Consider the following 72,089-nt stretch of genomic DNA (forward strand, 5'->3'; position numbering starts at 1 on the left):
TCTCTCTCTAAAAAAAAAAAAAGACAAAAACAAGGGAACAAAAATACCCAAAGGTTATATACTTACAACCAAAAGAATTAAAATATATAAAACTAAAATGTATAAAATAAATAGTATAACAATTAATTGAACACAGATGGAATGGGCCATCTCCAAGAAAGCCTAAGCCATCAAAAGCCACTACAGACAAGAGAGAATGTCTTTTTTAATTTTTTTTTTTTTTTTTTTTTTTTTGGTGGTGCTAGAGATGGAATCCAGGGCCTTGTGCATGCGAGGCAAGCACTCTACCAACTGAGCTCTATCCCCAGCCCAGGAAAGGAGGTCTTCACACAGCAGCAAGAGAAAGGTGAAGGCAAGCAGGAAGCAGAAAGGAGACCCATGTCACTAAAAATGTCAATCCCAAGTCCAGGTGGACATTAGCAAAATGTGATGCATAAAGATTATTCATGACCAGGTTGAATCTATTCCAAGAAGTTTAGATAGGATCAGAAGTAGCAATAAACAATAGTGCCTTACTTCTACTAAATTCTAAAACAAACAAAGCTGTTGTTTGGTGGGTTTTTACCCTTAATTTGTTAATGTTATTTAAAGGAAAAATTTGAACAATAATTCTAAATATATTTAATAAACAATGATTAAAATTTTAAGGAAAATAGTAATATAATGAAAATGCAAAAAAAAAACAGAATAAAGATCATGAAGTTGGAAATCACTGAAAATCAAAATTATACAGAGAAATAGTGGATGTATTTCCATGAAGGTGAAACAGAGAAATGCCTGCTCATCACTGAACAGGAATGTCTGGCTGATGACATAAACAGAGAGGGATGTGTGCTTGCATACATGCATATACACACAATTCTAGAGTCAATCAAACTCAATGCTGCTGCGAGGACTATTCAGAGGCTGCAGTGGTGGCTAGACACAGGACTAAACAGCTTTTTTTGGTGCTTGTGTTAGAAACACTGGGGTGCCGCCAAGAAATCAAACACATGCTTGTGAGCAGCTTGGCAAGATAACCTTTCTGCAAAGGGTGTACTACCGGATAAAGTCTGGCCATCAAGCACACCTGGGTGGCCAGTCCACCTGGTTTTATCCCTAACATTACAGCACTGCCCCTTGCTCTGATAGGAGGAGCTCAGAGTCACAATCTACACAATAGGCTAATTTTAAAACGGGGGTGGCAAAGGGAAGGACATAAAGTGGCTACAATTGGATCTTAGACTTTCCAATTAAGACTAAATACTATATTCTGAAAATGGAACACTGGACTTTCTATTTCTCATACTAGAGAACCAGGTAAAAGCCACAACAAAAAAGGTTATCCATTCATGCACATCAGCAGAAGGACAAAGTATCCAGAAATACATTTATAAGGAAATGTGCAGAAATAGTGAAAAGAAAAACACAAGACCTTATGTAATATTTTTAAATTTTGGCATTTATGCTTAGTCCCTTCAGCATTTATTTTCACATAAGATATAAAACAGCAACCTAGTTTTTGTCTTCTCAAAATAGGTCATGGACTCCGTCATCCACATTACCTATTCCCATCATTCTGAAACATCAGATTTTTAGTGTAATGCATTCATATGTACTTCAATATTTTTAAGCTCTGCCGCTGCTCTATTTGCATATGTAAACTGATAATATATTCATTTTCAAGAGACAATGTTTTTGTTATAGGATTTCTATCTACTGGTTGATAATCCCTATACATAATATAAAGGAAAAATTATTGGGGTTATCATTAAACAGACTTGAGAATTCTGGAGCCAGGTGGTCTTTTTCCATTTGAAAAATCCTGTGTCTGTGAGTTGGAGATGTGTATTCCTCTAGTGTCAGCATGCCTACCTCCTGACCACCTTCTTTGTGATTCTGTTATTAGATATAATGAGAAGTTGATCTTACAGACAGTGCCTACCTTCTGTGCTCACTGACCTAATTTGGAGCCTAGCAAGTTGTTGCTCAGCTTTTAAAACACTGGTGACTCTCTCCCGAGGGTCTTAAAATGCCAGTGTCAGGTGCTGCCCACTGTCATACAGGCCGGCTCAGCATTTACAGGCCATTTCAATGCGTCCCCAGGCTGAGGCTAGCAGTTCTGTCAGTCTGTCCCCAAGGTAACCGGGGGTTCTATCAGGAAGGAAAGGTCCTGTCTGTTTAATTTTGATTTGCTCTGGAAAGTACGCACACATCAATTTTTGTGAGCTCAAATAAGACTGCTTGGTTCCCCAATAACTGCTGCACAGAGAAGGCACACAGATGGGGCTCTTCCTGTTCTTGGGAAGACCAGTGCACATGCACCAGAGGACTCCTCCTGTGAATCCCAGCAGAACCTTCCTGTCAGGTCAAGGACTCTGCCTGTCTCCTGGTGCACTCCAGTATTCAGAAAACTTACATTTGAAAACCAGACCAATTAGTCCAGAAGCAGAAAATAATGCAACATTTCACAGGTAGTCCAGTGTATCATCATGTTAACATGATATTCTCTCAAACACAGCTTGGACCTGATTTTCAAAGTGATAAATACATAAGGAAAGCCATAAAAATTGTTTTGTCTTCAGTAACTATATGTTTTTTTTTTTTCCAGAACTACTTTTCAAGGAATACTTGAACCAAGCACCACTGATTTTTAGGGATGAGAGATGTGACCACCAATATAGTTTTGGCCAAATACCAGTTGCATGGAACAGGACTGGACAGTCCTGTGAATGGTTTCCACCTCAGCTGTCCAGGCTGTCCACCTCTGGAGGGGCTAGAACCTAATGATTTTGTTTTTAATCAGGATTGATGCCACTGACCTGGCATCAGCTGCTTCCTGAATTTACTGGGAAAAGTGAACTGGCAAAGTAAAATGATCTAACGTACTTACCCTGCTTATTTGAAAACGTCTACTAGGTGGAGAGAGAAGCTGCTATGTGTAACAGTCACTAGACAGACTTTCATCACCAAGGTCTAGGGCCAATGTGAGAGCAAAGCATTCAGCTGGAAACCATCTGCAGACTGTGCATTGCATCTGAGGTCGCGTGAGGTGCAGGAGATTAACCACGAGATTCCACCCTAAGAGTTTTGTAGCTGTCTTTCCGAGGCTCAGACCCTGGGGAACAGATTTTGGATTCCAGCAGGCAGGAGAAGATGCAAGGGGCAGCTACAATAGTATACCTGCTTTATTCGGAGGTGGTAGCAGCCCCCAGCCCCAGCTCCAGCTCCAACCCCAAGTCAGTCCCTTGCCCTCTGAAGTATTCCACAGGTCTTTCTTACATGCAGGCCAAGGAAGGTTCACTGCCAACAGGTTACACCAGTGGCCACATGATCACAGGCAAATCTGAATGACCTTGGGTACATAGGCTGAATCAGGATGTTCTTGACCTTGGCTACATACTACAAATAGCCCACCAGAAGACTTGGCGAGGGAGCCTGTCTACAGCCATTTGGGGCCTGCTCTATAATACCCTAACAGGAAAAGTGATGAACTCATGAAGAGAGAAGCTCTCACTAATGTGTATAGGTTAAATGGTGATGAACAAAGCTGAGAAGTGGTATCAGAGGAAGAAGCTGTCTCGAACCTGGGTCTTCCATGTGTAGACTGGAGCAAAACACCAAAATTCCCCCAAGCCTGTTTTCCAGTCTGGGAAAAGGGGAATATGGAATCTACTTAGAGAGGGTACTGTGAGAATTTAGACGAGATACTTCATGTGAGGTGTCCACCTGCTAGATGACATTAAACAAACATCAGCCATTATAGGGTGTGCTTTTGATGTAGAACATGCCGTGGTACAACCTCTAAGTAAGAAAAAGGAAATGGACTATGCAGAGACTGTGGACAGAAGAGTAAATACAAATAGCAAACTAAACAGAAGAATCTGTACATCTTCACTCATAGAAAATAAAAAGCAGAATGAGAGGCGTTTCCTGACCACCAAGTTTACCATTTATCTAAAGCTTGCTGTGGTGAGCTCATGGTCAGGAGCCACTCTGGGTCACACATGTTATCTTTTTGGAAGAAGCCTGTCAGTGCATCCAGGCCTTTGAAACATGCTTGAGGACGTTGGCCCCAAACTCTGTCTCTAGTTTGGAGGTGCCCATTGTACTGCCCTACATAAGTGTAAAAAATTAAAAGCAACATATAGGAAAATGGCAAAGTTTTAAGTTACATTAATAGTATACCTCCTAGAGTGAGAAACGTGCTTGGCAACAATGTTTAAATAATAGGGCTCTGGTTAAAACATTAACCCATCTTGTCCCATTGTCCCAGATGTGGAACACCTATAAAAATCGAAAGGCAGGAAAATCGGGAGTTCAAAGCCACCCTCAGCAAGGGTGAGGTCTGAGCAATTCAGTGAGACCCTGTCTGTAAATAATACAAAATAGGGCTGGGGACATGGCTCAGTGGTTGAGTGCCCCTGAGTTCCCTCTCCAGTACCAAAAAAAAAATGTAAACATAATATATAATATATAATATAATCATATAATAATATTATGACAATTATAATATTAATACTGATTAAGATAATAATATATCAGCTCTAGATTATAATATCAAACCGATTTTAAGGCACCTGAGTCAATTTTGTTGCAATATTTGTAGAACTGAAAGCTTGGAACTTCATGGGTTAAGGGAAAATAGGATGCGAATTTGTAACTGATGTAGTCCTCCTATTTACCATCTCTACGCAGAAGTAAGCTGGTTGGGTTTAACAAATTATCCCCAAGACTTGTGGTTTAAGGAACAATTCATGTAGCTGGTGATTGTACAGCAGAGGGCTGAGGCTGGGCTCAGAGGGGCAGCTCTCCTGAGCTATGTCCAGCTGGGCAGGGCTTTCAAGGGAAGCTTTGATTTGCCAAAGGTTGTCTGAGAGCTAGAGGGACAAGGTGGCTACTGCAGGGACAACCCATCTGATGCCCATTGGGTCTCAGACCTTGCTTCAGCTGGCAGCACTGTCCTCGTGGTGTGTGGGAAAGGAGAAGGACTGCAGGCTCACATCGCACCCTTGCTTGCACCATGTTCTATGAGGCCAATGCAGGTGATGGTCACATGGCAGATGGACAGAGTATAGGTAGGCCAGGGCAGTTGTTATAGTCAGCTCTTAGCCTGTACAGGAGAAAGGTTTGAAAATCAGTATGTCAAAATATTCACATTGTACTTGGTTAAATTATTGGTAATCTTTAGTTATATTTTTCCATCTTTTACCTTTTCTATAAAAAGATTATTTTTTATAAATGTATAAAATTAAATATTTTAAAATATGTATCTGCCATACATGCATTTGGTAGTGCAGACATATCAAAGCCTCTTGAGCCACAGAGAAAGACCTCTAAGCACTTTCTTGGTGGAAGCCAGAGGCCTCTGGAAGGGCTCTCTTCTCAGGTGCTGAAGCATGAGAAGGGTTCACTTCAGCCAGGACAGGTGAGGACTCTCCAGGCAGAACAAACTTGGGGGAATGGTATTGTGCTAATAAAACCAGAAGGTAAAATAATGACAAGACTCAGACCTAGGGAGGATCTGAGAGAACGGAGAGGCTGGGCACGTCCAGGGGACATGCCAGGAGGAGGCAGAAGGAGCACCCCAAAGGGGAGCTGTGGCAGTGTAGACCCGTCCTTGCAAGCTCAGAGCTGGGTGATTCTCAAAGGAGGCTCCTCTTCATGGTTCTAAAGTGCTGGTATGGTCATGTGGACCCAGGTGCTACAGGGGAGTTTTCTCTAAGCTGAAGTCAACACTTACAGAAAATTCGGAGCAACAGTAAGAGGTTGGCAATCTATTCTCTCAGCAACCCCAGAAGTCTCTCCCTTCTTTGTCAGGCAGAGAGAACCTAGGCAACTGTCTTGATATGGAGGATTTTTAGAGCAGAATTAATAAGCACCTGCTGATTAAATTTGGGCTATAAAATTGCCATAGAGCTGTCACAGTTCTAGTGACCATGGTCTACATTATGCGCTTTCTAATGAGGTGCTTAATTAAAAGGAGTGCCTAGATATGCAAATTCCTAGGTCCGGTCAATCAGCTGGTTGTTTACGACTGGTCCCCAGTGTGTTGTGGTATTCAGTTGAGTTTGTGGCCCCTCGACCAGGAGGTGTTGACCTGCACTCCTGAGAACCGAGCTCATGGTCTCCCCAGCACCTGGCCCCATCAAAGACAAACACAGCAACCACCCGAGTTGCTATTCCCAGGGAGACGAGCATGGAGAAAGGCCAGGAGAGGAAAGACGGTCGGCAGCTTCAAGCTGCCTTCCTCCCAGCATGGCTCCCAGTACTTTCCTTTCTCAGGTCTCAGCAGCCCAACGTTTGGGTTTTGGGGAAAGCCACAGGCACTTGTGATAGTGAGCATGAATCTGTTTCTCCAGATTTCTGTGGTTTCACAACTATGGGCAGAGATGACTGGGAGAAATGGTATTTTTCTCTTAATGATGAATTAATTTTAATCAGGGTTCCTAGATTTAGCAAATAAGAAGTAAAGCATGTCCAGTTAAATTTGAATTTTGTAAGAAAACAAATAAAAGTAGGGGCATACTCATACTGAAAAAGCATTCACCGTTTGTTCAGAAATCTGTTTAACCCGTGTCCTGTATTCACCTGCTCGCACAAGTTGTGCGGCTCCATGAGGACTACACCTCCTTCTGCAGATACTGTAGGACTGACAGTAGGCCTGGGAAGGTGCCTGGTGGGGAGATGTGCTGCCCAGGCCCCTGGACCACACAGCAGAGGCAGGCCGGTCCTCCTGTGTTCCAGCTGGGTTATCTCCCGTCAGAACCCCTGAAGTGCTTTGGTTGGGAAAGTCATTTAATGAATTTCATCCTCTTTCAAGTGATTCCATGGAACTTTATGTAGCATACCAGAGAGAAATAAGCTTGTTTAAGCAAAACTACAAATTATTTAATTTGCTAATTTGAAAGTCAACATTTTAACTGTTAGCAGCTACCCAATCCATTGTACAATGATGTTGGAACTTTTTTAAAATCAGGACTTTATGAAAATATAAAAATATGAACTGTAAATTACAATATTCACTTTAAGGAACATAACTAACTCAGGAAGAACTCTCTATACATCAAATAGAGCAAACATGAACAAGAATTTGGACACTCATCTTCAATTTCTTCCTCATTAAGAAATTAGGGGAAAAAAAACGCCTTTAGTTGGCAAGGCTTGGAGAGACATAAACCTCTGATGTGAGGAGAGCCAGGTTTCTCTTCTCTCTGGACCTAATTCTGGAGACTCCACCACATGCTGCACCCCTCCCTGCTCCACAGTGGTCTCTCGGGAGGGGGCTTCCCTGCACCAACGTCCCTGCCACCAGGTGCAGGTGCATCTTCGACTCTGCTACTGCTCATTGTCTGTCCTTGGCTGAGTGCTGAGTGTCTTCCAAGAGTACCACCCAGGCTGCTGCTGCTTCCAGGACATTCTGCCAAATGCGTACTAATCACTTCCCACCCAGGAACAGCTTTCCCACTCGTCTGTGTGGTGCCAAGCTCAGCTCTCTAGTGCACAGTGCCCATGCAACCAGCATCTAAGACTGTCCACATGCTGGGGCCCGAGGGTGCTCCTCCATCCTCTCAGAAGGAAGTGCCCTTGGATCTGGTCTGAAGGTAGGTTCTCCCAGCACAGAGCGTGGGTTCCTTATTCCTTCCTTCCTTCTTTCATTCATTCTCCCACAGATCATTGCTGAACACCTACTAGTGTCAGGCATAACCAGGCCCTGGAAATATAATACAAACAAAAGAAGCCTGGGCTCTGTATCTTTTGGCAATTCCAGTGGTGTGGAATGTTTTGACAGTAGAAGAAAATATGTGAGGACTCCATAGTGGGTCCTGGTTAGGAAAGACCTCCTAAGCTTCAAAGAAGCTTCAAAGGAGAGAGAATGTGTGTTTGTGTGTGTGCATGTGTGTGTGTGGGGGGGTGTAAAACAATGTGTGCTAAAGGTGCTGAGGGATGGAGAAGGAACCTGATGTATTAATGAAAATAATCATTGTCTAAGGGAGGCTTCAGGAGACCAAAGAGCCCCTGGATAGGCCTCTGTGTGTCAGCGAGTCACCCAGAGTTTCCACAAGCATGCAGACAGGCCACCGCACACCAGGGAGTGTTCCCACATGCATCTGAGTGTGGCTTTGAGTGCAGCCAGCAGTAAGAAGGAGCTTAATTTCTGTTGGAGGAAGATGGACAGCAAACAGACAAGCGCTAGTAAGATAACCTCATGTATTGTAAACTTGTTTTCAGGTAAAAGATAGCAACTGAGTGGTTGGGAGTGGGGCTCTTTCTACCAGTGTGGTCAGGGCTTATTTTTGCAGATGGGACATTTGTGGTGAGTCTGCAGATGTAGAAGCTGTAGCAAGCACAAAGCTGGAGGCAAGAATGTCCCGAGAGAGAAGCCCAGAGCCTCGGGATCTAAGGTGAGGAGTTTGGCCTGTATCCCGTATTTCCCCAGTGGAAAAACAGAAGTCTTTAAAGTCAATGAGTAAAACTTTGTAAAAACAGTGAATGCTGTGGCTTTGCTGGATCTGGATCAGAGGCACAGCCTACATGGTGGGTACAAGGGGAAGAAAAAAGATGGGTTTCAGAAATACCTAAAAAAGTCTATTGGTAGGCTTTCTGATTGAACCGGGTGGTGATGGGGAAGAAATGAGGAAAGGCTCTCGTCTGCTGGGTGGGCGACTGATGGCACCCCTTCCTCTGAGAAGTTGTTTTTGGCATGTTGGATTTGAGATGTTCACGGTGCATCCCAGCAGGAGGCCCAGAAGCACCAGGTACCTGGGTCTGGAGCTCACAAGGAAGGTCTGGGCTGGACTTGTAGACAAGGGGAAGCAAGAGTCATGAAATCTGGTCCTTCTACACAGCCCAGAGAAGTGCTAAGCTGTAGCTGTTTGGAATGGGGTACTCCATGACACACTGAGTGTGTGAGCCCCATGCTGGTAATAACCAGGTAACAGAGTGCATGTGACAAGCACCTGCTGATGGGGAAATTGTGATGAGCCCAAGGAGTTCCCAGATGTGGTGGGTTTGTGTACACAGCGAAATAGTGGTGACTGGAGCATGAAGAGATGGGCAAGGGTAGTGTGGAGGCACAGGGGAGGGGGCAGTGGCCACACTGTGGAACAGGGTAGGAAGGAGACATGGACACAAGATTGTGGGTGAAATTCCCATCTCCAGGATAGAGACAGCTTGAAGCAACAGCTTGAACCTCACCAGTACGCAGGACAGAGCCCTTAGGGTCCTAACATTCTCTGGACCAATGGACATTTTGAAACTAATTTCAAACACTACGAAATGAAAGCTTTATATGTTATTGATGCAAAATAATTAAAGATCAGCTCACTGCCACCTGCTCTAGATTGTAGCTGCCTGGGATCTAAACTCTGAGGTAGGAAAGCCAGAGACCCTCTTAGACACTGTAGATCCCCTGTCTTGAACACTCTGGCTAAAGACGTGGCCACTGTGTCCAGCTGGAGATCCTGGAAATCTAGGTGAATGGATATCCCTCCCCCACATGACAGCAAAGGTCACCAAGTCCCAGGAGCAGCCCTTGCACCCAGGACGTGCGTGGGATGCCCTGAGGACTCTTTTGCACCTGCCAGCACTGATACCCACATCTGGGACTTCTGGACCCGCGGCAGGTCTGAAGATCGTGGGGCAACAACCCTCAGCTTCCCCAGTTCATTATGTTCATGGTGTCACTATGAGCAAGCTCCATAAAAAGAGAGTGTGCGCAAAGCCACATTGCCTGTGGAGCAGATAGCGTTTCCCATGTGACCAATGCAAATTATGTAAGAAAACGATGCACAGAAACAACCTAAATAGCCAAAGATTAGATTAATTAGCAGAGATTGCTCAGAATCTAGGGGTAAGGTTAAAATTACTAACTTTTCAACTGTTTATAATCCTAACAATGTAATATTATTTAATATTATTTATAGTGCTTAAAAATCCCAACTGAAACCACATTCATTTTCATTAATTCACATTAATTTCCCAAATAATCAGTATACTTGCTGATTGACCTCAGCCCGCGTCTGCAGTTGTTCTGTTGCACTGATTGCAGGCTCAAGCCTCTGCTGTTGGTGGCACAGGACCAGGAATAGGGAAGGAGGCCTCAGCAGCTTTGGGCACACCAAGAGGGATAAGGAGGGACCAGGCTTTCAGAGGCTGGCCACACCCAGGTAAAGCAAGTGGATGTGAACATTGTGGCTTCAGGTGAAAGGTCTGCATGCATCGTGTTTGGCACCTGACAGATGGTCCTACTCTCACAGGATCTATGAGATGTCCATGCAGCTACTGCCTAGTTGAGACTAGAATCATCCAGACTCTTGAAGTTGGGGAAGCTCAGATTTGTTTCCTGATGAGTGAACTTGGAGTTAAGAAGTGTCTGTCCTCCTTGCCAACTCCTTCAGGCAAGACCCTTGTTGAGCAGCAGAAATCGTGAGGGAGCTCTAAATTCTGATCCTGGGTGGTTTTATCTCCTGGATACCTTCTTGTGAGCCACAGGAAGAACAGAGTTATGGTGGCATGTGTTTCTTGTTCTAAGATATCAGTAAATGTAAACCTCTCACAACCAACCAAACATTATCTTGTACAAAACAAATCTGGGCATTTCGTAATCAGGTCTATGGAATGAGAGGAGATTCACCTCTGAGACAGCACGGGGACCTGGGTTTCCTCTGAGTCCAGCCCTCTGAAGGATGGAAGACCCTTCTCACTACCCTACAAAACCCTGCTGCCAAGTCATGCCAATAAACTTTTAAATTTGGAGTAAGCAAGTATAGTTTAGTACATTTTTAAAAATTTAAATTGTTACCATAAAAAGGAGCCTCTTCTTTGTCACAGCTGGAAGTTCTCTCTGACATGCAACTGAGCCACAAACTGTGCTTCAGAGAGGGAGACTTTTGCACTCCTCTTTGATCTGATTTTCCCTATTTAATAGACAATTATAGACTCTTTAAATCCCAAACGTTGAGAGACAGCAAATAATTACCAGTAGCAATTTTAGAATAAAGCCAATCCAAATGAGTTCAGTTAAGTTATGCAATACTAAGTGGAGGTGGTTTTTATTTAAACAAGGACAGCACAAACCCCAAACAATCCTTACACTGCCTCAAATTCCTCCTGACAGCTGCCTGTTAAACTTCTGACCTGTTGGTAAAAATCTGCACACCATCTACCAAAGGGATACACACACGATTGCAAACTTCTGTACTAAGGACATTGAATAAATTATTTCTTTAAGATCATACGGCAGATCTATAATTAATTAAACTCGCCATGATATTACGGCAAAATAATTTAGCTTTTCTAAAAAGGTAAATGTAATTTGCCGATCTGGTATTTGGAAGAATGCTCTGCCCAAAATCAATTCCTTTAGTTTCTAGAGAATAGAAACTAGAGGCAATCTCATTTTAATTATATCTTTTTATTGCTAACAAAGGAATGATTTATGCAATTAAATTAACTGGCTAGAAAATTATTCTCAGCTGGGCTGCCCTAATTCTTCGCTTTCTGAATTGCAGGCTCTTACACTTTTCAATGTAGATTAATTTTTCTGATATGCAAACAATGCCTCTTGTGTTCATCTTTTCCATTTTTTTAATTCAAAAGTATCCTTTTCTTCTTGCCAACGACATGAGTAATATTTGTTGAACTGTTGGGCTCTGACTAGTTTCTATTCTTAATGTTAAAAGATGAAAAAGATCTTTTCTTTCTGATCTCATTATTCCAGAACAGAGCAAGACTTGAGGGTCTCTTATCTGTAGTGCTGGAATAGCAGCAAAAGCGTGGGTAGAGCTGCAGAAGTGCCCAGGGCTGCAGAGTGAGATGGCAGACAGCAGTCTCAGCAGCCTCGGGGTGACCAATGAGCAGTGTCCCACATCTAAGTCCCAGTCGGCCCCAGTTACTCCTGCAAAGTGCACCAGGTACCCAGTGTGGAGTGGCCTCAGTGAGCAAGACACGAAAGGGGAAGCAGTGTCAGGACTTCAGATGTGCTCTGCCTGCCCTCGAGTGGCAGATGACCCGGCAGGCAACTTTTGGTAGAAATCTTTGAAAGACCCACTTCTGTATTTGTGGATGAAAGACAGAATGGCCACACTATTAAGGGATCTATGACATTATTTGGGATCTAAATGAATTCAGATTATTTAAAAATATTTCATATTACTCCATATTCCATATTACTCATTCTTTCAAGGTAACATTGGGGGTTTGAAAAGTAAGTAGGCTGGAAAATGTTAAGATGTAAAGAGAGTGATGGAAAAGAGACTGTTATGGTGCAGATGTGAGGTGTCCCCAACAGTTCATGGGTGAGACAATGCAAGAGAATTAGTTAGAGCTGGAGTGACAGGATTCCAGAACCTAGTCAGTGGGTGAATCCATTTGAGTGGATTAACTAAGTGGTGACTGTAGGCAGGTGGGGTGTGGCTAGAGGAGGTGGGTCACTGGGGGCATGCCCCTGAGGTATGTACTGTGTCCCTTGTGAGCACAGCTCTCTCTGCTTCCTGATTACCAAGTTCAGATCTGCTATCCTCCTTCACACCCTTCTGCCACAAGTGCTGCCTCACCTTAGGCTGAGAGCAACACAGACAGCTGTCTATGGACTAAGACCTCTGAATGGTGAGTTCTCTATGTTGTTCTTGATTTGGTTGCAGTGACAAAAAATGCAGACTAAAACACTGGGTGCATTTTTTGCTTCAAAGCTGCAAATACGATAGTAGCATGCTTCTGTGGATCACTGTTATCTGCCAGACCAGGAACCATAATCTTCTTCTGTAAAATAGTAAATATGTTTGGACTTGTGCACCATATGACATTGGTCACAGCTACTCACCTCTGACACTGTGGCATGATCTGAGCTGCTGGGCACAGCTGGGCTCTGATTAAGCTTTATTCACACAGGCAGGCTGGGTGGCCCTGGGCTAGGTATGGTTTGCTACCCCTGCACCAGCCCCCAGTAGCTCCTTCTCACCTTGCCTGTGGAAGAGAGAGCCCTGTTCATTTCAAAATTCACAAAGAAAAGTCAGAAAGCATGTCCTGGGCCTCATAAGTACAGGGCCCAGCAAGAGGCTTCAGTTGTAAGTGGCAAGTAGCTTCCTTTAGGTACAATACAATCCAGAAGACTACACTTCCTAATGAGTTAACAGATTTAATGGATTAAAATTATAATTCAGAGGGACTAGTGCCACAGTGAAAGATTTGTGGAAGAATGTGGGAGAATAAAATGTCAAACCACAAATGGGTATTTGCAAAACATGTAACTGACAAAGAGTATAGAAACTGTGTGTCTGTGTGTGAGTGCACACACAAATGCACACATGTGTTTTCTTGAAAACAATAAGGTAAAAGCTGTGGCTCAGTGGTAGAGCACTTGTCTTGCATGTGTGAGGTCCTTAGCACCACATAAAAAGAAATAAATAGATATTGTGTCCATTTACAACTAAAAGCATGTTTTAAAAAATGTAACAAAGTGGAAAATGGCCAGAAAAAGTGCACAGGTAATTTACCAAAGAGGAAACACAGTCAGTAAACATGAAAGATGCTCACAATTAAGGAGATAAGTAAATGCAGAAACCATGGCAGCATCACTTCCCAGCCCTCACACTGGAGAAGGAAGGGGCTCCACCACACCCTTGTGGCAGTCGAGAAGAGAAGGGACACATAGACACCACAGTTTCTGTGGAACAGTGGCAAACCATTTGGAAACCCCAAAATTGAACCCTTTAGTATCTGTCCTAGAGAGATTTCACCATGTGTGCATAAAAACACATCTGGCAAATTCTCAAAGCCACAGCACAGGGTAGCACTCATAAGAGCAAAAGTGAGCAGAAAGCAAGCTGAACATGGCCAGCAGAAGTGTATGACACGGCCATGCAGGGCAAAGCCTACAAGTGAAGCCATGAGGGCCACACACACGGGGCAGCTCGGGACACAGTGCTGGTTCACTCGAGCTATCTTTGGGAGCTGGCTGCAGGCCTGACTGTTGGTGTTGCAGGCCTGGGCGCTGGTGCACAAAGCCGTCCTCACACTTCAGTTGCTCCCACAGAGCAGGAACAGCAAATTGCAGGGCATGTGGTGTGCCAATTCCAGGTCTAAGCCTTGCAAGCCGTGCTATGTGTGGTGAGGATCATTGCTTCATGCAGTTGGCAAAAGGATGAAGAAATTCATGGGAACAGTACACCTTAGTCTTAGGGCAATAGTTCCTGGTGAGCAGGAGTCATGGAGGGAGGCAAGGCTTCAGTGTCTGGCTAAGGTCTTTCTCTTGTAGTCAGATGATGGTACATGATTATCATTATTATTCACAATGCCACTGCGTGTATTTCCAAAATATCCCTTTCTTAAAAGAAAACAAATATATTTCAGTCAATATGTAAAGATTTTGATTCAATATTTCAATGAACTTTGAAAAACAAACTAAAGGGTTCCCTTGATATGCTGAACATTTACTCCCAGGATAGATTTGATGAGCTAATGTCAAATTAAGTCCATGAAAGGGTTTGTTGTTGTTGTTGTTGTTGTTTTAACACTGAACTAGTGCTAGTTGTTGTGGTTTAGTAGAACATCAAGTCTAGTGTAGTCCTCAGTTGTGATGCATCAGGGTTTCTGAGCTGGGATCTCAAGTTCCATGTTTATGACTCCTTAGAAATGCACTTTTAGGACTGGGAATATCACTCTGGAAGAGCGGCCTAGCACATGTGATGTCCTGAGCGAAACGTTGAGTCATTTTGACTGGATCTGGAGAACTTCACAGCGAGTCCCTACATATTTGGGCCTTGATACCAGGCCCTCTTCCATAGAGCAATGATGCAGGACGCAAAGTGAAGACCTGCCCGTGATCCGTCCCTGTGCTGGAAACTGACCTCCTTAAGGCCTCCTTTATACTACAATCACCTTTAGAAGGCAAGTCAGCTCCGTAGACATAGACAGTTGATGTTACATCATTGGGACTACAGCAGGATAGGTTGGTCTTGATTCCTCGAAGAAAAATTGCAGTGAACCGGGACACAGGGGACAGTGGTAATCCCAGACTGCCATAGTAGAAGGAAGAGCAGGGAAAGAGCCACATTTGTGTTTCCTATATAGGAGCCTGAGCCATAGATATCAATTTGGGCTTCTCAAAGTTCTCAGACCTAAACCTCTGGAATCGGGCCTGGTTTATCAGGTGAAGGCTCTGAGTCCCTATGCTCTGGAAACATGGTCACTATATATCTGCTCGTTTCCACTGAAAGCTGGAAGATAGTCAGAGCCTATTTGGAAGCAATTCGTAACACTGTTCTAATGTATGTTGGAGAGAAAGCTATCTGATTAAAGACAGTGTAGTGCAGTTTAAAGAGGGCTTGAATGCAAACCAAGAAGCTCAGACTTGAACTACTGAAGACATTGGCAGCCGCTTTGGGTCTTTTGGGCAGGTGAATCAACTGGTTGCCACTAAGTACCTCTCTGAGCCAGAGCTTCCCATCTGTTCACAGGAGATAATGAATTCTGGCTACCCAGTCCGCTGTGCTCACATCAGACCAGGGTAAAATGCTCCAAGAGAAAGGCGAGTCTAAGCCAGACGCCAGTGTCTTGAGCAGACTGGCACCATGTCCTCATGGCAGCAAAGTGTGGAGGCCGGCACCTTAACCCAGGATGGAGGTGTGGAGCCAGCAACTGGCCCATAGAGACCTACCTCTTTTCTGGGCTGTTGATTAGCAGTGATCCCAATGTGTCCCCAAGGGGCCACATGGAGCAAGATTCCAGGGCTCCATCTTGCTATCCATCTCTGCCTGTCTCCACCTCTCTCTCTCAGTACACATGCACACAATCATTTTCTTCAGGAGAAGCCAGCTGCTGTGTCAAGCAGTCCCATGAAGCCCATGTGGTGAGGAACTGAGATCTCTTGCCAAGAGCTGCCTGACGGAGCCATCTTGGATGTAGACCCTATGGCCCTAACCAAGTCTTCAGATAGAGCAACTCCGGCAGACTGACTGGTCACCAGCTCACGAAAGCCTCGAGGCTAGACCCAGCCAGCTTAGCTGTTACTGATTCCTTGACCCTGAGAGTTAGGTAATAAATAGTTCCTGTGTTAAGCTGCTAAGAATTGGAACCATCTGTTCCCTGGTGAAGGATAACCAACACAGGGACATGGGCAGATGGGAAGACTAATAACATTGGGTTGATGGGGCTTCAAGGGGTGACACCATGGACCCTGGAGTGAACTTGGACAGGACCTGTCTGCGTGGGCCTTAGCAAAGAGGGACCATATTCTGGGTATATGAATCCCGCTGTGTAATACCTGTCTGGGAGAGGGTTGCCTGGAGCAGAAGGTTTCTGAAATGTTCAGTGCCTAGAGCTGGAACAACAGAGAGCTAAAGGAGCCCTTCCAGGAAACAGGTGTGTGGGGGGGGAAATCAGCAGGAGAAAACAGCACGGGATAGCCTCACACCCTCAAATGTGGAAGGCTTCTTCACTCATTTGTGCACCAGACATTATTTTGCTCCTATTATGTGCTAAGTTCTACAGACACAGAATGAACTGCAACTGCTAGTTTCTAAGAACTTTTGGAGAGAACGCTTCTGTCCTATTTTCCCTACAAATCTAGCTGTAGAGGATGGCTTTAAGCACCTCAGAATTTTCTGCACCCTCACTCCTTGGCCTGGTGGTTGCCTGCCAGCAACAGGGAACATTACTAGTCAGACAGCAGCTCAGAACCCTGAGCACTGTGTCACATTTTTTCGGGTTATATTCTCTTTAACACTGTTAAGAGCTCACACATTTTGTCACCAGCTTCTTGGGTTTTATTAGCTATGTTGTCAGCTTTGTCTCTGGGACAAAATACCTGAAAAACACAACTTGGAGAAGGAAAGGTTTGTTTTGGCTCTTGGTTTCAGAGATCTCAGTCCATGGCCGCTGGCTCCACTGCTCTTGACCTGAGGTAAGGCAGAGTATCATGATAGAAGGGCTTGGTAGAGACAGCTGCTCACTCACGGCAGCCAGGAAGCAGGGGGAGGGGGATGGAGAAAAGCAACAGGGCCAGGAACAAAGTAAACGCTTCCAGGGCATACCCCCAGCATCACAATCCCTCTAACTAGGCCCCACCTCCAATCATCTCCACCACTCCCAATAATGCCATCAAATTAACCCATCAATGGACCAACCCACTGATGAGGTCAAGAACTTCATGATCTAATCACTTCCCCAAAGCCCCACCCTGAATGTTGGTACTGGAGGCCATCAACACATGAGCCTTTGGGGGACACTCCAGATTCAACCTCCACTTGAGTAACAATGGCCATTTAGAGTGCCAGGTGGTTTATCTGACTTAATCCATACAGTGACTTCCCAATCTGAAAATGAGGCACCCAAGGCTCAGGGCCTTTCTGTTTCATGTTCCAGCTCACAAGGCTGGAGAGTTGCAAATGTAGACTTCTAGGGCATGTCTCTCAAAATGCATTCTGAATCCAGGTGTTGAGCCCCAGTCAATTTCTAGCCTGTACAAAGCACTTTTCCTTGCACTGCTCTCGAGTCAAACAGTTCTGAAGAGCAAGGTGCTCGGTGACGTGAGGTAGAAGGTAGGGGGCAGGCAGACTGCTGACCTTTGCTGCTCAGTGTGTGCTGTGGCACTACTCAGGCTTACTAAAGTTCTTTTAATCAAGATGTCTGGCAACTTGTGAGCACACCAGTTTGAGAAGCACAGGTGTTGAAGATCTGTGAAAACACCTTCCCTAGTCAGGGGTGCATTCCTCCAGTGTGACCCTGAGCTGCAACATCACTTTCCCTGGTCCCTACCAACACACCCAGGACCCAGAGTCAAACTCTGGGGCCTGAAGTTCTGTTCTCCACGGCCAAGCACCACTTAACACCTGTGCTCACCCAGGGATGGATCAGGAGCCAGCACCACACCTGTGGAGCCAAGGGAGCCTGCACTGTTTTGTGTGCCTGTGTTCGCCCCCAGCGGGGATTGGGGGTGGGAAACCATCATCTTTGCTCCTTGCTTTGAAAATGCTGTAATGTTTTTCCAGATCTTGTGCCTACTGGGTCACTCAGACAAGATTCTGGAGTTCAGCAAACATGCTTCCATCCATCACCAGTGGAAGGCTTGTAGCAGAGGTGCTACAGAAGTATCATATAAAGTATATCAGATTGGCCCCCAGAGCAATCTAATGAGCTTCATCCTCAACAGAACCAGCTGCCATTTGAGTGTTAGCTGCATGGCAGATACCGTGCTCAAAATTCCCTCAATCCTGATGTGCAACATTCATTATTCCTGTTGGAATGTGAGGAATTAGTAGCTTATGCTCTTAGCCACACAGCTCTTTTTAATGCAATCCCCAAGGATTGTTACTAAAATCACTTAGTATGCCTGCTTCAAGTACAGAACCAAGAGAACCCCCTCGCTGCCCAAGCCAATCTCTACGGATGCAGCATACTTAACGAGAAACCCAAGTGGAGTTTACACACACTAGTTGGAGATGACTGTGCCGTGTTACATTGTCCCCATCTAAATAATGCCCTTAAGTATTATGGATCTTGTTGAGCTGCATAGAAATGACCAGGTATGCATGTTAGAGATAGCTCTGTGGTGGCAGTTAAAAATGGACTTGAGAAGGCTGTTGCGGGTAGAGACTTGTTTTTACAGTTTTATCAGAGTATCACTCTAAGCCATCAATGCCAGGTGGTGCTCCAGATTCACCTAAGTGACTGGCTCACTGTATGGCTTCTCAAATTCTCTCAGGAAAATTAAATTCTAAGAATTACATGGATTCTGGGCTAAAATTCTGAACCAATTACTAATAGAATAATGCAGATAAAATTCAAAAGCTAACAGGGTCAGGATTGGAAACTTGAAAGGCCATCCTCTTAGCAGAACTTCAAATTTTCATACTATTTGGAACAGATTTCAGCTCCAAGTTCTGACACTTCTCTGAAATACCACTATTGCTTTAAAATTTGCAGCCTTTATTTTCAGACCTTAAAATCATGGCCTGTCAGCATGGCTTATGCAAGTTGTGTTATGCCCCCTGGTGGCAATTTGGGTAGGAATGGGGAGCAGGTTTCAATCACAGGATTAGGGCCCACTTAATTGAAATAGGTGGCAGGCCTGAATTTGAAATGGAGTTTCATGTAAAACTTTTCTGGTCTTACTAAAAATAGCAAACCTTCTATTGAATGAAAACCAGATGTATTAACTTCAGTCTGCAAGATGCATATATCAATTTCCCCTGCTTTGTCATGAACTGGATGAGCTTCTTGGAATGTCACTTGAATTAAATATTTGTTCTACAAGTGGCTGGACCCAAAAGATCTCAAGTCTGAATTCCCAGCTTCTCCTCCAGGTCAGTGCAGCATCCACGATGCCACAGCCTGCAGAGCAGCTGTGGCCCCATACCCAGAAGCTTCAAAAAGTCACTTGGCCCAAATCACCATTCCCCTCAAAATCTAAACTTTATAATTTATTCTTCAGTCAAAACTGCCCAATATGGATTTTGGTGGATTATACTGAGAGCTCTTGAGTGAGGTTTTATTTTACCTGTTTGGGGGCAGAGATAGATGAGTGAAGATATCAAGCTACCAGAACATTATGCTGGATTTTCCTGCTGGGCTAAGATAACTCTGGATTCTCGGGTGGGGCTCAGCTGGGTGGTAGAGCACTGCCTGGCATGCAGGAGCAGTGGGTGTGGAACCCAGATGAGCCCAGTCCTCCACCCAGCATTGAGGAAAAACACAGACTCCTCAAGCTGATGTTGACGTGACCATCAGGTGCAGGGCTCTATGCAGACCAGAAGACGGAGACAGGGAGTCACCACTCCCACACAACGTGGAGAAGGTATATAACCCAGCAAAACCATGAGACACGCTGTAGTGAAGACAACTGAAGATAGGGAAGAGGTTAAGTCTGCACTTGGAAGAGGTGAGTGCTTCCTAGCAGGAGACTGGAGGCCCTATAGTACTGAGGGAGCCACCTCCCATGGCTGGAGGGCATAGCTCCACAAGCAGGAGTGAAAAAGAGTGGCTGAGGTCCCCGACTGCATGCACAGAGTCCAAGAAAACACTTCACTAGCTCTGTTCATTAAGTCATCAGCCAAAAACCCTAACAGGCATTTATGTCCTGAAGATGCACAAGAAAAACACACAAGTTGAAATACGTTTACTCTTCAATAAGCAGGGCTAACTGCAGTCTGTACATCAGGTTAAGCATCGCCACCTTCATTTCTGTTCCATGATGCTCAGATGATCCTTGCTTTTCATCACAGCAACAGCCAAAGTCCCAGCTTCGTGCAGGCAGGAAAGCAGGTGGCCTCACTGACTGAGCCTGCTTGAGCTGGGGTCTGCAAGGCTATCTGACAGTTACCAGGTATTTCTGTTTCCTCTGGAAATTAAAAATATCCCATGGTTCTTCTATGAGTTCACCATGACACCCAAACAAAGCCTGAAAAGCCAAGACTGCACAGATCCCCAATGACCTAATTTCACATTAGTCAACTACACCCCAATGCCTAGGTAGAAGCGAGGTGGAAAGGTGGCCAAGAAGGGGTGATGCAGACTGAAACATGGGTGAAGGAGGCAAGGAGCCAGGTGCATCAGATGAGGTCCTAACTGGAGAGACATGAGGCAGCCAGGGCAGAGCACGGTAAACACAGGGGCTCCTTTCATGGGCAGAAGTGCAGTTAGGGAAGCTAATTACAGTATGTGACAACCACATCTGCATTTAACTGGCTTCCCTTGTAGTCCAGGTGTTTTATTTCATGCATAAAAACTCTTTTTTGAAAGAGGCCCTTAGGCTTCACCAGAATGCCAAAGGGATACAAACACTGATTTGTCATCAGATATGCAAGTTTGGAATTCAAGAGAAACACAATAAATGTTAATAAAATGTGTGTGGATAATGGTAATGCATAATGGAAGCCAGGGGTACTAATGGACAGTTTCAAGGAGCAGAGGTTGCCATACAAGTGAAGGGTAGAAGCCTAGAACACAGAGTCAAGGGTGAGATTTCAGGGAGAAAGTGAAAGGAAGATAGAACTAAGAACTGAGAGAAGAGCTCCCTGATGGGGGTGGTCCTGCATGGCGGAGGTAAGGAGGACAAAGACTGAGAAGCATCCTGGAGTCCTGGAAAGGGAGTGCTTTGTGGCAGAAGCTGCAGTACCATGAAAGGTGGGTTTACAAGCACAGCACAAAGATCCAGAAATTCATGTGAACAAAGAAGTGACAATAATAATAGAGACAGGAAGAGATGAGAAGCCTGTGGCTACAACTGCAATGTCTCCTGGACTTACAGGCAGACTTCCTACAGATCCCAACTCCTGGCTACTGAAAGATAAACGAGAAGGCAGGCGGATCTCAGCTCGGCACCCAGCTCCTCCGCCTGGATTCACTCCTCTGCTGCTCCTCCCACTCCAGGGCTTCCCTCCATGGAAGGCCTGGTCTCTACGGGGTGCATTCACCATCTCTAACAAAGAGCAAAGCACTTGAAACCTTAGAAAGTACCTAAGCCTAACACATAACAGGCCCCCATTTCCTCATGATGGATCCAGGAAGAGCGACGATCACACTCCAACTTCCCCTTCAATTAACCACTCTCCAAGTGTGGGGTCAGGGAAACACTTCAGACCTCAGTCTCCTAAGGAGCAACAGTTCCAACCTTGGCTCAGCTACTGAATCTTTGGGGACCTTCATCATTACTGATGTATAAGGGAGTGACAATATTTCCTAGTCCTGCTTGAGGAGAACCATGCAAGAGCCTGCCCACAATGCTCAGGGCACAGCCAGGGCTCAAGCATGGCTTGACTTAACAGCCACCATGGAAATAACAGAAAAAACACGTACTTCAAAGGTAACTCCAGCCAGTGCACACAGCAAGGGACTGGGCAGATAGGCAAGTAGCTGCACAAGTTATTTCAATGATAAAGTTAATGAAAGCCTACATTAAATGCATGTCTTGAGAATGATCACTTTGAGAACATATAAAAGCTGCTTGAAGGAACTTTATTTGTTATTTCTGATATTCCCACTAGTTTCAACTTAACTACACCCTTTGAAGAAATTAAAAGATGGTAAGCCATCTACAAGAGGCAGCTGCGTGGTCAGGTGGACATTCGGAACATTCTCCCCTTCAGCTCCGTGGCCCTCTCTTCTATTCTCGCATGGCACTCCTCCGCTGCCTTCTCAATGCCTTTATGGTACTTGTCCAAGGTAGTCCTCAAGTTGAGGGATATTTCCTAGTGGAAAATAAATAGAGTAGGAATTATTCCAGGCAACAACCTCATCAGACTTCCATTCATGTTTATTAATACTTTAAATTCTTCTGCACAGGAGCACAATGCCTGCTCTCATGAAAAATCCACTCTAAGCCCAATGCACACATCAAAAAGTTGTGCTACTTAGAAGAAACAGAGATGTGACATAAGCCAAAACTTCAAAACATTAAGAACAACCATTTGAAATTATAAAAAAAGTTTTACTGTTGAACATGGAGAATACCTGGATTCACATGGGTACCACCTCTGCATCCAGCCCTAACTACCACCTGAACTATGCCAAAGACTCCATGCCTACATCTCCAAACCCTCTGAATGAGGGCTGGGAAGTCGTACCTACCACCTGAACTATGCCACTGACTCTGTGCCCACATCTCCAAACCCTCTGAATGAGGGCCAGGAAGTCCTACTGTGAGCAATAGCAGCTTTCATATAACACTGTGGATGTGCTACAGATTTTACAAGAATGAGCAATTTTTATAGATTGAGTAAAATAAAGAAATTCAATTGCATACATTTTCTTCTATTTCATATTTATCAAAGGTAATACTGATCCTTTTATTATTAATTTTCCTTAGAAAAAACAAACCTCAAGATGAGTTCACTAATTAAACAAAACAGTGGCCCTTTGCCAATAGGGCAAAATTTATGGTCAAAGCAGAGAACTGGTACAATGTTCTCAACTTTAAGCGTCTCTCCTATTAACTTTCTCCTAAACCTGTAATAATAGCTACTACTTACCTTTACTTAAATTCTGGTGTAGATATTTTCAAAGTTCACACACATTGCACAGATTATAATTCTATATAGTATGAATTTACAATGTCCTGAAGAACACTATTCCCAGCACCATCACCTAAGTGATCTTGAGGACACTATTCCAGATATAGTGTGTGTGCACTGAAGCGCACATGTCCCAGAAATCCACACACAGCTACTTAACCCTAGCATAAGAAATGGGTGTTTACATCTCCAAGACAGAACAGAGACCAAGCTGTACAACTAGACGGATAAACCAAAAATTTGTGAAAACTTTATTTCTTACCAAATTAGCTGCTAGCTTGTGTGAAGGCCTTTTTAAAAAAAAATCAGATCAATTTAAGTCCCTAGTTCTACTAGATGTATGATGACTCATACTAAAAAGAGAGTTGCATATATTGGGTAGAAAGATACTAATTGAGAGAAATTATCAAAACCAAGTGTGGCTAAAGAAAGACATTTGCAAACACAGGAGCCCATCATTTCAGTACAACCACAGGACATTCTTCTGAGAACAAACATGCTCAAGAATACCACACAGACAGGGTCACAGTGAGAGAGGAAGACAGGGAGGGCACTCCAGGAGCATCCAAAGAAGCAAACACTGGATGTCCTGAGCCATTTCACAAGGAGTTTCATGGTGACAGATCACAGCCCCCACACTGTATTAGGGTTTCTATTTATATTTACATCCAAGTGGAAGTTCACAATAGTACAAGAATTCACATATATATAAGTTTTACTGTGAGAATCTCACTGAAGTTCAATATTTTTAAGATCAAATTCTAGGGTTGAGGGTGGAGTTAAGAATTTAGAGTACTCTCCTAGCATGCATGAGTCCTTGGGTTCCATTGCTAGCACAAAAAAATAGACAAAGGGAAAAAAGAGAACCTATAGTCTAGTTCTGTGCTATTTAATATTCTGGCCACAGGCAGGTATTTAAATTTAACATAATTAAAACTCAACTTAAAGCTCAGCCTCTGGGCTGCAGCAGACACGTGCCAAGGCCAATGGCCACACGTGCTTTGTGACTACAGCACAGCTCTCACAACCCACTAATGCAGAGAATCCCACTGGACAGTGTTGGTCTATCTGGGTTTTCAGATCAGAGAAGGTGAAGGTTATACAACACCCACGGTGTTCATTGCCTGTGCAGCTATTCACTCCATAAGCACATTCCTGGCACCATCCAAGGATATTATAGGGTACTCTGTATAGCACAACAAACAGTAAGTGGAAGTTGCAGTGATGGTTGTGGCCCTAAAGGAAAATAAAACCAGCCCAAAGACTGTGCACTTGTAATACAGCTAGTGTAAAGGAAAAAGTAATCTTCAATTTCACTTCACTGTAGTTATGAAGAGCCACATGTGGCTAGCAGATGCCCTATTACACAGCACAGAAGCATTTTATCTGGAAGAGACCAAAAGTGTATTAAGAGAAGAGAAATCAAAGGCACCTGAAAGGAGTCCAGGAAAGTTATCAAGCCTCAAACAACGAAGGACTGCCCAAGACCTAAGATCTGAATGTGCTGGGATGGGGCTGGGCCTCCCTTATTCAGAGGTCCATCCTTGAGTCCAAGGTGACCACAGACATCTGGAAGATGCCCAGGCCATGTGCTGACTTGCGGATGGAGGTTCTGGGCAGTCCATTCACTGTGAATGGATCCAACAGCTGCAAGAGAGCAGCCCAGCTCCACTTTCAACAAGGAAGTGAAATAGTGCAGTGCTATTTCAGCAAGACACAGTTGACAATTCTTGCTTTCCAGGATAGATTTGATGTAGAATTAGAGTCACAGAAGAAATTTAGCAAGTTCTGCTGCCATCCACGAGTCTTACAAAACAATACACTACGGACAGAAAGGGACTGTTAGGAACAGTGGAGCTGAAAGACCAATTTATTTGCTGATTGCCTTAAAACTAGGATTGTCTATCATCTTCTGTCTTTGTTATGGAAAATAATGCTGCCACAGAGAAACACAAAATGAATGAATGAGAGACACATGGTGGGGAAAGGAGGAAGCAAAGAAGAGGACAGGCAGCAAGAGAATGAACATAAGCTCATAAATGCTATTTCTTCCATGAGTGGGCAGAACAGGAAGCAGATTTTTGAAAGCTACCCAAATAAAGATAGCAATTAAAACTGGAAATAGAATGAATTATCTATGAGAAAAAAAATACTTGATAAATAAAGGGTTATGGTAAAAACTAGAATCCAAAAGAAATGCAGGAAAAGCAATCTGGAAGTCTTAACACGTCCCTTCTCTTTTCCTCAAAGGATCAAGCAGTAAGCTAGAGAGCCTTCATAAAACCACCCTTACGTCACCCAGGTATTTACAGTCCTTCCCTAGCTACTATGAGCAGACACATGTGTCACAGTGCAGGCTGAGAAACGGCAAGTTAGAGAAATCAGCAAGCCCAACAAATGTACCTGAAGTTTTGATCTGTAACTATGCAGCAGAGCCCAGATCCACTCAACTTTTTAATATGGAAAAGGCAGCATGTTAATCAAAGTTTCAGGAGACACTAAATAATGACAAGAATTAATATTTGCATTAAAGTAAGGTGTTATTGGGCAGGGTGTCATATGCCCGAGGCAGGAGGATCACAAGTTCAAAGACAGGCTCAGCCACTTAGTGAGACCCTCTCAATAAATAAAGGGCTGGGGAAGTAGCTCAGTGTTGAGTGACCCTGGGTTCAATTCCTGGCACCAAAATAATAAATAAATAAAGTACGGTATTATGGTTTAGATAGTAAGTGTCCCCCAAAAGCTTATGTGTGACACTATGCAAGGTTTAGAGGTGAAATTAGTGGCTTATGAGTTTCAACCTAATCAGTGACTTAATCATCTGATAGGGACTAGTTGAGTGGTAACTGCAGGCAGGTAGGGTGCGGCTCAAGGTAGGTGTGTACTTCGGGGTTTCCATTGTGTCCTTTTGAGCAGAGCTCCCTCTCTGCTTCCTGATCGCTCAGTCTCCAGCTGTTTCCTTATACCACACTCTTCTGCCCTGATGTTCAGCCTCAGGAGCCACATGGGACAGAACTGGCTGTCTATTGACTGAGACCTCTGAAACTGTGAACCACCAAATAAACTTTTCCTCTTTAAAGTTTTCTCGCCAGGACTTTTGGTCATAGCAGAAAAAAGGCTTACTGAAACAGGTAAAGAATATCTCACCTTGGCAGAACCACCGTGAAAGTGACCCCAAGCTCTGCAAGTTAAAGATAAGGTGCTACTGCTACAAATTTACCCTGCTGTTAGGCCCCATCCTCAAAGGCACCGCTCTGTACTGTCAAGCCATGATCTTGGAAGACTATTTAGGACTGAGTTATACATTGTAAAAGGAATAATGACAAGCAGGGAACAGGAGACAAACAAACTGGTTAGTCATGAATCTGAAAATGAAGCTATATAAAGGAGGCTGGAAAACTGGGGCTAAGTAACCCACTGAGAGAAGACTGAAAGAACCTTGACAGCCTCAAATGCCTTAAGAGTTACTCAGCAAGAGGGCACAGATTGATTCTAGAGACAAGACCTCAGTTCACTAGAATGTAAAAATAAAAATTTAAAATTCAAAATGAGAACATTTCAACAATAAAAGCTGTCTTGTTCTACTAGGACAATAAGCAGAACCTATAGTGATTCTCAAAAGCCAAGACAAAGTACAAACTCTTGCCCTGCTACTGGAGGTCCTAATTCAGCACATTCAGTTGGGGACTTGTTCATTCAACAACTCTTTACTGAATATCGATACAGAGACAGTTTTAACACTGTGCTAGAAAACCTTATGATTTTACAGGGTCTGTGGAAAGCATACTACACATAAGCCACCATTCCAGCATAGTTTACATGATGCCAAGTTTGGACCATGCATGATTGCTACTGTCAAGAAGTTAAAATGTCACTGGGAAACACACACACACACACACAGAACTGAGAGTAATATAAGACAGATATGGACATTTTCCATGATTGAAACAAAGATATCTTAAATTTGAGTTAGTAACTACTTGGTAATGCATTACTAACTAGTTCATTAACCATACTTGGACCATGTGATAACAAACATTTGTTAATTTAGTTAAAAAGTAGGATTAGCCAGGCACAGTGGTGCATGCCTGTAACTTCAGTGACTTGGGAGGCTGGGTCATTTGTTAAGTACCCCTGGGTTCAATCCCTGGTTCCAAAAAATAAAGTAAAATTGAAAAGGAAAAAAAAAAAAAAAAAAAGGATTAGATATCTGCTAAAATCTATCCAGACTTTTTTCCAAATGGAAAAGGAAGGACAGTATACTGGGCAGACCAAGGAGAACCACTGCTATTCTACTCTCTTCCTATCTTCTTCTTACCTTAAAAACAGCCTAGAGACATTATCCATAGGCATTCATTCACAGATACACAAGTACTAACAATGTATACTAACAATGTATCTTTTGGGGGATAAAAGTACCTTGCATGTATGGGCAGGGTCCATCTTGGCTCCTTAGAATTAGCAATCTTTGAAAACTGGGTGTGTATGGTGGAATAAAAGTAGGTATATGAATAGTTATCAGGTGTCAGGGTGTTTCAGAAACTGCAACCTACAGTGCTGATGTGTGGAAGATGAAGAGGAGTGAGAAAAATAGATATCAAGGAATTTTGCATGAAAAATGGCCTTTTTAGTGATTTCTTATAGAGCAATTTGGACAACTGTTCTAGTAAAAACAATTTTCAAGATAAAAGTCAAACTTCAAAAGTTAAGGAAAGGTGGACAGGGTGGTGTGTCTATAATCCTAGAGACTTGGGAGGCTGAGATAGGAGGGCCCTAAGTTTCTGGGCAATGCAGAAAGACCCTGTCTCAAAGTGAAATAGAAAGGGTAGGACGTGGCTCAGTGGTAGAGCACATGCCTAGCACACTGAAGGCCTCCAGTTCAATCCTCAGCAGCACACACACAAGTTGAGGAGAGAATGGAGGTTTAATGAATATTTTAGGAATAGACATGGACAGTTAAAGGGCTAGAAACAGGCATGGCAATGTACTGGCATTTTCAAAGATAAAAATGTAGAAGATTCCTATTCTCATTAAAACTAAGGTTATTTAAGAAGCTATAAAATAAATATACTCAAAATAAGCAGGAAGTAAACATAATAATTTTAGATAATTATATATAGATATTAAAATTTTCCTAACACAAAGGGACCAATCTAAGCTCTTTTTTCCAAACTTCAGTTAACTGAATTACATTTAACAATGACACCAAGAAAAACTTTTGAGATCTTTTATTGGGGGGGGAATACCAAAATTTTTTTACTTAAAAATTAGTGATTACTTAATGAAATCACTACTCAAGTTCATTTACCTAATAAAATCAAAACTTTAACACAGAAACCACTTTTACTACAAAAAAAATGATGTTCTACTACGTGCTATCAGGAGCCCAAGTCAAGCAAGAAGAAAGACAGAGAGGAGATACCTGTGCACACTGTGCAAGAGTGACACAAGAGCTGCAGAAATGGAGACAAAAGCCAAGGGCAGCCAGGCTTCCAGCTGGAGAGCTGACAGACACCACCAGCAAGGCCTGCCGTGACCCCATCCTCAGCACATGGGACCTCTTAGTTGACGCTCATGAACAGATACTCACATGGGACTTCAGTTTCTCCCTTTCGGTGGCATCTTTTATTTGCTGAATTCCAAATTTAATCTCTTGGATTTCTTGATTAATTGTGGTTAATTGCTCACAGACAGCACTTCTTTTTTCTTGGACTTTATTGCAATCCCTAAAAGAAAACAGAGATAGCTGATATAATTACTTAGTATTTAAAAAGGCAAAACAATGCTGACTCTGATTCCAAAGTCTCCATGTGTCACTAATGGTTTCATGGACCTAAAACTCTTCTCAGGACATAAAAGCAAACAGATCCCCCAAAGTGTGGTGCTACAGTCGCATCAGGGCACTTAAGGGCTTTCCTTTAAGGAGGGGATTTTCAGCTGCACACCCACAGCTATGCTTACGATGGGAATGGGAATCAGAATCAGCACAACTTTTCTGCAAGGCAGTTTGGCATCAAGTACAACATGCTCTGGTGCTGCCCCTTGCTCCAGCACGAGGAAGCGCAAAGGAAACACTCAGCTGATCTCCAACACCCATTGTAGGGACTAAGGGGATGACATCCAAAACAGATCTGCAGCACATGTTCTAAAAACATAGTCTTAGAATTGATGGGGCAAAGATCACCAGCAAAACACCCCAATGTACTGTCCTCAAAAATATTCAGCAAATTAGTAATCTATATTTGAATAAAAAGATTTCTCAAAATGGATGCTATTAACTCTACAGACCAGATATACTGTAGTCAGGCCACCTAATTCTTCTGAGGCAAGTCTAAACCACTGTCTGTTGAAGACCATGAAATATGCAGCACCATGCTCACTAAAGAGGAACAAAAAGGAACAGCTAGAACCTTTCAAAATCAGGATGGAGCACTACAGGTTTCATGACGCCCCTGCCAGAGTCACCAAAAGGTGGAATGCCCTTTTTCTGGGGGGAAACACACACACACACACACACACACACACACACACACAGCTTTCCTCATCACTTCCTAGTACACAAAGACTGAAGGTGCGCTCCTACTCAATTACTGCTCGTTTGTATTGTTTGATGTCCTCATGTTTCTTATTTATTTTGAACTGTGCAGTGGCCAGTTTTTCCTTCTTCACAATCAGCAGTCTTCTGAGTGAATTTTCTTCAGCCTTCAATTTCTTTAGTTCAGATTCATCATTCTCAATTTGGTCCTCTAAGTTCCGACTCTAAATTTTATGAGAAGCATTTAAAATCAGTTAAGCTAGTTAGGATTATAAACAAAATGAAAGGGTACTTTTGAAATAAGCTATAATAAAATAGTTTTGAAAGGGATATGGACCTTGAAGCCCTGAAAGCATAGCAAAAAGCAGCAGACCATGCAAGGGGGACAACGGGGACCTTAGAATGAGCATAACGAACAGAGGTGCCTTTACATGGTCACTCTGCCAGCCAAGAATGGGGGAGGTGCAGGTGCAGTATCAGTCAAGAGGCTAAGGCTGGCTGGGGAGGATCTGGACTGAGTCAAGAAGCTGAGGCTATCTGGGGAGAGTCTAGACTTAATTGGTAGAAAAAAAGGAAAGGGCAGATGCTAGGAGCAAATAGAAGCAATAGATCTGTCTTGTTAACCTGCATGGTAGATAAAGGAACTATGAAGTGGAAATCTCACCTTAACTCCTAAAAAAGAAAATGTCTTATCAAATGCCAATGATAATGACCCTAGGGGTGGTCTGAATGTAAGATGGTAAGAAGTGAGAAAGAACTGGTTTCTAAGCTTCCAGCCTGAGAAACTTAAATGACACCAGAGTTCTCAGGTCTCAGGATAGACACTATCTATATCATAAACTTCAAAGCTCTCTACAAATCCTCAGTGCACTCCTGAGCACTAGACTGGGACTTTATCCTTACTGATCAGGTAAGAATTTCCAAGGGTTACAAGTTCAAATATCCATTACTGTTTCCCAAAACATATATGGCGATGTGCTGTGCCAATCACTCATTTCATCTGGAGGATAAGACAGGTCTTGCTATATTTAAAAAGAAAAGTGTCTTTTTCCTTAGCACACACTGACTCATCTACCACCTATCTTCGGGAAAACAGTTAAGAGTGAAACTGACTCAAAGAACTACAGTAAGCAGCTCCATAACAGACAACCCTCCTGCACAACACAAACCTCCTTCAAGGCACTGGTCAGCTTGTCCTTATTGTCTGCAAGTTCCTGTATTTTCTTCTGATACAACTGTACCTCCAGCTGGCATGAAGGCAGGCAGTCTACTGAGTCTCTATAGATTTCATACTTCTCCATTACTTCTTGCTATGAAAGGAAAGAAAAACGAGTCCACAGTTTGATAGGTTCCTTTATAAAACTGCAGTAATATGAATTTATTTGCTCTTAATGACTTCTGTGCATATGTCAGCATCAGAGCATCATCACCAACATGTGTCCAGTTGAGCAATTACATCTCTTAACTGGCAAAGGAGCCAGTTCACTGCTGTGGTTCCACCCCAGGGCTGTGCAAGGGGCCAGGAAATGTGTTTCTCGCTAACTCTCAAGTGCTTCTGATCCCCCTGGCAATCACATCACCCAACTACAATCTTCCTACTCCCTGGTACAACTACTGCTATGGCCACCTCTTTTAAAAAGAACAATTCCAATTCTAAAATCATGAAATGAACATATGCTTACTGTAACTGCAAAGACTTCTCTATTCTCCCCTCTAGGCACTCCTGCCAACTGCCTAGCCAGCAGGGCTCCCCTCAGTTAGGACTGGGTCATGCTACTGCACGCTCTTTCCCAGCTGTTCACACACTCTGCATATGATAGACACAATCCTTGACCTGTCAGATGCACTGCAAATATGTCCTAGTGGGTCTAGTTTTCTCTATAGTAATCTTAATTTAAAAAACCATCTATCACAGTATAAGACTACAATAAATATTCTTTTAAAATTTCTAAAATTATTGAAATTTTAAACTTTAATTTATAATCCACATAAGTAGTTTTGAAAATGATGTAAAGTGTAGGCTCATCTCCCTTCCCTTTGTATAAACAATTAATTGACCTAGAATTGCTTTTGAATATATCATCCATTCCTCACAAATACACAAATTATTTCTGGACTCTCACTGCCGTTGTGGTGACTTTTGTCTATGCTTATGTGGCAATTTTTAACTATCAGGTAGCAAAGTCACAGATAAACTAGCAATGATTTTAATAGAAATAGTTTAAAAACTTTGCTTCAAGGAGAATGCTAAATTGTCTTCCAACTTCCAATTTTGTCCTACCACCTCCACCTGTCTCCCGAGTAACCTATGGCCTGTGCACATCTTGCCCCTAATGCTTCACAGAACTCACAGAAGTCCTCCCTCTGCTGAAGCTTCTTTCCTGGATCATTCCCTAGGACACACTGCACGACTTCACCTGGGAATGCATATGCCCACTTCCCTCTCTTCCACCTGGCTCCTACATTTTAAACTGGGCTCCCCCATTTTAATGTCAAAGCACCCTACACTTTTTCCTTTTTTAAAAATAGGTTATCCTATTTTTAGAACAATTTTATATTTATATTTTTGAGCATTTTTATTTTTAGAGCAGTTTTATATTCACAGCAAAATTGATCAGAAGTTACGAAAATGTTTTCATGTATATCCTGTATTCATAAGCACACCTTATATTCTTATTCTCTCAAAGTATGTATTATAATTTATAATTATACAGTTGTTAACTAAAATTGCTTAATACCTTTCTCTTTGTCATAAAGTAACTCAAACTCATGAGGACAGAGCATTTCTGCTTTAATTACCCAAAGCAAAGCCTCAAAACTTTAGTGTCACTGAACAAATGTCTTGGTCTTAAATTTTTATTTCTTTTCCCCACACCCTGTCTTTAGAGAAGAGTTACAAATTAGCAATGAGGTAAAACAACAAAAACAAATAAGAGAAAAGCACAGATAATCCAGAAAACTAATCCAAGAATTTGCTAGAAAGAAAAGAGATAGAAAACGATAAAATAAAGAGGAAACTCACCCTGGAATTCTTAAGTTTCTGGACTGTATCTTTCATTTTTTCTTTATAATTTTTTACCTTCTCTGGAGAATCCACAATTTTAGTTTTTACACTTTCTTGTACTTCTTTCAAAGAAACCACTGACAATTTTAGTTCATTCTGTTGAGAAACATTTTTTTTATATATGATAAAAGTGATAATTTATATTTCAATAACAGAAAAGAACAAAACAAAAGCCCACCTTTGGGGCAGGGGGTAGGGAATAAAATTAAACCGACTATTCCTTGCCTGACTCATCACTCAAACATTGTCAAACAGGCTATGAATAAGGAGCTGTTTCCATGATCAGAGTGATACTAGGACAGCAAACCACCCTTATCCTGCCTGCCTGCTCAACTTTCATTGATCCTTGAAAATCCAACTCCCATTTCCTCTATGCAACTTTATAATTATGCACCTAATGAGTTTCCAAATACACCATGCCACTTGTAGTTGTGAAGCTGTCTTTGTTCTCCCAGTACCCAAATGGAGCCACAGAACAGAGAAGATGCTTAGCCCATGCTTGTTGAATCAAAACAAATTCCTTTCTTTTCCCTAATTTTAAAAGTGAATAATGAAACTACTAAAAGAAAAGAGGGGAACACTTCAAGAACACTGCAACGGCAAAAAGACTTTTTGGACAAGACACCAAAAGCATAGGAAACAAGAAAAATACACGAATGTGATTACAACAAACTGAAAAGCTTTTACCTAGCAAAGGAAACAACAGAGTGAAGAGGTCACACAGAATGGGAGCAGGAGTCTGCAAAAACCTGACAAGAAACTCCAAACTCCACAGCAAAAAAGCCACCAATTAATTAAAACTGGTCAAGAGACATAGACATTTCTCAAAAAACAAATGGCCAACAGGAATTTGAAAACAACCTGCTCCCCACCACTAACCATCAGGAACATCACCTGGCTAGATCTAGTAAGAACGGCTATCATGGTTGTGGTGTGAACTGATAGATAACAATCAATAAGAGTGTAAGTTATAGTTATAGATTAGTAAAAAATTTAGATTATAGGATATACGATTTTGAAAAGCGAGATAAGACAATTATAAAGCAAAAACTGTCATAGACAGGCCTAAGACTCCATTTTGTTGCCTTCTATAAAAAAACTGTTACAAGAGCTGTTTCTGAGAAACTGAAATGAAAGCTGTTTTCTTATATTGTTTTCTGTACTTTGTACCCCATAAAATATACTCAACCCAGGATATGGTGGTCTTAGTGACCCAAGACTTTGAAGTAGGTTCTCATCCCCACTAACCACCTGCTCGAACTCAGGATTCAGTTGTCTAACACCTGCTCAGATCCAAGATGCGGTTAACTGAGTTGCAAGCTGACTGCTTTTTAGCTTCTGTAACTTCATTGCTTGCTTGCTAACTGGAAAATTCCAGTCCTGCTTAGGGCTTGCAGGTAACTACTGTTTTAGCTTCTCTGATTGGCTTGCTTGCATGACGCTGAGAAAAAGCTGTGGTTTTATTCTTAAATTCCTAAGACAGAGGCCTGGAAATTGCTGTTCTCCCAGAGTTTCAGTTTGTACAGGTGGGTGACAGTGCCTGGCCAGGCAAATAAAGCTCTCTTTGATTTGAATTCGTACTTCGAGTGTTTTCTGAAGCAGCTCCTCATAATATCGCCAAAAGGACAAAAGTGCAGGAGGATGTGGAGAAAAGGGCCCTCTTCCACCCAGAGGTGACAACATGAACCAGCCTAGGCATTACGGAAAACAGGAAGAGCCACAAAAAAACAGGAATGGAACCACCACATGACCCAGCAACCAGACTCCTGGGTGCACATTCAAGGAGATGAAGCCCACGTGCTGCAGGGACTTCTGATCTACGACCAATGCAGCACTGTGTACAAGGGCCAAGAGACAGACATAGCACAACATCCACCACCTGATAAGCAGGTAGAGAAAATGGGGTGCGTGTGCACAATGGATCACTACTGAGCCACAAACACAACAAAACCTGACCTCTGGGACCACACAGAAGGGGCTGGAGATTAGGTGAAAGAAGCCCAGGAGGACAAGTGTCACAGGATCTCACTCAGGAAGAGTAGAATGGCGGTTTCCAGAGGGTGGGGTGAAGAGAGGTGGGCTGGTGCACACCAGGTTAGAGACGGGAGAAAACAACCCTGGCATGCTATTGCACAGTAGGTAATCACAGGTAACAATTGTGTACTGTGAATTCCAAAACGCAAGAAGGACTCTGAACAACGTTTGAAATAGGTATGTCTAACGACTTGAACACTACACAATGTACATATGCAGGTATCAAAGCATAGTACCCCATTAATATGCACAATTTTACATATTCACACATCAATTAATAAAATTGAAGGGGGGTACCAGGTGTGCTGTCATGCACCGATAGTCCCAGCTACTCAGGAGGCCTAGCAGACAGGTTGCTTGGGCCCCAGGCTTAATGGCAGCCTGATAACCCAGAAAGACCCTATATCTTAAAAAAAAAAAAAAAGCGAATATAACCCAAAGGAGTGAAAGAGAAGAGTATTGAGGAATTCTCTCAAAAGTCTGCTTCGAGTCTGAAATCATGCTATAAAAACAAATTCAGTAAGCTTCCTTCCCAAATACTTAAGAGATAAATTGTGTTTATGTTGCTTGGGAAATTCTATCACTCTACATATTACCACAGAGGCTTTTTAGAAATGTTATAAATGTTAACAAGTCACAGGTCAATATATATCAAATACATCTGAATAAAAAGAACACAAATATATCCTTACAAAAACACAGCTAAACAGTGCCATGTGTCTGAGTGCAGAGCCACAGGAAGAGGATGAACTGGCGCCCCTCTGGGGCCATAGACCAAGGGAATGCTTATGTGTTAGGACAGAAGGTACAATCCTAGGACTTGTGCAATCCTTCTAGGTTTCTTATTTGGAAAGATTCTTACCTTTTGACCAGCCAACGGAGGCCAACGCTGACCAAAATAATGCATGTCTGTTACTGATGTGTGCTGTTACTTTATTCTTGGTGTTCAGCTCTAGAATTCGTTGGGCAATGTGGGTCAGCTGTGAATACTCACTTCCCTTGACCCCCCAAGTCCTGACTTTGGGAATCCCTTCAATGACAAAAGAGAGCCTGACTGGCAAAGGTGCACATGGGCAAGACGACAGGCATGGACAAGGTACCAGGAAGATCTGCAGGAAGCACAGACACGTGCAGCCATCGATGGAAGGACTCATGTGTGCCACACTATGAAGTGGGGAAAGCAGGTACATGGCTCCAGTGTTTTCCCCACTGAACCTCTCAGTCAGTGCTAGTGGCAGAAGGTACTTACCAATCGTTTGGTCTTCTCTGAGATATCTGATTTCTTGTGGGAACTTCCCTCCTGCAGCACTATCTAAGGGAAAAAGCAAACCAAGGGGTTATGATTTAAAACAGACTGAAATGGAATCACTTGCTGCTTTCTCACAAAATCAAGATGAGAAAGAAGAGAAAGGATTTTGACCAGCCTCAAACTCTCTGTGCTTGTAATGCCCATGGGCCAGAATAACTATCTAAGGATTCCTCCACAAAATGATTAAGTCAAAGTGACTGCACACTTTTGTTTGACAATGCTGCAGTCCTTTGAGAAAATAAACATTTATCTGGAAAGAGTATTTTAGTTTATTCTTAGATAATCACACTACTTACTCATTAGGCATATGACCGATTGGATATTGCATAAATCCCTGTACCCTGTAAGCAGATGAGACAGAAATTCTCAGGTCCTCCTTCCATAATGATTTTCACATGGCACTTGCTTTTTATCATGGTAAATGCCAAAACCCCAAAGATATCAAATGGTAATGTGATCTAAAAATGGAAGTGGACTACCTTGAGCTAGGAGCTACAGCGGTGTCTGAGAGATGCTGGGTACCACAAGGCTTCCCTGGAAATTTAAACTATCCTGAGCACCCTTGAGCTTGCTGCAGTGTCCAGGGTGCCTCTAGTCTCAGTAGGAGCAAGCTTAGGAGAACCCTAAGACACCTACTCAACCAGACTGGACACAACACTGCAACACAAACAAAAAGCCACCTGTTCAGGGATGACTGATACATTGTAAGGGGCACAAATGGGCCTAGCAAGCACTGTTCTTCAGTAATGGAAAGCAGTGAGCTCCTACCCCCCTTACACACCCCTATGGAAATGTAATTAAAAAAAAAAAATTTCAAGATGTTTCATAACAGATACCGTTTTTTGACGAAATTCCTGATTCAATGATTGCTGTAGCTCCTGAATATCATCAGTAAGTTGCTTGAACTCTTCTTGCTCTTCAACTGGAACAGAACTGAACACAGTAAAATAGATTAAAATAACATCACATTCTTAACTTTGAAAGGCCAAAATAAAACCCATACCCTCAACTTAGATGCAGCATCTACTTTTCTGATTTTTGAATCACACACTCTCCAGCCATTTGAAGTAGATGGCCTGGCACTGCTGAGAGAAATGAAAGCCTGAGGAGCCCTCAGTATCCTCCCATGGAGTCTCTATGCAGGCAGCACCCACAGCTGTGCTGTCCGACTTCACTCCTGTGAGATGTATGCAGAATGCCTTCTCTAATGCTCCTCCCCTATCCCCAAGCCTCTACCATTCCTAACACACACAGACTCAAGCCTCTTCCCCACAAAAGTTCTAGTATGATTTTTGCATAACTAATGTATCAGCATCTGTTTTGATTTTATTGCGAACTCTATGCATAGCCTTCTCCCAGGTTTCTATTAAGTCATCTTTTCCCTTCAGTTTGCAGGACTTTTTTGTAGGTAGAAAAACTACCTGAGTTTTGTTAGTATAGTGTCAGGGACTAGAAGGAAATTCTCCTTCAAAGATTAGCCTGACAGCCCCCTGGGAGACATCCTGCCTGGGAGGCTCAAGATCGCCTCGGCAGACACAACCGAGAGACAGATCCAGGAGGACAGTGAGGACGACGCAAGGTGAGTGACCCACCACGGGACAAGCAGTTTCGTCACGATTTGTTTTTGTCAGGCCTCAAGGAGGCCCTCAAGACATAGGGGGTGGGGGGGGGGGTCGCGTGTTAAGAAAAAGGACTTAAAATTATTCTTTTCATACATAGAATTGTGTCCATGGTTTCCCCTTGAAGGGACCATTGATGGTAAAAGATGGCTTAGAGTAGGAGACTATTTAAAAGATTATTATGAATCCTTTGGCCCAGAAAAGGTGCCTGTTCCCACCTTTTCTTACTGGAACCTAATTAATTCAGAAAAAAAAAAAAAAGCTTAAAAAAAAAAAAAAGATATTTTTTGGCCTTTATGTTCTAGAAGTTTGCGCTAGGAAAGTGAGAAAAAGGGAGAGAAAATGTGATGTTTACCTGGAGAGAAATAAGTTTCAATTTTCTATTGTTTTTGTCAATACTCAGAAAGTATGTACGGACCTTTTTACTACATGATTGTCATATGAATCAGAATGGCTGTAACTCAGCCACTGGGGACAAGAGACTTTAGCTGCTGCTGCTGCTGCTCGCTATGGGGTCCTAGCCCCTGCGGCCAACAGTGCTTTTAACCCTTGAATTACTTGACCTAAATGCCAAACACAGACTAACTTAAGATCTGATGGTAATGCTAGCATTTGCTGCTAAAAAAACTTTGGAGCACCCACGTGCCACAGAAAAAAGTGCAGGATGTACAGAGACAGAACAAGCTGCTACCGCAGTAAGATCTTGGCCAGGCGGGGGAAAATGCAGACAAAATCAAACAAAATGCAATCGGCTAGGAAAACTTGGGGAACTTTTGCCCCGAAAATGGGCAGCGGACTCCATGTTGTTTGCATCACCATGGTAACCATGGGGTGACTGGCCGGAAGAGCAGGCTTCCTGGTCCCACCTCCCACAGTGGGGGGGCGGGGGTCCGTGTTAAGAAAAAGGACTTAAAAAAATCGGCTTCCGATTGGTTCTTCCACAGTCACTCAGACAGGACTTCTAGTCCCGCCTTCCAGCCACTAATCTGTACTACTGTGTTTCAGATTTCTAAGGGAGCTGTTCAGAGCCTGTATTTTTAAGAATGCCTACCTGTAAATGCTAACGAAAGATATCTTTTTCAGACAAAATTTAATCCCACAGCTTTCTATGTTGCAGCCCTAAATTTAAGTTAGTTCTGAGTTAAATAACCTGACTTTTCTCTATAGTTGTGTTACTAAATAATGTTCTATTGATGAGAGATATCAAACATGCTTCTTTATATTTTACTTTTAATTTTGGAGGTTATGAGGATGCATTTGCTCGCCACAGGAACAAAGCCGGCAATGTTCCTGTGATGACTAAAAAATCCTTATTCTCATTCCTAACTATAAAAAATAAATATGTATACTCAACAAGGATTTTATTTCAGTTACATTAAGCGACGTCACATAGAAGAGTGCACTCCTAGTTAAAAATAAATTAAAATGGATCCAAATATTTTAAGACCACGTGGTTACATAAAATTAATACAATTATAAGTTATGTTCTTATTCTTAATATATATATTAAGATATTTAGATAACCTATATTTGTTAATCTATAAAATAATTAGCACATGCCTAATTGATTAGTTAATATATATTTGCCTAATTGTTTTTCTTCAACAGAAAACCCATAATTTATGTTTTATATTTACATTTATCAGATACTCTACCTTTTCAGTTACAGATATTTGAGATAAATGTGTTTACTATAAATTTGCTTTTAAGTGAAAATACAATCTTCAAGTAGTTTCTAATTCTCAAAGTTACTGTTCAAACTCATAAGATGATAAATAATTATAATTATGTCTACAAAATATCTAAGGATTTTAACTATATTTTCATTGATATTTCTTATCAAAGTACAATAATTTGTTTATAGATTCTAAGGTTCGCTGCCCACGTTGATGTGTCCTGCCGGATGGGGCAGTATAGTCTGCAATGCTTTGCAGCAAATGTTGCAAAAATTCTCTCCCAGTTTGCACATTTCTTTTGATCTGGTTTGCGGTATTTTTACCATGCTAAATCTCAGTATCTTCCTCTCATCCCCAGTCTTTTCAGTTTATTACTGATTGTAAAGGCAATTTTTACCAGAAACAGGTCAGAAAAGCTCTCTCCTGGACAAGGTACCAACATATTAGAAAGGACTTAAAAAACAAAAACTAGACAGGCACAGTGGCACACGCCTATAATCCCAACAGCTCAGGAGGCTAAGGCAGGAGGATTGCAAGTTCAAAGCCAGCCTCAGCAACAACGAGGTGCTCAGCAACTCAGTGAGACCCTGTCTCTAAATAAAATACAAAATAGGGACGGGGATATCTTAGTGATAGAATACCCCTGAGTTCAATCCCCAGCACGCACACACACACACACACACACACACACACACACACACAAAATAAACAAACAAAAAACCACAGATGGTCCTTGACTCATGATGGTTTTTCACCTTCATGACGATGTGAAAACAATTCATGTGCAATAGGAATGGTACTTCACATTTTGTTTTTCCCAGGCTAGTGACAGGTGAAAATGTTGCAGCTCCCCATCTGCCACCAGCATGAGGATATGCACCACTGCAAATGAGAACACCAAGCTCCACTGCACACTGGCTGACAAACCAGGATAACAGTGGCACGTGGGTCGGGAGCATCAGGTGCTCTTTCAACTTGGGATGTTTTTCATTTAAGATAGTTGGTCGGACACACCCCATCATAGGTTGAGGAGCATCTGTCAGTACACAGGAGACTGAGGAACTGTCATTTGAATATCTTTCCCATTACTCTTGAGTTCAAAGCAGAACAATGTGGAAGACCAAACATGCTGCCAGCATTAGATGATATGAAGAAAGGGTCCCGACAACTAGTGCTCATCTGCATGAGACAAAGGCTGGAGGTGTAATTAGGGAAGTAATTTAAAGGCATCAAATGAGTCAGGCTAATGCATCATCAAGACAGAGCCCAAGAAAACTGAAGCAAAGAGTTTTAAGAAAATACATCATTCTCTTTTCAGAAAAGGCACACTTAAATACTCTGCCACTTACTGTGGAAGACAAGACTTAAGGTGGACTTCAAGATGGAAACACCATTCACACTCACTGTGCATTTTGAAACTGTTCACTTCCATGCAAACCCCACTTACTCGAGCCTCTCCATTTTCAGCAGTGCCTCCTGGTGTGCAATGCTCAGCTGCTGCATTTTGTCCACAGAGGATTTCTACAAAGCAACATCAGCAATCTCTCCTCAGTGCTTTCCAAGAGCCACGGATTTCCTCACACATAACACTACTAGCAATAACTATAAAATGTTTACTCACACTATAATTTTCCCATTAGAAATAAATTTTAGTAGAGCTAATCAGTCATTCCTCACAAATGAGTTAGGAATTTTACTTAACACAAATGATATTTGCAACAAACATTTCTAAACAGATTGCTGGTTCATAAATGAGGTTATGCATCTGTTGTATGACCCTCAAGTATATTTAAATCTTACATATTGCCAAAGAAATTCCATGTAAGTCTCACGGCATGCTTCTCTGAAGTGAATAAAGTTGATAATGCCACTTAAAAACCGACTGGTCCGTTTTGCTTCTAAAATATAAAGCAAGACTATTTTAAGTAAATGTTTGAAACATAACGTAGAAATATTCATTCTCTCCCCCTGCATTACTTTGCTCATGGTATGTAAAATAAAACCGTGTAACAATCTGTTCTAACTTCAAGATCAGAATTACCCTTATATATTAATAATTAGGAAAAAAGAGCCAATTACTTTTGGCCATTATGGAAACAGCAAAAACCTGACTGGCTTGTGTCCCTTAAATAACTATAAAGAAACAGTCCGTGCAGCGACAAACTTCAGACACTGGACACAGGCCCTGCAGCACCTCCACAGGACCCAGCAAGCGAGCACTATCAGGGCACTGGCCTGTAATTCAAGCACCCAGACTGCAGTCCAGACAGCACAACGCAATCAGAACTCATGGGTCTTGGAGGGTCAGAAAAACAGGCCAACCACAACTGTAATCCCAGCAACTCAGGAATCCCAGGCAGGAGGATCCAAGTTCAAGGCCACCTGGGCAACTCAGTGAGATCCTGCCTCAAAATAAAAGTAAAAACAGCTGGGGATGTAGCTCAGTGGTAGAATACCCCTGAGTTCAATTCCTAGTACCAAATAAATAAAAAGCGATAAAGATAAAGTCTTAAAAGCAGCCAGAAGGGGGAAAAAAAAAAAAAAAAAACTGAGCACATCACATGGATAGACAAAACAGCAGTGACTTCTCATCAACGGCAACACAAGCAGAAGACAGGGTGGCCATGTGGTCAACTCAGAGTTCTACGTGAAAGGGAAATTTCTTTCAAAAAGAAAGGCAAATTAAAGGGTGTTTATTAGCAGTATTAGAAATATTAAATGAAATCCTCCAGTTGCAAGGAAATATCATTCCAGAGAGGGACTGGACATACTTAAAAGAATGTGGGTTAATGTAAAAGAAAATTTTCCTCATTTAAACAATGCTTTTAAAAGATAATCAACTGAAGCCATCTCATAACAATATGTCAAAGCATTCACATATCTGTAGAAGTAAACTTTATAGCATGATCACACAAAGGACAATAATGGGGAATGGAAATAAACTCTTTGTAAGGTATAATATATATTAAGACAAACAGAAATAGGCTAAAGATATGTGCATACATATTAAACCCTACTGTAAATACCAAAACTAAATAAAAATAAATATATCCCAATAAACCAAAATAAGGCAGGAAATGGGGAAAACAGTAATAGGACAAGGTAAATTTAAATCAAATCACACCAATAATAACATTAACTGTAAGTGAACTAAACAGTTCAATTGATAGACAACAGCAAGCAAAGCAAGAACCCCGCTACAGGCAGTCTCTAAGAGACCCACTTCAGATACAAAGACTCAAATAACTGCAAAGCAAAAGACAATATGTTCTGGGATATAAAGCATATTTCAGAGCAAAGGCAAGTCCAGAGAATATTTCTAGATGTGTTGCCTTCAAAACTAGGCAGAACAGACAAATCCACAATCATGTCTGAAGATGTCAATAAATAAATGTGTTATCTGAAGCCATCTAGTTTGTGATAGTTCATCAGGGCTCTGAAAGGCAACAAATACAGACCATGTTCTGGGCCATAAAAAAGGTATGAATAAACTGAAATGGGGTCAAATTGAACAAATCTCTAATCCCAAAGGAATTAAATCACAAATCAGCAACAGAAAGGTAGCTAGACAAACCCTGAATGTTTTAAAAAGTAGACAACACACTTAAAACCTGCAGGTGAATGAAAAAAAAAAAAAAAAGAAAAAGAAAATTAGAAAATGTTTCGAATTGAATGAGAAATGAAAATACAACACAATGGGGTTTATAGAATATAGATGAAGTTGAGATAGAGGGAAATTCATACATTAAACATTCTTACTAGGAAAAAACAAAACAAAACAGACAAACAAACAAACAACAACAACAACAAAAACAGGCCTGAAACTAATGACCTCAGCTCCTGCTCTAAAGTAAAAAACAGAAACTAAGAATAAATGAAACCAAAAGTAAAACACGAGCAAAGAACCCTCCAAGGTTTAGGGTACTTTTTCCACAGTGGGCACATGTTAGAAACAATTCAAATGTCTATCTACTGAAGAGAATACTCCAAGATAACAAGATACACAGCAGCAGTAAGTGCAAGTAACACGGATAAATCTCAACAGGGCTGTGCTTAAAGAAGTAGACACCAGGACAATCACATAGTACATGGGAGGTCCTGGGTTTGATCCTCAGTACCATATAATAATAAATAAACAAAATAAAAGTATTATTAAAAAAAAAAAAAGCAGCAGCAGCAGACACCATGCACCCAGCAACTCCAGAGGCTGAGGCAGCCTCAGCAAAAGTGAAGCACTAAGCAATTCAGTGAGACCCTATCTCTAAATAAAATACAAAATAGGGCTGGGGATGTGCTAAGAGGTCAAGTACCTGAGTTCAATCCCTGGTACAAAAGAAAAAATACATAAAAAAAAGAAAAATAAAAAAGAAGAAGCAGACATCACGGATGGCAGAATGTATTCTTTCATCTGTATGAAATTCTGGAAAAGCCAAAGCTAGAATGACAGAAGACACGCCAGTGGTTGCAAGCAGTGAGGCAGCCATGGGAGGCTGACTGCAAAGGGACTCCAAGGGACTCCTGCGGGCCATGGACCCGTGCTATACACAACTGTGACAGTGGCTCACAAGTACAAGTATTTATTAAAACACATCCAATTTACATTTAAAATCCATGAGGTCTGCCATGCATATACTACATCCATAGACAAAAGTCAGAGATCCAAGAGGGCAAAAATGAATCAAGGGACACAAAGCTGGGAAAGTTTACATCTAAAATAACAGCATGACCATGATGCATACTAAAAGAGAACTTCTTCATGGTGAAAAGTAACCGTTAACTTGATAAAGTTAATATGAATAAATATGAATAGTCTACTATGTGACATCACATCTGCATTTTTTTTTTTTTTAAGTACTGGGGATTGAACTCAGGGGCACTTGACCAGTGAGCCACATCCCCAGACCTATTTTGTATTTTATTTAGAGACAGGGTCTCACTGAATTGCTTAGTGCCTCGCTTTTGTTGAGGGTGGCTTTGAACTCATGATCCCAAGGCGCTGGGATTACAGGCATGTGCCACCGTGCCTGGCCTCCCCAAATTTAAAGAATATTTTTTAAATGTAAGGAGTTAAGAAAAAAATTAGTCAGAAACACAGCTTTTATGTTGATCTACAAAGGAAAAACAGTTCAATAAAAGGATGTAATAAAACACATCTCTAAGGATGGGATGCACTTGAAACCTACTCTAAGTCTTTCCTCCACATTTTTCAATGGAAAGGTAAAGTGGTTGGTTAAAGCCAGACAATAAAACTGTTTAAATTTTCACTTACTTGGATACAGAATATCAGCAATCTCAAAGTCATTCACCCGGCAGATGGGCAGAAATGAATCCCTTTTATAGAAAGAATATCAATAAATGAGTTGTAAACTATACTGAACCATTGAGCATAAATACCCCATTTTTAGAGAGATTTCTGGAGGTTTCCCTCAGGGTTGCAGGACCAAGTTGAGCCCACTGTAGTGCAGAGCTCCATAGCTACACAAGCCTTTCTTAGAGCCAGGGACACCACAGATTCTAATGAACAGGCACTTGGGCACACCGAGACTCTAGAACTCGAAACTCTCCACAAAGCTGGCTGAGGACTGCCATTTACATGGCCTCCGAACTTTAGTGGACAGACCCTGAGAAGTGCTAGAAGTGAAGGGAGTTCTGCTTGGTAGAAACCTGTACTTCTGAACATACACAGAGAGGAAAGGAAGATGATGGAACTCCTTCCCAAAGATACCAATGTCATTTAAAGGGTTTAATGCCATGCAAATACAAAAGCAGATGGAGAAAGTAAAATGGGGGTTTACTCACAGATGAATGAATAAGTTGCTAACTGGTAAAAAGCCTTCCATTATATGTGGATACATAACTTCAGTGTTCACGGGCATCTGCATGTAGTAAGTCACAAAACCTAAGTCACACATTGATTAAACAAGTTTCTTCAGCCATAAACTAAAAGTAACCTTAATCAGAGGTTAAGATGAAATTGTATCAACTTTATCATTAAATCTGAAAAAAAACAATGCAGCTCCTGCTACTAAGCTATAGTCGACACTGATATTTCTAATGATAGGGTTTACAGGGGGTGCTAAATAAAGATTTTTAAATGAATAAACAAATAGAAGGATAACCACAAGCCACCACTGTGTATCAGGCATCATGCTGGGGTTTTATTTATTTTCTCTCCTGATTTTTACAAGGATCTATAAACAAAGTGCTGTTCCCTTTTTATAGACAAAGAAACTACAATTGGCAAGGTTTCATTGTAAAAGGGTGGCTGTCTTTGATTTTTATTTTATTTTTTTCAACAAAACTACAGTTTAATTTCAGAAAATGTGTTAAAATATATATCTATACATCAATTTCTGACATACACTTAATGTGTTAGTATACACAAAATGATACTTTCTCTTGAAACTGTATTTATGAAAGTACATTTTAAATACTCAGTATACACTGCACTTAATCTGCATGTTGCAATTTTTAAATACATTAAAATCTGCAATGTAACAAAATGTTTTCTACATACGAAATTTTGTTTTGTTTTGATTTTGTTTTTATTTTGTTTTGTTTTTTTAATATATATAATGCACATTCTTTATGTATTTTTATTTAGTGTTTTCTCAGTCACAATTTTCTTTGCTGTCTAACATGATCTGCATGACCTATAAACTTTGAACTACTTTCGTACCTCATGTTTTTATCCAGCACTCTTACTGTAATATGTACTAGTGTGTGTGAACAATGTCAAATAAAAAAAGAACAGGTGGGTTGTGGAGCTGAGCTAGTGTGCAAAACGCTAGTTGTACAAAAACAAAAATGAAGTGAGCCATCTTTTGTTCATTTAAAATGTCTTTGATTTTTAAACAACAGATAACTTTCATGTTGATGAGACTCCAAAGACTCTGACATTGTCAGAGCATCTTCAGAGGATGCCCTCAGGACTTCACTGCAAAAAAAAAAAAAAAAATTACAATAAAGAAAGTGGCCTTTCCTACTAGAAACAGCTAGTTTGCCTCATTTCTAGCATTGTTCTGACTGTATGCCTGCTCTTCTCACCTGGGAGTCCTTCCTGAGAAGAGACCCTTGTCCATGCACACTCGCTGTGTCCGTGGGTCTCAGGGGACCTATAAACCTGGGAACAGCCTCAGTGATGTCTAGGTGTTGTTCAGGGCTTCCACTGAGGTTTCTGTATTGGTAAAGCTATGCATATAAACCATTATTATGCCTAAAATTCCTTCACAGGTGACATTAATTTTACACAAGCCTTTGAATGTGTCAAAACAGTCAAGATTTCCTTAAAAGGCAGTATGTACGTGAGCAGAGAACTGCAGTAAAATACGAAACATAGTTTTGCCTTACCATAAACTTACCATGTAAAAATGCTCCAATCGAATGCCATAGACTATCTGTAAGGCCCTCATGTAGATCATATACAAGACTTCAGGCTGCAACGGAAAGGAACTTTCAATACTCTTGACCCATGACTCCAGCACTACATCACCACCACCACTGTCCAATGCTATAATCAGTAAACACAGAGAAAAGGGTGACAACTGTTCCATCTCCTTGAAATGTTTCACAATTTTCCAGATTTTAAAATACCTTATGATTCATGTCAGTTTTTCCAAGTGCCGAAAGTAGACAAGAAGACAGCTGCTTAAGAACAAACATACTCTTCTAAATCAAATTCAAGCCACCCCCACCCCAGGCAATGGAGGAAGTTAGTTCATCTTTCAGATCTGCAGGTTGCCAGGAATGTGGCAAATGTGTCCCAACACTGAGAATATATTTCTTGAAAAAGATCATGAGAAATCTTGTTGCTACCTTAGACATTAAGATTTTCTTGGATGTGAAGTTTAAGAGACAACTTAAAACAAGGGGGATAAACTCAATGAGGAAATACAGAAGTTTAAAAACCTTATTGTATGAGCAGAAAAGTGAGAAATATAGAGAAAATATTGCACCTTTTCAAAAAGTTAACTTTACTCAGTTTAAAGGCCCATCATTTACTCTGAGCTGATTCCCCTCATTTTAAAGAATTAAAGGATACTGACATTAGACAGTCTGGGTTCCATGTCATGGAACCAGGCTTCCCTATGTTGTCACTGCAAGGTAACACCAAGACTGGAAAAGGACTCTGGATGCTCTGTGACACACACACAGTCCATTTCTGCATTTAATAACAATGTGAGGAATGATGCCCATCAAAGCAAGTCAACTCTCTCTTGGGGCATAAAGCAAGAATATTAATCTGTAAGATTCCAAGGGGGTAATTTCAAGCATTTTCTATGGTGGGAAACCACTAGGAATAAGCTCCCCTAAGCCCTGCCAATACATTAAATCCGTGTACCACACTTCAACAGCAATAAAAAAAAAAAAAAAAAAAAAAACTTAATATCCTTTAATATATCTATGATTTAAAAGCAGCTGTCTTTTTTTAAAGAAAACAATCATATTAAAAAAGTGAATTCCTAATGGGAGGGCAGAAATCATCTCACATACAAATTTAATGTTATTTAAAATTACACTAGCTGAAATCTTTCTCTGTATTAAAACTGACAACATGACATGGCATGGTGACCTACTTGTTCTCTAACACCAATACCTACTTCAAACATCAAGACATTTTACCTTTGGATTTGGATAAAGGTCATTCTTGGAGAGGTTTTTTCCATCCGCTCCTGTTAAGAACTTATTGCGAATATGAACCACAATCTCAGCAACTTTATATCTGGGAAAAGACAAAGTTTCCATCTTGGGACTTGTAGTCTGAAGGAAGGGGGAAAAAAAAAGATCAGAAATACAATCAGTAGTTCTCATTGTCTGGAACTTGATAATCAATAAGAACAAAACAAGTCAAGTTCAACTAGTGACACTAGCACTATCATCAAATATTTAATAAGATAAAGACAAAGATGTATATCCTAAAATAAAATTCTACCAAGCACAGTCATTTTCTGCTAATTTTCCTAATGCTGTTCACTATTATCTTCCACATTGGAAAGAGGATTTTATCTGAACACACAACTGGGAAATCATGTGTCTCCTTTTTCACATTTGAGGGGCCAGACAGAGGTTTTGCACAGCATAAGGCACCATCATTAGAAGCTATATATAAGGGATGATAACACACGGAAGGAAAAAAATATCATATTCTGATTCAAAATTCTATTCATTACATACATAATGAGATGACTATTAAAGTTTAAGATGCAAGAGGAAAAAATCAGTAAAAACAGATGCAGAAATTCCTAAAGCAAGAACTTTAAAAAACAAAACAAAAACCCCTTTTCCCTAATGTGTTCCTATGGTGAGTTGGTCGTGTGCCCCCCCTAAAGCAGCAGTTCTTACAGTTCTGTACCCCCTGCTCTTGTAGGCTCATTTGCTTGGAGACATTTGGTTGTCAGGCCAGGAGTAGCAATGCTGCTGGAATCTAGTCAGTGGAGGTGGGAATGCCGCTAAACGTCCCACAACATGTAGATCAATGGCTCCTCACAACGAAGAATTATCCAAATAACATGTAGATTAATGGCTCCTCACAATGAAGAATTATCCAAAATGCCCACAGGATAAGGTTAAGAAAGCCTGTCCTAGAACTTGCATTTAACCTTGTGGCTATGTACTGAGATTTCACTTACAGAACTCTGACGCTACCTGGAGAGTCCAAGAAGCTAAGACTCATTTCTTTACCAAGAAGAAGAGGGGCCTTAACCTCTTGCTTAAATACTAGTTTAATTGCCCAAAGATCCCCTTTCCCACAATGTCTCAGGGAAGAAGTCAATGTGGAGACCCAACGTGAACATACTCAACTTTGCAGATATGCTGATATTCTGAAATGGCCACAATTCTGGAAATAATGTTTCTTAGAACATTAGGGTTAAAAAGAAGCACTGGCAACTAGCCTAACTAAAGCTATTTTAAAAGATGATTATAAATAACTGCCTAGTTCCATATAAACCCTTGAAAGCATCACAGTAGTCACTCTCAAGTAGACTCCTTTCCAAATTAAGGAAGTTTTCCAATAACCATGTTTTTACACTCCATATGTCCTCATACTGAAAGGAGGCTCAATCCCTTACACCAGCCTGAGAGGCACCAGGGAACTTAGACTAGCATGCTTCTGATCAACACAGCCTAGCTAAACCTACATATGTGTATTTGCTGCCTTTTGTCCCACTCTGCCTGCTATTAAAAAAAAGATGGAGGTTGGAGACAGAAAGGTCTTCAGCTCTTTCTTGAAGCTGGCTTTGAATAAACCTTTTACCTGCAAAGGAGCCAGAGTTTTGGGGAGCCAGAGTAGTAAACCTATTCATTCCATACCACAACTGTCCATCAAGGCAACTTTTTCCACTTCAGAGTGGCTCTCACAGTTAAGTAACTCTTCCTCATGCTGTAATGTTTGTTGTGGAATTTTGGTCATTGCCTTGATTTCTAGTTACCACAACTTCACAGAATGTATCAATCCCTGTTTAAATGACAGTTCTTTCAAAAAATGTGAAGATGGTCATTGGGTCTCTGCTAAGCCCTCTTATTCTAGAATAATTTCTTTACCTAAGAGCAAGCCCTTCCATCTGTGAGAGGAAAAAAAGCAAACTTTCCCCTAGCTCAACAGCAATCAACACTGAAGGCTCATGACAAGACTGGGATGAATGGTGCCTGCACACACCAAGCAAGCAATCAGTTGTGCAGGTGGCGCCAGCTAGGTGTTCACTAGCTATATTCATACTATCTACCAGATAGATTTAGATCCCATAGACTAAGGGCTCAGACTATCTCCTCAGCCCACATGCCAATCAGAAATCCCAGATCACTTCACCTGTGCTTCTGACCAACCTGCGATTTATTGGAGTTCACACCATCTCCTTTTTGGGTTCACTTAATTTTCTGGACAAACTCACAGAACTCAGGGAACTATGTAACAGGGACTTAGGCTGCTTTTGCTAAAAGCAGTGACTTCACTTAGGTCTGGAGATGCCCCATGGATAACTAAAAGCAGGATAAAGTTTGGCATCTCTACCTTCATTTTGTACCTGTCTCCTTTGTCACCTTAAACTCTAACCTGCTCAGGTAGGTATGCAAATCATTTAAGAAATATTTAGCTAAAAAATTAGTAATACAAGCTTCATCACCCCAAATTTATCTCACCTGTCCCCTTTAAGACTGAGGCCAGATTTGCAGCATCCAGTTTCACACCCAGGAGTGGCACCTGGAAGTGTCTAGACTTTGCCCTATATAGCAGATCCTATGTTACAGGCACATCACTCCAGGATTAGACTGATTCACCCTCCAGGCAGGAGCAATCATCTCATGGGAGCCAACCTGCCCCCTTCCAGGATCCCAGGTCTGACAGATAAACATTCTAAGCAACAAGTGGAAACTGGACTTCGAGGAATAAGGACTTCTTGAGAGCTCCTGTATAGAGCCAGGACTGAGAGAATGATAGGCCAGACCAGTTTGACCATGATGAAAAACAGGGCTGAGATGTTGGATCTTAGTATAAGTCTTCCCAATGTAGCCATATAAAGTTTTTTTTTCTGCTTTTCACCATTCCCATTTCTGTATGGTTTTGGGAATGAATGGCTGGACCTAGTTTGTTGGAATCCCAGAGCATAGCCTAGGACTCCTGCAAAACATTTACTGGCTAATTATAAAGGAGTATTACAAGTGATGGAATACCAGATGAAAGGACGGGTAGGGTAAGGAATGAGGGAAGGGGTTACAACCTCCAGGAATACTGGGGTTCACATCATCTGGATGGTCATCAGAAACTCTTCAAAACCAATCCTTCTGGGTTTTACATAAGTTTATTATATAGACATGATTGATTACATTACTGGACACTGGTGATCTGTTCATTCCCTGAAATCAGAGGTGGGGCTAAAAGTTCTAATTCTCTAAGCCTGCCTACATTCTTCAGATGAAAGCCCATCCAGAAGCTACCTAGGGGATACCAGCCCTCAGTCAACCGCTAGCTCATAAAAGGTCACTTATCACTTTGAAGACTCCAAGGATTTTAAGATTTGTGTGCCAGGAACTCAGGATGAACACCAAACGCATATTGTAAAACATTATACCCTCATACTTACCTTCCTCTAAAATATTATTTTGTCAGTGTCTTCCTAAAACATAATGCCCAAGCTTAACACAACACTCCAGATATGATTGGCCCAGGGCAGAGTATTAATAGTAAGGAGACTCCTCTGCTGGGCTACAAATGTAACACTCATTCACAAACATGTTTATGATGGATATTAAGAACATCCTCAGGGTGACCCCTTATATCAGCTGTATTTCCCCATGATCCTGCATAACTATTTGTAACTTAGGCAAGGGTTTGCATTTCCTACTACTGAATTTCACAACTGCACATTTCTATTTTAGAATGAAGATCTCTTTCTGTAGACTCAGATCCTTCACCTATTAGGTGTCTCTATTACCTTAACTGAGAGGGAAAGTAAAATTCCTATCCCAGGATATTTCTTTGCCATTATTTCAATGATTTGGCAGAGAAAACGCAGGCTTTCTCCAAAGAAAAGGCTCTAAAAAGCTGTCCTTTTGTAAACAGTTTACAAAAGGACAGCTTTTTAGATAGATGTAGATAGTAAACATCGAAGTGAGTAGAGATATTTCTATGGTGGCTATTAAGGGTAAGATTTTATCATATAGCAAGACAACTACCAGCCCTTGCTTGCTGTACCTTCTCCCCTTGGGCCTCCAAAGCCTGCAGCCACCTCCCCTGCCCACCCTCAAGCCCCAGGCACTAAACCTTTGTTTAGCTTTTTATAAACCTCAACAGCCTAGCCCTTCTGTGCTTAGGCACATAATAAGTTCTGGATTTTCCCCGCTTTCAACATTCTACTGTCAATTTAAACTAGCAAGCCTTCGGAGGGAAAATGGACACGTAAAACTTCTCCACATACTCAATCTATACTTTCTGCTAAGTCATATGTTTCAGAACCAATGATGAAAGATCACAGGTCACTCTTCCAAAACAAAGTAGATCTTAATTAGAGACTGTCACAATAGAAAGGTGGGTGTGAAGTAGCTTCATAGTCGTCATCGCACATCCCTCTCCTCTGACGTCCCCTACACCCTGATGTCAGTTTAATGTTTGCAAAACGTCTACGTATAACATCTGTACAAAAGTACTTAAATCACCTCTCCTATCACACCAAACTCCAATTGTTCGGCTTGGTTTCCAAAACCTTCCAAACCTGATGAACTTCCTCCCCGAGTCGGCCTCAGCCTCCCTCGTCTCTTGGGAATCTCCCCGTTCAATCCGCCCTCCTCCCGCAGCACACTGCGCAGAAGGGCGGGCCTGGCCAGGGCCACTGGGCTCTGGGCTCCGGGAAACGCGGGTGCCCGCGACACAGACGTGGAGGGAACCCGGGGCTGGACGGCACGGCCCCGGCCACCCGCCTCCTCACTCGCCCAAACTGCCCGACTTCAGACCCGCCCTTGGCCGGTGGCGGAGGAGATCCCGACTCGAGACCCTCAACAGAAGCCAACGCTCGCGGCCGCCCCCGCGGCGAGCGACGGTGCCCTGAAGTCCCGGCCAGCCCCGTCCGCAGGAGGCCAGCCCGCTCACCTACAGCGGCCGCCCAGAAAGGCCCCTCGCGCAGACCGGCGGCGGACGGCCTAGCCAGCCCACGCCGACCGTTGCTCTTTCAAATCCGCCGCTCGCCGGAAGTACCTGTCCTTCCGGCGCAATCCCCGCCCCTTCCTGGGTAGCGGTAGCCGACCAGGGCCAAAAGGCCGTAGGCTCACGGAAGCCGGCAGGGAACTAGACTCTCAGGCTCCAGTTTGACCCGAAGCGTGACGGCGACGGCGGGAGGCGCGCGCCCAAGTCAAAGGAGAACCCAGGTCTAGCAGGAAGGACCACCCGGCACAGAATCGGCACCTGGTCGGAAATTCGACCCAGCCGTAATCTCGATGAGCCAGCGGTACGGCCGCCGGTGCTGCCTCTGCGTCTCCAGAAGCCCCGTGCCAAGGGAAGGGTCGGTCGCAGTGCAGTGAGCCCAGTGCTTGGAGCTCAAGTGCGGCGGGCCCAGCGCACGGGGTCCAGGAGCAGCGGGTCCAGGTGCAGCGAGTCCAGGTTCAGGAACGCTCAGGGGTAGCAGGGCCAGCGCAGGGGTCCGGGAGCATCGGGTCCAAGTGCAGGAGCTCTCAGGTATGGTGGGCTCCAGTTAATGGAGTCCAGCAGCAGCGGGTCCAGAAACAGGAGTGTTCCAGTGTGGCAGGCCCAGATGCACGGACTCAAGAGCAGCGGCCCCGAGTGCAGAGCCTCAGGTGGAGTGGGCCCAAACGTAAGGGGGTTCAGGTGTGAAGAGTTCAGATGCAGTGGATCCAAATCAGTGATTCCGAGTGTGGCCGACCCAGGTGCAGTGAGGGCCTGTGGCCTAGAGGAGCCCCATTTTCTGACAGATCCCCTGTTCATCTCCAACAGGCTCTGTTCTCCCTCCTCTAAACTGTCACAGCTTCACCTGCTCGGTGAGTTACATTCTTCAAAAAAGGAGTCCCCCCCAAAATCTATTTTTATGAGGGCAAGTGCGGAAATATGCATTCAGTACAAGTTGTGATCTTTGAGCTGAAGACGTGTGGGCCTGTTATTAGAGGAAAAAGCAGTTTTACTGAGGTTTTCACACCAGTAGAACTTTGATCTGGCTACCCAGTGCAGCATTAGCAGGAAAGGCATGGTGTCCAGAGTTGAATGACAATAATGTTACTGTAAATATGAGTTGTATTAGTATTGAAGTTACCTATGAAAAAGTTTATTCAAATGATCTTATTTACAAGGATGTGTTATGCTCGCATTCGGGACCCCCAAAGACCACCAGAGACCCAAGATCCATGTAAACAGCAAAGAGGTGCTTATTGCAAACTAGCTCGGTCCTCCGCGCATGCGCACACACACAGCAACTGGTGATGCTGAGAGGCCCCGAGCCCAGGGTTTGCAGCAGTTTTATACATTCTTTGGAGAGGGCAGGGACCTCACATACATCATAGCATCCCTTAGCAAATCATCACACACCGCGGGAAAATCAAATAACAACTCTAAAACATGATTAGCACATTCCCTGGCGGGAACAAGTTGGGTAGGGGTGATTGGTCAGTACTAAAGGGGTATTCATTTGAACTGATTGGTTTAAGCCAAGAGGGGTGTTCCTGCTGAACTACATGGTTTCCCAACATGTTATCAACCACCATAAACTACTGGGAGGGTCATCTGGCATCCCGGGTATTTCCCTGTCTCATGCTGATTGGTGGCTGCTAGGGGATTACTATGGATCCCCACCTAGCCTGACTGAGTCAGGGACACCTGGTGAAGCAGGTGAAGTAGATAAACAACTCAGCAGGGTGTTTGTAGATAAACAACTCAAACAGTGTTTCTGCTTTGTTTTTAGCAGATCACTAAAGATGAAAACTGGATTAAATTGGTCTAATGTAGGAATAGGAATACCAAGATATAAAAAGCCTTGGTGGAGACAGGGACCAGTCTTTGCTACCCTTTATCCACAGTTCAGCCTCAGTCCTAGACACTGGGTGGATTCAATGCCTAGACTAATGGGGTGCCATCTTCTGACTTAGGTTCCTTGAGGCAAACTCATTTGGGAGGTGACTGATGATTTAGCTTTGTCAGACTAGCTCAGGATGCCTGCGAAGCATGCCCCTGGCTGTGTTGAGATGCATGAAACAAGGAGAGGTCTGAGGTAGATTCTTTGCCTATGAGTCTACTCAGGGTGTGGTGGCACATTCCTGTAATCCCAGCAACTCTGCAGACTGAGGAAGGAGGATTACAATTTCCAGGCCAGCCAGGAAAACTTTGTGAGACTCTTTATCAAAAATAAAAAGGACTAGGGATATACTCAGTGGTAAAGCACCCTGGGTTACCCAGTACCAAAAAATAAAAAAAGTTTATATTACACTGAAATGATAGGTTTGTGTCTGTCTCCACTACTGCACAGGCTAGTTCTTAATGACCTTTGATTGCCTAGTGTCTAACACTGTACCTGGTACATCCTGGGTATCCAGTCAGTGTTGCTGAACTGAACTACTACTCTTTATTTTTATTTATTTATTTTGCTATTGGGGATTGAACCCCAGGGCGCTCAACCACTGAGCTACATCCCCAGCTGTTTTTTTTTTTTTTTATTATTTTTTAATTTTGAAATAGGATCTCACTAAGTTGCTGAGGCTGACCAAGGACCTGTGATCCTTCTGTTTCAGCCTCCAGAGTTGCTGGAATTGCAGGTGTGTGGGTTTAAACGTGGTGCATCTAACAGGAGAAAGTTATAGTCTAGCTTCAAAGAGATTCTGTTGTATATGTTGGTTCTTTTACTCCCCTCCCTCCTGCTTGTGCTTATATTTCCTGTAAAAAAAAAAATAAATAAATAAAGGATGACCAGTATTTCTGTTTGTACAGACTTAAAATTGAGAAGTTGAACTATGGTTCTAAAGAGTGGGGTTTTGTAATGCTATCTGAGGTCACAGGAGTATTTTGACCATATCACGTTATTGATTGATTTGTAAATTCCATGGTGGCATCTTCAATGCCTTCACTAGACTCACTTATAGCAATCATGAATGATATTTATTAAAGCCTTAAAAATAATGGTTAACCATGAATAGTGGGTCTGAAGTGAAATTATGAACACAATTTTTATTAGGGGCATTAGATGAACTCCTTGAAACTGCATTGTGAGGTATAGGTGAACATTTGTGAAAGCAAAGGACTGTCATAGATTTATGGCTGTCTAGCATTTTGCACTAGAGGAGACAGTGATGTGCCCTCCTGTCAGCTGCATCACTGGCTTCACAGCATCACAGGTGACATTTAATAAGCAAAGCCTTGTATTTGCCAGTGTTATATTAGCCTTTGACACCTTAACTGTACTTAATTTTGAGTGGATAGGTAAAAATGTCTAATGCTTTTTTATATTTTTTAATTAGTATTGTGTATAATTTTATATAAATGGTTGGGGCCACAGACATACTGAAAATACACAAATATTTAAATGGGAAATTGTAGTGACATTTTTGTTTGACCAGAACGGTCACTGGGTGGCACTGTTGTATTAATGTCAACCTTAGCCTTACACTGAAAATTTTGCATTTTTAAAATATAAACAGTGATGGACATTGAACACGATGTTTTAGATGAGAAGAAATATATATGTTCTAATTTTATTGATCTTAAAACACACATTCAAAGTTCAGGCTCAAGAGGAAAAGTGTGGATTTAAGGTAGCTGTCTGCCTTTGCCATCCTGTGTATTTTGGCCGGTCTTTTACCCGGGCTCCTTTTCATCAGTTGCTTGGGAATTTAGCCATTTATTTATGTTACACTAAACAAGATCTTTGCTAAGGACATAAATTGAATTTTCAATTTGAAACCTTAAAATCCCTGACCTCACTAACCATGGTGAGCTCCAAACCAGATGTCAGGAGGCGAGACACGCCATGTGCTGACCTCTCCACTGTCCTTCCTGACTTTCACTCAAGGCTTGTGTTCTAGTGTACTTGGTGCAGAGAACCTTAGATTTCATGTTTTGGATTTTTTCAACCTTGGTGCTATGCTATCTTGTGGTATTTCCAGTGATTTCAAGGAAATTAGAGTTTCAAGAAAGAAAACTTATGGATTAATTCTAATTTTACCATTAGTCGTTTCTAACAGTCCTGGAGGTCAGGAAGCCCCCAGTGCAGTGGCTGCGGACCCAGCAACCTGAGAGGCAGCTTCCTGGATGGTGGGTGGTGCCTGCTGGCCATGTTCTCACGTTTCCAGTCCAACTGAAAGACTCTTGGCCCTTTTTGAAAGCTCAGCTCCATACACAATTTTGACACTCATGAGCGGGTGGAGAGAACCCTGGAATTACGGTGGGAAAGCCAGTCCCAGAGCACTCTCACCTTCCAGTGGGGCCTGGCTAGGGCACTCACCCCTTCTAGTCCCCTGGCTTCTCCCTCTGTCTCAGCCTCACCCCTTTGGGACCTGCACGCCTTTGGGACCCAGGTCCTCTGTAAGTCTAGAAACTGGCAGATTAGAAGTAAGGCATGGTGTGTTCGTTTGCTAGGGCTGCCACCGGTGCTGCAGGCTGGGCGGCTTAACAGATTCATTGTCTCAGTTCTGGAGCCAGAAATACAAGATTGATGTTTCTGCAGGGTTGATTTCTTCTGCGAGCCATGGGGTCCCCGTGTTGCACTGAAAAAACCAGCCTCTATCTCAGAGCAAAGCCTGTCCAAGGAAGGGACATCACCTTTGTCCTTGGAAAAACCCACAGAGCACTCCTAAGCACATTCCCACCCTGCTAAGTTGTTTATCTACAAATAACAGGAGAGATCTGCTGCTACTCAGTCAGGCTAGGTGGAGATCCATAGCAACCCCCTAGCAGCCACCAATCAGCAGGAGACAGGGAACTACCCGGGATGCCAGATGACCCTCCCAGTAGTTTATGGTGGTTGATAACATGTTGGGAAACCATGTAGTTCAGCAGGAACACCCCTCTTGGCTTAAACCAATCAGTTCAAATGAATACCCCTTTTGTACTGACCAATCACCCCTACCCAACTTGTTCCCGCCAGGGAATGTGCTAATCATGTTTTAGAGTTGTTATTTGATTTTCCCGCGGTGTGTGATGATTTGCTAAGGGATGCTATGATGTATGTGAGGTCCCTGCCTTCCCCAAAGAATGTATAAAACTGCTGCAAACCCTGGGCTCGGGGCCTCTCAGCGTCACCAGTTGCTGTGTGTGCGCGCGGAGGACCGAGCTAGCTTGCAATAAACACCTCTTTGCTGCTTACATCGATCTTGGGTCTCTGGTGGTCTTTGGGGGTCCCAAATTCGAGCATAACAGCACGTTCCCCCTGAACTTCCTGTAGTTTGTTGGTATTGCTTGACTTTTGTTAATTTATAGGTGTTCATCTCCTGTCTGCATCTCCACCTCCAAAACATGAAATCTAAGGTTCTCTGCACCAAGTACATTAGAACACAAGCCTTGAGTGAAAGTTGGGAAGGACAGTGGAGAGGTCAGCACATGGCGTGTCACACCTCCTGTGCATTGCATGGTCAGTGCATAGCAATGCATAGCTGCATCTTCACCTAGCATTCTCTGCTGAGTGTGTCTGTCTGTCTGTCTGTCTGTGTCTCCACATGTCCACACATGCACGCCAGTTCAAATTTTCCCTTTTTTATAGAACACCAATCATTGGATAAAGCCTAGACTAAAGGCCTCATTTGAATTTGATTACCTTTTAAATACCCTGTTCCAAAATACAACCATATTCTGAAGTCTGGGGTTAAAACTTCAGCATCTCTTTTGATAGACACAATCCAACCCATAAAGAATGCTTCCCAGCATCTTAAGCCCAAAGTTTTGCAGGATCTGTGAGCAGCCTGAGGGTTCAAGCCAGGACAATGGGCCTGCCCCTCAGAAAGACACAGCCTATGGCTTTAATTATTTAGGGACACACTGAGTGCAGGTGGCTCACTTTATTTTCCTTAGAAATAACTCTTAAAAAGCACTGTGGATTTCTTCAGAGAGAACAAACAAAGATAATTGAATTGGTGACAGTCTCACAGGAAAGTGAGATTCCTCCTGACAAACAGATAGTCCTAACTTACCCACTGGTGTGTCTGTCCATTCCGTAGGTGTGCATTTAGTGACTGTAGGAAAATAAACCTGAAACAGTCACAGTTTAGAAAGAACTTTGAAGTGTGACATGCTGGTTTGCTGGTGATGAAAGGTTGAAGAGGTAGATGGCTTTCGGCCATCATGCCAGTTATGAAGGAAGCCACACAGCAGACTTGGGAGGTCCCAGGACCACATCTTGTAGCTTCACTCCGTTGGCCACGAGGATGAGTGTCCCTGCTCAACAGTGGCTGGCTGAGAGGACATGGAGTGAGAGGGTCTGTGGTGGAGGGAGAACAGCGGATGTGGAGGCCCTGCAGGCCCCCAGCAGAACTCCCCCGACACACACAGGAGCTAGGAGAGCACTCAGGAATGTGGGGGGAGGATCAGAGTGCAGCATGGAGGAGGGCCTGCTTGCGGATTGCCTGAGTCTTCAGTCCCAGAAGACTCCCCTTGAGCAGTTTGCTCAGGGAGCATTTATGTAGCTGCCTTTGATTTCACTGTTCCAGATTTGATTTCAGTGTGATTTCAGTGTTCCAGACTCACGTTTATGATCTGAAACTCTCAGACTTGTTTCCAGTTAGATAAAAGTGATCTTCCCCTTCCTGCAGCTGAGTCTCCAGAGACTGCATCAGGGTTGACTCCCAGAGCACCTGCAGTCCCACCCAGCCGCTGGAGAACCAAGCCTGGGAGGTACAGTAAGCCCAGGAAGGTCCTGCAGATCACACACAGGCCCTTCACAGGACATGGTCTAGGACATAGTGCCCTGCGTGCTGGAGCACGGGGAGACACTGATGGGCGCTGCATCTGGAGGCCCAGACCTGAGGTCAGTCTCATTTAGGGCAGAGACCTCTGGGTCGTGGTGTCAGGCACAGGAGAGCAGGTCACTCTGGGGCACAGCTAGAGGACTCACCTCACCCAGGTGAGTCTGAGGCAAAGTTCAGACCTTGTCCCCTAGCCCAAGCTCCCTCTTTCTCCCCACTAAATCAGTGTGGCTCATTTCTTGATCTAGGTTCACAAACAGAAGATTATTTTAAAGTCACGTTTTGCATGGATCTATGCTTCTGTCCTACTCTGAGCGCACCAAAGCAGATGCTCATAGTAAGCCGGTTTTTCCTGCTGAAGTGTTACAGGCAGGACACAGCACTTGTGTCCAGCATAACCCTAGTGTCTCACTGCAGTCATCTCTGAGCGTGATTGCAGGCAACTTTGGGGGTCATTCTTCATGTTCTTGCATATTTTCTAAATTACTTTGATATATTCAGATTACTTAAATAACAATTAAAACAGTGTTTAAATGTCTGTGCTTTCTTTAAAGTGGTTTTTCGGAATAAAGAAAAATTCTCCAGAGTAAGTTATAACTGGGGAAACGAGGCTAAGGGAAGTTACTGTTTTCCCTCGTAACATACTTTCCATGTTACCAATGCCAACTGTTTCACCACCCAACTGGAATTAAATGGCACAGCAGCAACACCTGCATGTCTCAGGTGCTGCTCTATAAGAACAGCCTGTGATGGAGCCTTGCATGAGTTTCCTCTGTCCTTGGTACAGTTGATTCTGCGTCACGAAGTCTCTGGGCATCAGTCGCACAATGAGATGCTCATTCTGCATTGGACTTACAGTTCTGCGTAGATTAGGTCAAGGGCATGGACTTGGAAATGAGCCAACCAAAGGTTCCCCAGCAGTGAAGCCATCTCCACTTGGGGTTCCCAGTGGAACTTGGCATAGCTCCATCTTTTGTCCTTGAAATCCACTCCCATTACATAGTGCAGCCACGAAGACTCCACATGAGGTGGAATGCACTTCTGTGGCCCTCAGAGGACCCTATCTTTACGTGGGCTGGGTCCCAAATGGGCTCAACATTCCCAGAACAAGGGAACCACCGCAGGTCACCCTCCTCTGTTATCTTAAATTTTTAATTTCTTGTAGTTGCTCTTTATAAATGGAAGTTTTGCATTTTCCTCTCTAATCCTGAACCCAAAGAATTCTAATCCATATTCTAATCCTATATTTCTTTTTATAATACTCAGTTTAGGACCATACTTAATAAGTAGAAGGTTTTAGATTGGCCAATGTTGCAGAATATCAGATATACCCTTTATTTAGTGAAAATTTGAAAGAGAAATCAGGAGAAGCACCTTTTGTCTCTGACTATGGAATCTCTAATATCTGAAATATTGGAAAAATCCATTTATTTCTGAGCTCCAGTGTCTCTGGAAAAGATACTCAAAAGTGAGCTGATTGCCAGAGGAGAGAAGACTATAATATTTATATAGGATTTATTAGAATAAACACACCTCTGATGGCAACAAGTAAAGGCATAATTTTTTCTTAGGAGACAGCACAATAAATGTGCTGAATGTCTGGCTCAGCACACAATAACGACATTTTGTACAATGGTTTTAGAGAGAACTGTGCCGAGAGAAGATGGGCAGATACGGCTGAGAACAGATGTGAAATGGCCTGTCATCACACTGAGCAGGAGTCAGGATTGCATAAGCATCATGTCAGACCAGGAAGGGGTGAAGAGATCAGGTAGCCCAAGTATGGCATCTTAACCTGAACAATAAGGTTAGATTAGTTCAAAGCAGTTGTTTAGCATGTCCAGTGACACTTGGTCAAGAAGGACCAAGTGTCTCAGGAGTGTCCAGGAGGTGCTGGGACCCGCGGCCAGGAGAGAGACCACACTCAACTGAATTCAGAATGGGCAGCTGGGGAATAGCAAGCAGGAGCAGGCTGGGGGCCGTGGATGAAGATTACTAAGAGCAGACATGCGGGTAGGGGGTTCTGGCTCCACCAGGCCAACATGATTCTTGCTGGGGTCGGCCAGGCCATTGTACACCACCAGGGATGGTGGAGGAGGAGGACCCTGGTCAGAGCAGGGACGAGTGTGTCTGGTGACTGACCTCGCAGAGTTCTGTTCTACACCTGGGCTTCACAGCTGGACCCAGCAGAAGGCTCAGAAGCTTAGCTAGGGAATGTGTCAGAGCCAAAAGCACAATTCAGGTTAATGCAACAGAAATACATTAATCACTTGGCACCCAGCACTTTAGAGTCTTGGGAACAGAGATCAAACAGTCCTACCAATGCTTCTGGTGTCTTGTGCAGAGCTGCAGACTCCATGCATTTCTTGGTTTCAAAAGTCGAGTATGGGAAGGGCAGCTGAAGTTGTGGAAAAGTCAATTCCAGTGTGAGCAGTCATATCAGGTGCTGTGATGGAGGGGTACACAGTGCCTGACCTCTCGGAGCTCCTTCAGGACCTTCCTGGAGAAGGCAAGGCCCAGCCTGCCACACCGAAGAAGTAAGAAGGGCCCCGGGAGAAGGGTGCAGCAGGCAGAGGCACAGAGGTACCTGCAGCAGAGTGGGGAGGCGAGTTCACCAGGCAGGGATGGGATCCAGGGTAGCCCTGGTGGCCCTTCACCCTGCAGGACAGGACCAGGCAAACAGGAGAGAACCCGAGAGCCCTTGGATGTGACTTGACTTGATGTCAGGCTGTGATACGAAGAAAGCTACCACTTAAGAAGCAATGGAAGCAGCCCACGCAAGTGGGGATGAGGTCTTGACCTAGAGGGGCCTCAGGGAGGCACGAACACAGAGGCACTAGGAAGGCAGCTTCGGAGATGTCACCAGGGAGAGGAGCCCGAAGCTTCCAGGTATCTGACAAAGCAGCTGCCTCCCTGATGGGACTCAGTGCTGGAGCAGAATAAGTCTGTTCAAAATGAAAAATCAAAAACAAAATAAAAAATCTCAGTTTTGAGACAGAGCCACCTGTGCACATTCAAGTCAGTATTCCAGAAGGACATGTGAGTCTAAAGGTTAAGACAGAGTCAGACCAGAGTGCATATGAGGCACCAAGTCACCTAGTTAATGAGAGTGGATGAGATCTTAGGATTGACATAGGGAAGACTGTCCACCTTACTTCAAAGCCAAGCAAGCACCTGCAGGTGCACGCACACACGCACACACACACGCACACACACACACACGCACGCACACACAGGAAAAGAGCAAGGAGCACATGCTCATAGATGCTGGAGGAGAGGCCTGCGGTTCCAGAGGCAAGAGCCATGTGAAATGTGGCAGGGCCCTCACCTTGAAGTTGATTAGAGGGTGGTATGCCATGCCATGGAACATGGTCCCTCAGGGAAAGGAAAAGAATGAAGCATGCTACGACTTGGAGATCTTTGAGCTGCCAAAACACGATGCCACAGACTCGGTAGCTGACATCATGGAAATGTGTTTTGTACAGTTCTGGAGGTTGGAAGGTGCAAGGTCTGGTGCTGGAAGATCCTGTGTCTGGTGAGGACCTTGTTCTTGGTCTGCAGACAACCATCTTGTCATAACCCAAGTGGCAGGAGGAGTGTGTGTTAGTCTCCTACAAGAATCCAATCCCCCCAAGGGAGCACTGCCCTCCGGAGCCCATGTAAACCTGCTATTTCCCAAAGGCCCTACCTCCCAATGACATTACTTTGGGGTCAGGGTTCCCATATGTGAATCTAGGGGAGACAAGCATTCAGTCCATAACAGTAGATGAAACCTAAAATATTTTAAATGAAAGATGCTGGATATACTGGGCTACATATTCTATGGATCCATTTTTATGAAATGGCCATAAAAGGCTAATTTCCAGAGGCAACAAGCAGTGGCTGATTGGAGCTTGTGGGAACAGAGCAGGGAGGGTCAGATTGATGGCAGACAGGCTTGGAAGAGAGTTTGGGAGGATGAAAAAGTTCTAAAACTGCCAAAAGTTGGAAACCTATCACAGCTGCATGCATACTTATAGTGGATAAAGGTTGCAGTGTCTAAATGACACCTCAATAAAGCTTTATATTTTTAAAATATTTTTTAAAAACTGAGAAATGGGAGAGGACAGGTCTCTGTGCAAGTCCAGCTTTGCATATCTAGATAGACAGTTGCTCAGAGATTTGATTTCTTTCTCATCATCTGGCTTGATCAACTCAGTTTTCAGGACAAGTTTATGGGAACTTAAATGCTTGATTCCCAGGAGGTCTTCTGGATTTTCTGGCGCACTTAGAGGAGAAACATCCAGATGACAGATGTGTAGGTGTCGTTTATGATGAAAATTGTAGAATTTGTTTAAACTTGTTTTTGCAGGATAGATTTTTCAGCAGTTCCATTCCTTTTCCTCTTAGCTCTTTTCAACAGATACTCACTTTGCTTCCAGAGACCAGCCATAGGGCTGCCAGATACTTGTGAGCTCTAGGCAGAGAGGAGCTCCTAACTCTGTGTTAGGAGTGCAGACAGTGGGCTGGGGGCAGGCACAATGGTACAGTCCCTGCCTCGTATGCAGCAGAGCCTGGGTTCAGTCCCCGAGAACTGCAGGAAAATGTCCCTGAGGGACTGGAGGAAGCAACTGCAGGTCCGCACATACTGACTCCACACTCACCAAGTTTCATGTAGCTGTATGCTGGTAAATTGCAACCTGAGTGTTTGGCAATATCAGTCTGCTTAGTTGATATGTTCGAATCTCTCTTCCCTTTTCCAGTATAGTTTAACAGACTTTTTGTAATGTCAATATAAATATTTCATTTATTCAATTCATTGAGGGGCCAGAAAAAAATTATTCTGAAAAGGTGAGATGATCAAGTCAGTTTACACCTGCAGATGGGTGATTGATTCTGTTTCTATCTTCCAAATAACACCTCAGAATCAAAGCAGACAGAGGCAATGGTAGACCAGAAGTCAGGAACCCACGAGGCTCTTTCCCAGCTTGTTTTGACAACTGAGATTCTGGGCATTTGAAAGTTTTGATTCTCTTTCTCTCCATACATTGGATAGAGTCAGTGGCTCTGTAGGCATTGTATGGTATTGCTGTGATGAAAATCTAAGGAACAGAGTTTACAGCCAGTCTCAAGTAACACCTCTCCAGGCCCCAAGGATGCACAAGAGAAATGGCACTAACATTAAGAAGCCTCCCTGAGGAGAAGTCCCAAACCAGTCCCCACCAAGCCTCCAACTCTGGAGGACCTCATCCTTGAGCACTCTGCCCATCACTGAGAGGACCCCTCTCTGTGGCTTGTCTGGTTGATGCTGCCTTCAGTGTTGCGGATCCTGCATGAGCCTGTGCTCACTTATGCAGAGCAGCGGGAAGTTAGTTCTCCCATTGCTGCTCCACCCTGTCGCCTGGCTCCTGAGGCAGCACATCCCGGGCCTTGCGCTTCACCTTGTTCCTTGTGACACTGCCTTTCAGACCTTTCCCAGCCTTCGTCTCTAGAGAGTGTCTGACCTTCTTCTCAGGCCTGGTTGGAAATAGGCACCACCTTTCAATTTTACTCTTCCCTCAGGATTCCCTCACCCCACACAGACCAGCACAGGCAGACAGTCCCCGGGGGATCTCCATCCCACTTATCCACCAACAACCAGGTTGATGTGGAAGTCTAGTGTGACTTGCCACAGGAGGAACTCTATTGTTACGTGAAATATGCTGATTTATTGTTTGGACCAAAAACCTTTGATGATCCCAACCTGAGATGGTGTTTCCTTCTCACGCAGTCCAGGGTGTTTTCGCCCCTACACCACCCATGTGTCACCCCTGCTGCCCGGGCGTCTTCACCCTACCTTCACCAGCCCTGACAGGCTGAGGAGAGGCTGTGCTAACCAAGAGGGAGAGCTGGAGGCCAGAGCTGGAGGCCAGCCTCTGATCTCCCATGTACTGCACACAGTGCCCTGAGCAGATATAGAGGAGCAGACAGCCCTCTCCACGCCCACTTTTGGGTATCGGCCCTACCCACGTGCAAGCACACGCACATGTTTTCTAGAGAAACCTAGAAACACAGTAAAATAGCACCTTTGGAGAGAAAAAAAACGTGTCTTCCGACAGCAGCTTCCTTCGTGACTCCTTGGTCCTCTCCTGAGATACCCTGGGCCTCCCCCCTTTCCGGGGGGGGGGGGCTGCTGGAGTAAGTGGGCACCCAGCAGGCCTGCTGCCTATAGTCTCAGGTCCTGGTTACCTCTTTCACTACCATCTATGTCACCTTGATTGAAATGTACCTGAGTGTGGCTGGGTTTGCCATGAAGGCAGTTAATGGTCACAGTTCCTAGTGGGGGAGCCACACGCTCCAGGGGTACAGGAAACACTCGCTGGACAGGAAGCAGCAGGAACCGAGGCAACTGGCCCAGAGCCCTCAGGTTTCCCAGGAGGGAACGGCAGGCAGTGGGGTGCTGTGGGAGGTTAGGGTTGGGTCCTTTGTACATTTCCGGGGCTGTGGGTGCTGAACTGCTAGGACTTGCCTGAGGGGGTTCAGAGAGGGTGTTGGCTCCACATGTAAGTGTTGGTGAAACAGGCCGCTAGGGTATGAGTTCTGGGTAGGTTTTTATCTCAAAGTTGAGTGTGATGGACAATTTACTTTCTCTAGGAATTAGCTAGTTCTGGGAGGGATGGTCTCTTCTTGATCAAGGCCTCAAATGTGAGAGCATCAGCAATATAGCAAATGAACTAGGGGGACATGCCATGGTCATACCTATGATCTCCCTGACTCTGGAGGCTGAGGCAGGAGGTCTCAAGTTCAAGGTCAACCTTGGCAACCTAGCAAGATCCTGTTTCAAAGTAAAAAATAAAAGGGTTGGGGATGGGGCTCAGTGGTTAAATGCCACTGGGTTTGACCCTTGTACCGAAAAAGAAAAAAAATGGAGAAATACAGAATAGGAAACACAGTCCAGGCAGACCTCAGCAGAGCCCCTCAGCTCTCAGGAGCTGGTTTGTGAAGTGCAGGTGTTGGTGAGGTGACCTCTGAGCTCTGACACTCCCTGTTCTGAGGGACATGTGCCTGGCTCTGGGCTGCGTGCTTCACGCTTCTCACACCAGTGAGTAATAGCTGTGTTAACACCGGGCTCTGTGCAACATAGAAGGTATTGTTTATGTCTGGAATAATTGTTTTCTTAAAAGAGTTAGGCCTGATAGCCCTCCAACCAGAACACTTGATGTCTCATTTACACATTTTCTTCCTTAATAGGAGTTGGGCAGATAAGGCATCTGAGGTATCTATAAAGACATGGGAACTCTGGGAGGGGGAAAGTGTGACGGATCTCACTCCTAAGCACCAGAGGAATAAGAACCAGGCGGTCAGATAAAGTGTAGTTATTTATTATAAACCACCTGGGATGGCACTGGTCTTCATGTGGGAGGAATTCCCCGTCCAGCTCCTTGATTGACTGACCATGTACGGTCACAGGCGAGCCTGAGTCATGGGGTCCACAGAGGGCAGGCACCACGTGGGGAGTGAGGAGTGTTCTCTGCAGAATACCGTCAAAACACAGAGCAGCAGATCCGGGAAGTAAGCTTTTCATCCTGTGATTTCTGTTTCTCATCTGTGCTCTTGATCTGTCCCCCTCCCTGACAGATGCGACTGCTTGCTGTGACTGTCACCTGGCAGGCTTGAAAAACCAGCCTCTGTCTCAGAGCCAAGCCTGTCCAAGGAAGGGACATGGCCTTTGTCCTTGGAAAGACCCACAGAGCACTCCTAGGCACACACCCACCTGCTGAGTTGTTTATCTACAAATAACAGGAGAGATCTGCTGCGCCAGGTGTCCCTGACTCAGTCAGGCTAGGTGGGGATCCATAGTGACCCCCTAGCAGCCACCAATCAGCAGGAGACAGGGAAATACCCGGGATGCCAGATGACCCTCCCAGTAGTTTATGGTGGTTGATAACATGTTGGGAAACCATGTAGTTCAGCAGGAACACCCCTCTTGGCTTAAACCAATCAGTTCAAATGAATACCCCTTTTGTACTGACCAATCACCCCTACCCAACTTGTTCCCGCCAGGGAATGTGCTAATCATGTTTTAGAGTTGTTATTTGATTTTCCCGCGGTGTGTGATGATTTGCTAAGGGATGCTATGATGTATGTGAGGTCCCTGCCTTCCCCAAAGAATGTGTAAAACTGCTGCAAACCCTGGGCTCGGGGCCTCTCAGCGTCACCAGTTGCTGTGTGTGCGCGCGGAGGACCGAGCTAGCTTGCAGTAAGCACCTCTTTGCTGCTTACATCGATCTTGGGTCTCTGGTGGTCTTTTGGGGGTCCCGAATTCGAGCATAACAGGCTCAGCCCAGGTGTGCCATATGACCCAGCCCAGGGGGCCGCCCTTCCTGGAGGCGCCATGCAGCTGGGCTCCATCCTGGTCCTGGTGTGTCAGCGTGGCTGAGAAACAATGTGTGCAGACTGTGGGAGGAAGTCTCTGCAGAGGCCAGGGCTAGGGTGAGCAGTGTTGGGAGGGACCCCCGAAAGGTCCCACATCCTTCCTACCCACAGCACTTCTTGGCCTGCTGTGCTGCAGAAGGAAACACAGAGGACCCAGTGGCTTAAAGGACAGACACTTGCTTATCTCAGTTCTGGGTACTGGAAAGTGCCAGGCAGAGAGTCTGCTTGTGGGGTTCCTGCTGAGGACTCCTCTCTCTTGCAGATGCCCAGGTCCTCTCAGTGGAGAGGGCACATCCTCTGTGTCTCTGACCTCTGATCTCATCACAAGGTCTGCAGCCTCCACAGCCTCAACCAGCCCTAATTATCCTCCAAGGGTACCTGATCTGAGACTGTCACACCAGGACCAGGGTTCAGCTACAGTCTATCATGGAGGGAGGGTGCTCCTGGAATTAGGAGTGCAGGGTTCTTACAAGTGTCACCTCTCTGGAGGACACTATGACCTTCGTTTTTACTATTGAAGATTGAGTCCTTTATCATTGGTCAAGGCTGACTGAAGTCTCTAAATCCTCCACCCCTGTCTTTAAAGTGTTTGTTGAGAGGATCCTGCTGCCTGCAGTGGGGCTCCAGACATCAGCGAGGGCGACACCCCCACCCCTGGCAGTGTAGAGGAGGTGAGTGCCACCTGCAAAGTGCTGAAGACCAGAGACACCTCTACCTAGCAGAGGCAGTGCCCCCAGAAGCCAAGGGAGCCGAGGGCACAGAAAACTCGCCAAGGAAGGAGATTCTGAGCTGAATTTGAAGAATGAGGATGCAATTGATGGAAGGGCATGGACACTGCACATGGAAGTAAGGTGGGAGACAACCCCAAAGCCCCCCAGGAGCTCTGCTCTAGAGAAAGTAGGAGGCACTGTCCAGAGGATTAAGGACGAGGAGGGTTAACTGCAAGTGTCCAGGAGAGCTGGTGTGGGCCTGAGTCGGGCATGGAGGGGGATGAGGTGTCAGCATCTGTGGACCTGGGGATGGAGTGGGGAAATGTCGGGGTGGGAGACCAGAGACTCCAGCTTTTGCTGGCCATGGCTGGACCTTGCCATAGCTAAAGTCGTGGTGAAGTGGAGGCGCTGCTCTCTGCAGGGCCCACAGGGTGGGTGGCAGGCAGTGAGTGACAGGTCAGCCTGACTCGCCTCCGATGGTCTGGGGGCAGCTGGGCTGATGGGGACAGGTTTGGCTGGTTGTGACATTTTTACAGTCATCTCTCTTTAGGGGTCCATGGAAACCCAAGAGAATGAAGAATAAAAATAAATGGGCAGGTACAGGGATGTACCCTCTCAGTGACTTGGGAGGCTGAGGCAGGAGGATGTGAGTCCCAGGGCAGCCTCAGCCACTTAGCAAGCCCTGTCTCAGAAGGCCTGGGGTGTGACTCAGTGGTACAGTGGCCCTGGGTTCAATCCCCAGCATCAAAGAAGAATGAAAAAGAATAAAAATTAATAAATACCCACGAGGGAGCCCTTTGTGTCACAGACTTTTAAGGAGTAGGCGAGAAGACGAGAAGCCGGAAGAGACGGTAGGTGGCATGGAAAAGAGCAGCCACAGCCACTGGAGCACAGAGAATCCCTTCAGTTTGAAGTGGGCCACACTGTGGGGCTGCGATGGGGGCGAAACCCCAGGAGTGGCTGAGACAGAGCCATGTCAACAGCAGGATTGACATGGGGGTGCAGGTAGAGCGGCGGGAGGTTGAGGGGGTGTATCATCACCTCTGTCACTGAAGGGCAGGGCTGTGCCTAGGGCCTCAGGAGAGGAACAGGGGAAGGACCAGCTGCGAGCACAGTGCAGAAGGGGCAGGAGGCACAAGCCGCCTTGTGAACGTGGTCTGGGGGAGAGAAACCTCTTCCTGTGAAGTAGCAGTGAAAATTGTGGAGATGAAGACATCTGAATAGATTCTTGGTCCATGGGCTCAGGGGTGAGGTGGTGAGGGAGTTTGTGTCTGGTGCTCATCGTCACTCCATGACCCTAGGGCACATGGCACCACTGACATCTGAGCAGAGGCAGAGCAGGGGTGCAGTGAGCACAGCAGCACAGGTGGCTGCAGGTATGCCCAACAGGACAGGTGCGCCCTGGGTTGGGGTACGCCCCACGGTTTTCTGTTGGCAGCTACACCTAGATGGCAGTGCTCAGTAATCCAAGCCCACACAGGTCAGAGGCTGTGTCCACGCTGGTGAAGGACAGAGTGGATACAGAGGCCAGGGTCTGTGGACTTTGGGTCCTGGCGAAAGGTTCACTGTGCCTCCGGATGCGGTAGAAAAATAAGAGATCCATTAGGGTCATGATGAACTGGGGGTAATGGCAGAGTTTAAGAGCCTCTCTCAATGAAGCCGAGGACAGTCAACTCTGGGGAACGCAAGGGCCCTTCATGTGAGATGAGAGTCAGATCTGGAATACTAGAACTTGTATCCAGAAATGAGAGCAGCCCCAGATCCAGACTGAGCTGCCTTTGGCTTAATGCAGCGGAAGGACTTTGGGGTGAAGAGCTTTAGATTGGGAATCGATGGGCATCCGCCCGCGAAAGCAGTCATGGGTGGCTGTGGTGGGGCAGGAGAAGATGAGTCACACCAAGGCCCAGTGGTGGCAGGCGAGCAGGCTACAGCCCACAGTGTTTTGTCAGTTGACGGTTTCTTCATAGGTGGGGTTCACTTAGCCTTCACAGCCTGGGTAGCAGACAGGACTGCTGGGGCAACTTCACGGATAAAGGTGGAGATGTAAGTTGGGATCTGGTGAACAAAAGTCACTGAGGCAGAGAGAGATGGAGCTGAGGTGGAAGCCCGCGTGTCCCGACTGTGGATCTCAGGTTCCTTCCAAGATGGCACATTGTCCTGGCTCAGATGCAGTCTACCCTGGGAGCATAGGAGTGCTCTGAAACAGCCATGCTGTGATCCAAACACAAGATATGGTACTTGTGCAATTCAGGAGTCCTCTGTGCTCAGTGGTGCTGTCCCAGATGCTGCTAAGAAAAGGAAAAGCTCCTGCACAGATGTCGTTAGAACCCACCCTGGCTGCCCCCGCTGAGGGCAGAACCGACCCCACCGCACCACAGGTGCTTCCCCATACGAACCTCACTTACACCTGGGGATAAGGATGTCAGAGGGAGCGGGCTGCCCTGTCCCTCTCGCAGGACCCTGTGTCCTCTCAAAGATGGACACACTGATAACACTCACAGCAAAGGCTCTGGAAAGCGCCACCCTTTCCAGGAGCAGGAAGCAGAGTCGTGGTTGTTTGAACTTCTGGTTGGCTCAATAGGACTAGCAAGGCCCAAAGCACGCCATGCGCAGTAAGTTCTCACCCCGCCTCCTTCCTGTCATTGTCACTCTGGAGTCTATCATGACAAAACACTGACAGAGTGAGGTGGGTCGCGGGAGGCTGGGCTCCTGCCTGCCCAGGGCAGGGCAGAATGTGTCAGGGCTAGGAAACGGCAAAGCCAACGGCTCACTCACGAAGGGCAGGTCTGGGAGGGAGAAAGTGGCCGAGACAGGCAGGCCCAGCACCCTCAGTAGGAAGCTTGAAATGGAGGGGAACCAGATTCAAGAGCCTGGTGGAGCTGTGAACCTTCTTTCCATCCGGATGGCAGTGAACGTTCAGGAGGTGCGGGAGGGGACCCCCTTTTAGGGAGGTGCCAGATGGGCAGGTTGCCTTGGATTTGGATGGAGTGGATTCACAGATGGCAAGACAGAAGAAAATGAGAATCCCAGAAAGACATCAGACGCACAGTGGTGAGCCAGCTGCTTCCTGGGCGGACTCCGTGGAGAGGATTTGAACCTAAGGAAGTCTGGCAGCTTCACCTCCTTGGGTGTGGGCAGGAGCAGGAAGAGGCTGAGCTGGGGGCAGCTGCAGTGAGACGCCACGCAGACCGGGTTGCAGAAGGGAGTCCACCAAGACCCCCCCTGCAGGGGCCTAAGGCAAGAAAGAACTCTGTTGATGGAGGTGAAATGGCTTAGACAGTCAGCCTGGTCCCAGGAAAGGGCTGCCAGATGCAATGGGCACCATCACTGGGGGACTGAATGAAGGAGGTTTATAGAAGATGGTGTGACAGTGGGTGCTGGAGT

General features: G+C 44.0%; 1 protein-coding gene across 4 annotated transcripts; it reads right to left on the bottom strand.

Annotated features, from left to right (window-relative positions):
* Positions 1 to 21,912: 21,912 nt before the first annotated feature.
* Positions 21,913 to 52,931, bottom strand: Nuf2 (NUF2 component of NDC80 kinetochore complex). 4 transcript variants are annotated; one of them, XM_046430238.2, is made up of 14 exons: positions 52,805 to 52,931; positions 47,848 to 47,985; positions 46,587 to 46,661; positions 45,025 to 45,101; positions 44,495 to 44,556; positions 41,026 to 41,123; positions 40,673 to 40,746; positions 36,767 to 36,863; positions 35,871 to 35,933; positions 32,546 to 32,683; positions 30,693 to 30,833; positions 29,572 to 29,747; positions 28,579 to 28,714; positions 21,913 to 22,166 (listed from the first exon to the last, which is right to left on the bottom strand). In XM_046430238.2, exons 2-14 carry the CDS (start codon positions 47,968 to 47,970, stop codon positions 22,032 to 22,034), a joined length of 1,395 nt encoding a protein of 464 aa, XP_046286194.1. In that variant the 5' UTR covers positions 47,971 to 47,985; positions 52,805 to 52,931; the 3' UTR covers positions 21,913 to 22,031. The 4 variants fall into 4 exon arrangements, with proteins under 4 accessions (XP_046286194.1, XP_046286195.1, XP_046286199.1 ...); XM_046430239.2 differs by having other exon boundaries at positions 52,809 to 52,827; XM_046430243.2 differs by lacking the exon at positions 52,805 to 52,931 and adding an exon at positions 45,905 to 46,162 and having other exon boundaries at positions 47,848 to 47,881.
* Positions 52,932 to 72,089: the final 19,158 nt, after the last annotated feature.

Source organism: Marmota monax, unplaced genomic scaffold (assembly GCF_021218885.2).
Source record: "Marmota monax isolate L192 unplaced genomic scaffold, Marmota_monax_Labrador192_F-V1.1 WCK01_AAM20220418_F8-fsc00055, whole genome shotgun sequence".
Taxonomy (NCBI): domain Eukaryota; kingdom Metazoa; phylum Chordata; class Mammalia; order Rodentia; family Sciuridae; genus Marmota; species Marmota monax.

Bases quoted from the DNA above. Each gene is read 5' to 3' on its own strand.
- Nuf2 (XM_046430238.2), bottom strand. From the start codon at position 47,970: ATGGAAACTTTGTCTTTTCCCAGATATAAAGTTGCTGAGATTGTGGTT. The intron at 45,102-46,586 runs GTAAGTTTATGG...TACTACATGCAG, and splicing joins GATTGGAGCATTTTTACATG to ATGCCCGTGAACACTGAAGT. The intron at 22,167-28,578 runs GTGAGTATCTGT...ATTTTCCACTAG, and splicing joins GGGAGAAACTGAAGTCCCAT to GAAATATCCCTCAACTTGAG.